The 72,089-nt window shown below is 44.1% G+C and overlaps 1 long non-coding RNA gene across 1 annotated transcript; it reads right to left on the bottom strand.

The window, feature by feature from the left end:
• Positions 1-31,310: 31,310 nt before the first annotated feature.
• LOC122114053 lies at positions 31,311-65,196 on the bottom strand. The gene is made up of 3 exons (XR_006148515.1): positions 65,136-65,196; positions 31,491-31,583; positions 31,311-31,395 (listed from the first exon to the last, which is right to left on the bottom strand). It is a non-coding gene; the product is annotated as an uncharacterized LOC122114053 (long non-coding RNA).
• Between the last annotated feature and the right edge of the window lie 6,893 nt (positions 65,197-72,089).

Raw genomic sequence — 72,089 nt, 5'->3', positions numbered from 1 at the left:
TACATATAGCATACCTTGATAAAAATCTTCTGAACATAAGGTTTCATTCTGCCACCTGCCCCTAAAATGCTAATCCTCCCTCTCTCTCTCTCTCTCTCTCCTTTCCTCTCTCCCTCCCTCTCTCTTTCCCTCCCCCCTCTCTCTTTCTCTCTCTTTCTCTCTTTCTTTTTCTTTTTTGGATGCCAGTCATGGGGTTTGAACTCAGGACCTGAGTGCTATCCCTGAGCTTTTTTTGCTCAAGGCTAGCACTTACCACTTGAGCCAGAGTTCCACTTACACCTTTTGGGGGAGTAGTTTATTGGAGATAAGAGTCTCATAGACTTTCCTGCCCAGTCTGGTTGGAAACCACAATCCTCAGATCTTAGCTTCCTGAGTAGCAAGGATTATAAGCATGAGCACTGGCACCTGGCTTAGTCACATATTTCTAAGCCCCCACAGCAATGGAAGTTAGAAGTTGCCACACTGCGTATGACAAAGGTTATGGGAAAAATGGCAGAAAAGGTAAGCACCACACTACCATAATAAAAGACAAAAAACAAACCACACATCCAGTCTAGCAGTACAATCTTTTGATACAGGGCAGGAATGACTGTCCCCTTGCTCATTCCCACTCCTTCTTCTCACAGGGAGTCCCTTGACCTGTTCTACAAGACCTCTTAGCATGTACCCCACAGCCAGAAGATCTTCTATATGGGGTGGGTGGACAATCGAGTGTATGGATGAAGCTCTGTCTTTTTACATTTTGGAGCTGGCAGCTTTATGTTTATTATTTCATTCTTGGAGCTGAACAATAATTCACAAATTCTTTTTTTTTTCTTTAGATCCGAATGTGACCTCAGATTCTTACCTGTTTTCTCATTGGCTGGCACTCTACCACCTGAGCCACACCTCCAATCCCTCACAAATTCTTCAAGTCATACCAATGGACCAGTCTGAGCAGGGGTGGGAACTTGCAACCTGTGGGCCATAGAAGGCTCTCAAAACCATTTGGTACAAGACGGGAGAGACACGTGTGCTTCTCAGCCAGCTGCTCTCAGCCATCTGCCTGCTAATTTTGCATGGTCCATGATGTTATAAATATCCAACAGCCCTTGGCAGAGAAAAGGTTCCCTATCCCTGGCACTTGTGGGTCAGACCAGGTTACTATGATCTTGGGGCCTAGGAATACTAGATCCTAAGCCCAAATCTCCCTCATACTATTGGACACCAAGGCCATGGACAAACTCTAGCTACAAAAACTATCACAAACACTTAATAACAGTAAACAATACCCACCAAAGATTCAGTTCCTCAACATTTGCTTAGAGTCCTCAGCCCTAGGATCACAGATGTGGCTCAAGTGGTAAAAGAGCTGAGTGAGAAAACAAGGCCCTGAGTGCCAGCCTAGATCAGACCCTCTGATACAAAGAAATACACAGTGGATTTCCCTACTTACTATCATCATCACTACCAAGCCCAGATGTAGTTATAATTGTTTACAACTCATATCACTGCCTTCTGTCTTATAGACAGAAAATCATCCCTAATAGGTATAATCAAAAGGCAAAAGCTTCTAAATGTACCTTCACAATGAGTAAGAATAGGTGACAAGAAGAAAGAGTACCATGGTTGAAGGCTGTGGTGATCACAAGTCAGGTGAAGAAAATGGTTTGGGATGAGCCCCAAATGAAGAGTCTTAGGTGAACATGAAAGTAAAAGTTAACGGGGCAAGACACTGGTGGCTCATGCCTCTAGATCCTAGCCACTCAGAAGGCTGAGATCTGAGAATCATAGTTCAAAGCCAACCTGAACAGAATAGTTTATGAGACTCTTATCTCCAATTAACCAGCAAAATACTGTAAGTGGAGCTGTGGCTCAAGTGGTAGGGCACCAGCCTTCAGCAAAAAAAGCCAAGCGAGAGTATCCTAGTACTGGCGTATGTGCATGCACGTGAGCACGCATGCATGGACGTGCACACACACACACACACACACACACACACACACACACACAAATGGGGGGATGGGGGGAGGGAGCTCAGCAGAGGGCTGTTCTGATGAGGATGGAGTGGGGTATGCCACAAGTCACCAGACAAGAGACTCTCTCCTCCCCTTTCCTTCTGGGTGGGTTCTAGAAATGGTGAATACAATTCACTCTGGGGGCCAGTTTTTATGTATACGGACTGAGGAAACCTCTTTCCCCATAGTTCTACCACAGCCTATCACTCTGTTTTGGTTTCTCCAACTTAAAAAAAAAATGTAGTGAAGAACCATAGAAGAAGGATGAGACAGGGAACACTCACACCAACCAGCTTGATTTAACAACTGTCAACACCCCCCCTCCCCTCCAACATGAACAAACACTACTGTCTGGCATGGTCTGGATTTCCTATAACCACAATTCAATCCCTATATCTCAGAAAACTACCCTCCATTCCCAGATGGTGGGGAGGGGGTTCAGTGGTCATTGAGACACTGGGATCAACCCACAGCACAAGAAAATAATAACTACATGTTAACAATAATTTCAGCTCTGCTGTCATCTCATATCTAATCCATATTCCAATCTCCCAAGTTGCCCCAAATGTGTCTTACAGATGCTTTTATTTTGTTTTGTCTTCTATTCTATCTTCTATTTTTCTATTTGTTGTGTTTTGACCCTGGATCAGATCAAAATTAAATAGATCAGTCTTGATTGTTGTTGTCTCTCTAGACTCCAACCTAGAACAGCCTCTCCACATAGATCAGTTTTCTTTTTCTATTTATTTATTTATTATCTATTTGGTTAGTCGTGGGGCTTGAACTCTGGGCCTGGGCACCGTCCCTCAGCTCAGCTCAGCTCAGCTCAAAGCTAGTGCTCTACCATTTGAGTCACAGTGCCACTACTAGTTTTTCTGCTTCTGTGGTGCTGAGGAATTGAACCCAGGACCTCATACATGCAAGGCAAGCACTATACCACTGAACTACCTTCCCAGCCCTAGATCATCTTTCATTCATGCTGTTCTTCTTCATTTTTTTTCAAGAGTCCAGGACAATTTTGTTGAAAAGTTCCACAGTCTGTCATTTGAAGGCTAGGTCTAGACAAGAGGTTTCATTGGACTTAGGTTAAGTGTTTTTGATGAGAACACTTGGTGGATGATACTACATACTTTCTATTGCATCCTAGCAGGGGGCACAGGAGGTTGAGTTGTCTCACTGCTCATGTACAGACAATTCAGTCACTTCAGTCACCTGGTGACAGCCACCTCTCTCCATTATAAAGGAATGTCCCCCATGCAACTAATAAGTAACTGAGAGAGTACCTCTGCACCTAGGTGAGTGTCCTGGTCCCCCATACCTCTCCAGCCCATGGTCTGACATCCACTGGTGATCCTTACCAGTAACAATTTCCATGGGAATGGTTTACATCAAATGTAAAATGCCTGACAGTGACTAGGAAAAAGAGAAAGGAGGGTTGAAGGGGGGGGGGATAAACAGAACAAGGTAAATGGAAAATAGAGAGCTAGAGATATGGGGAAAACCACTCCGAAAGTGTTCCCCAGACCCAACACTATTTATATTCCACTGTTTCAGTTGTCATGAATATTTTAAGGAACTGTTGTCCAGAAACCATGAGCAAAAAGTCTCTTTACTCAGGGCTGGCACTTTAGTACAAAAGTGCAAGCATCACATTCCAGTGATTCTAGATGTCTAAATTGTGTTCTGACCTTCAGCTTTGACTGTGGGCAAGAATAAGCTAACACATCAGAAGGAGGCATGCTCACATCCAGGTTCAAAAATCAGACCTTTGGACAGTGAGTTTCCACGTGACCAGGAAGATTTGGTGCTCATGCATGGTCAGTTTACAGACCACATCGAACAAGCTTTTATCCAGGGTCCTGGTTCTAAGTCCTTAATTCTTTCAAGAGTGTGTGCTCTACAGTTCAAATGCACATTTGTTTTTAAAGACACAAGTGATCACTTGACCTAGCTATTAAACCTGTGCATTGTCTTTGTAAAACTGTTCTGGTTTAGGTTTTAGGAAGCTAAGTCTTTCTAGGAAGTGAGTTTTAGTAGTTTTTTTGCTGTGTCTTTCTGTCTCTGTCTCTGTCTCTGTTTCTTGTCTGTCTGGCTGTCTCTGTCTTTCTATCTCTCTATATCTGTCTGTCCATCTGTCTATCTGTCTGTCTGTCTCTCTGGATATATTGAGGTTTGAACTCAGGGCCTCATGCTTGTTTGGCTCTACTGCAGAGACCCATCTCTACCCCATTTCTGTGCTGGTCATTCTAAAGATAGAGTCTCACTTCTTGATCTAGCACGCATCTGGACTGTGATCCACCTATCTTAGGTTTCCTGTCATGGCTGGAATGACAGGTATGTGCTACTACCCACAGCCCTTAGTTGGGAAAGGAGTCTTACAAAACTTTCCTGCCCAGGCTGGCCTGGAACCTTGATCCTCCCAAGTAGCTAAGATTATAGGCATGAGCCAGCAGTGCCCAGCTGTAATGCACAGTATTAAAAATCTGTTCTGATTCAGAGGCATTTCAATCCAACCTTCAATAAGAATCCTAACCCCTGAAACAGAAACCAAAGGTGATGTTGATCACATGTGGAGCTAGCCCAGACCATCTGGCAGAGTTGAGAGTAACAGGGAGGTTGGTAACTGTGTTCATAATGTGCTACGTAACAGAGCTTGGCAGTTGGCAGGAGGCTGGGGGAGGGCTGTGCAGTCAGAGGTCACTTCTCTGACCTGACAATCAGAAAAGGTGTCTCCCGGGGACTCCCCAGGAAAGGAAGATGATTCTCCACTGTAGAAAGGGACTCTGGGATGTCAGCCAGTGCTGAGTCACCAGGTCATGCTAAAGGTCTGAAGACAGGCTAACGCTCTCTACACCGTACTTTCATGACTCCCTAGAGAGACAACAGGGATTTCCTGGGGGAATGTTTTAGAAACATTGAACTTAAAATTTTTAAAGAAGAAGGAGGAGGAAGTGGAGAAGGATGAGGACGAGGAGGAGGAGGACGAGGAGGAGGATGAGGAGGAGGACAAGGAAGAAGAAGCCCAGTATCAATGGTTCATGCCTGAAATCCTAACTGCTCAGAAGGCTGAGATCTGATGATAATGGTTTGAAGCCAGTCCAGGCAGAAAAGTCTGTAAGACCCTTATCTCCAAGTAACCACCAAAAAGCCAGAACTAGAGCTGTGGCTGGTGTAGTAGAGTGCTAGCCTTGAGCAAAAAAGCTCAGGGACAGAGCCTAGGCCCTGAGTTCAAGCCTCAGGACCTACACACAATTTTTTTTTTCCGGTCCTGGAGCTTGAACTCAGGGCCTAAGCGCTGTCCCTGAGCTTTGGTGCTCAAGGCTAGTGCTCTACCACTTGAGCCACAGCACCACTTCCAGCTTTTTCTGAGTAGTTTATTGGGGATAAGAGACTCACAAACATTCTTGCTTGGGCTAGAACAGCTATCCTCAGATTTCAGCCTTCTGGATAGCAAGGATTATAGGCATGACCAACAAGAGCACCTGGCTCAAAATAAATTTTTTTTAATGTACTGGTTGCCAGTGGCTCATGCCTATAACCCTAGCTACTCAGGAGGCTGAGACATGAAGATTGTGGTTCAAAGCCTGGAAAGTCCATGAGACTCTTACCCTTACCTTTAATAAATCAGCAAAAAACTAGAAGTGTGTTCTGACTTGAGTGGTAGAGCAGCCAGCCTTGATTAAAAAACCTAAAAGCACCCAAGCCCTGAGTTCAAGCCCTAATACTGGCACAAAAAGGAAAACAAAAATTACTTTAAGACTATGCAAGTTTAAATTCACTTTAGCTTCTCTTAATGTATGCACTAGTTTTAGGAGAGAGGAGTGAACTCATTAAGCAAACTGCTGCAACCCCTAATGAACTAGGAAATTGCAGACATTGCCCTAAACACACTGGAGAAATGCTGAGTGGATGAATTCTGAAGACTGCTTTTTCAAACATGTAAAAGGGACTGCAGTGTCTCCTTTTTACAATGTACCCTACTTCCAGCCTCCGGTCTCAACCAGTCTTCAGTTCCCTGTCTTGCATGCTGTCCCACAACCCACAAACTATGTTCTCTCCAGCCTTCCATTTCTCTCCTGCAGAGATGGACAAAAATTTGCTAGAGATGAACTTGGCAGTGACTCAGAAAAACTCAAGTAAAGCAAACATCCTAACTATTCAAAATGGAGCTATCCAGGAGCTAGTCACGGAAGAAATGTAATGCCAATTATACAATCTCACTAGCACTATCAGCTGTGGATAACTCTAGGCCTTGGAAGCCAATTTTGTTTTTAAAAATAAAATCCAGACCGAGAGGGAAAAAGCACAGCTGGATGCTGCTGATGCACAAGAAAAGCCTGCGATCTTTTTCCAACAGACAAACTTAATCATCTTCTATCTCATGGAGAGAGGAAATGGGGTCCTTCTCTAGGATCCAGAGTGTTGAGATGGAAAAAGTCCCCTCCTGTCTTCCTTCTGGCCTTTCAACCATATTCTCTTTTGTCTCTCTCTCTCTCTTCTTGTTGTGTGTTACATCTGGCTGAAATGGAGCAGTTTCAATTCAGGCAGCTCCTTTCTTCCAGCGGAGTCTCAGGACCAGGACACCAAGCCTGCTTATACAAACAAATTTCTCTCAGATCCCTTGAAATGCCCTTTCTGTAATTTGTTCTTTGCTTCCAAACACAATAGGGGCTGCCCAGGAGACATCAAAATAGTGCCTTGCCCACCACAGTGTTTTCTAACTAACTCTATTCAATATCAGTTCATGTGCTACTCACTTTTCCATCACTGTGACAAAAATACCTGAGATAAATAACTTGGAGAAGACAAGTTTATTTGGTCTGGGTTAAGAACACAATTGAGTTCATAACCAAGTGTTCGTTGGTTGCTATGGAGTTAGAAAAATAAAGCATGTTTGTTTAGGGAGGAGGAGTGGTATGTTGCTATAAGTCTCCAGATGTCACTTTGGGGAAGTGCATCTCTCCAGACATAGGTCCTTCCTGTGTATGGAGGTGCTATAGTGCACAATCGCCCCAGAATTCCCCCAAAGCCCCACATGCCAAAAGCTTAGTTCCTGGCTCTTAGTGCTTGGTGATGGGGAGGTAGGGGCAGGGGAACACTAGAGAACCTTTAAGAGGTGGGACCTAAACTGGGTGCTGGTAGCTTAAGCCTATAATCCTAGCTACTCAAGAGGCTGAGATATGAGTATCATAGTTCAAAGCCAACCATGGCAGGAAAGTCTGTCAAGTTTTGATGTTCAATTAATCAGCAAAAAGATGGAAATGGAGCTGTGGCTCAAGTGGTAGAGGTTCAGCCTCGTGTGAAAAAGTTAAGAAACAGTGACCAGATGCTTAATTCAAGCCCCAGTATCTACACACAAATTTTTTTTAAACTGGGGCCTAATGAGCTGAAGTAGAGTTATTGGGATTGTTCATTTGAAGAGGATTGTGGAACACTGTTCTCTCTTTTTTGTTTTTCCTTCCGTCCCTCCTTTCTGCCTATCTTCCTTTCTTCCTTCTTCCTTCCCTTCATTTTGGTGGGATGGGGTTAGAACATAAGGCCTCATGCTTGCTAAGCAGGGGTTTTTTATCACTGAACCATGCCCCCTAGTCCTACGACATTGTTCTCTTCCTCTCTCTCTCTCTCTCTCTCTCTCTCTCTCTCTCTCTCTCCTTTGCTTAAGCCATGAGGTGAGCATCTATTTCTGCCATGTTCTAACCATGATGAGCTGCCTCATTACAGATCCCAAAGCTATGGATTGAAACCACCCGAACTCTGAGTCCAAATAAGCCTTTCCAGCTGGGTGCTGGAGCTCATATCTATAGCCCTAGCTACTAAGGAGACAGATCTGAGTATCTCAGTTCAGAGCCAATGTAGGCAAATGAGCCAGCAAAAGGCTAGAAGTGGGCATGTAGCTCAAGAAGTAGAGCACTAGCAACTAGTATATGTCTGAGTCAAGCAGAAAAGGTCAGATAAGTTGATGTTAGGCAAAGTGAACCCCAAGATAAGGACTCAAATTGCTATTGTTTCTAACATATTTATAAGATGATTTCTTTGTTGCTTTGTATGGCCCTCCCCCATGGTATAACCCCTGCTTTCACTGTATTTGAGGTTGGTATCATTTGTGGAGGGGAAGGGAAAAAACAAATCGTTTAAATAGGGATACAGGTGGATCCATTGCAACAATGAGATGTACAAGTCGTTATGTGGAAAAACGAACTTTACAACTTTGGTGGGGGGGTGGAGGAGGATTGGGTGGGGGGGGGAGTATGGGAAGGGATGGGAAGGGGAAACAAATGAGGATGCTACAATGCTTGATAAGAAATGTACTCATGGATGGGAAGGTAGCTCAGTGGTAGAGCACTTGCCTTGCATTCCTGAGGCCCTGGGTTCGATTCCTCAGCACCACATAAGCAAAAAAAGAAAAAAGAAAGAAAGAAAAAAGAAAAGAAAAGAAAAGAAAAAAGCTGGAAGTGGTGCTGTGGCTCAAGTGGTAGAGCACTAGCCTTGAGCTGAAGAGCTGAGGGACAGCACCCAGGCCCAGAGTTCAGTCCCCACGACCAGACCAAAAAAAAAAAAAAGAAAGAAAGAAAGAAATGTACTCATTATCTTGCCCATGTAATTGTAACCCCTCTGTACAGTTTTTTCACACACACACACACACAAAAGAAGCAGAGCACTAGCCATGAAAAAGCCAAGTGAAAGTTTGAGGCCCTGAGCTCAGGCCCTCATGCTGGCATAGAAATAAATAAATAAGCAAGCAAATAAATAAAGTTTTCTTCTCTTTAAGTTGACTATCTCAGGTATTTTGTTACCATGATGGAAAACAAACTAAAAGATAACAGAGACAGCCAGGCACCGGTAGCTCATGCCTATAATCCTAGCTACTCAGGAGGCTGAGATCTGAGGATCATAGTTTAAAGCCAGCCTAGGCATGAAAGTCCGTGAGACTCTTATCTCCAATAAACCACCAGGAAACTGGAAGTGGCACTGTGGCTCAAGTGATAGATAGCACTCGCCTTGAGCTGAAGAGCTCAGAGACAGCACCCAGGTCCAGAGTTCAAGCCCCACGACAGACAGAAAAAAAAAAAAAAGATAACAGAGACAAATTCCGTGTATAAAGTAACAGTGGGATTAGATAGTTATTGCTGTTGCTTGTGCTGTCATCTAGCAAGATAAAATATTGTGGTACCTATACTGGTCTCCTTAAGTTTTGAGGTAAACTTGGTTAGGTTATAAAATCTACATGTCTTGGGAACATTACACTAGTTCTCAGCCACTTTACAGGCTTCCTAAAGAGTCTCTCCACTTACAAGAATTTTTCCTCATCTATCTTACACATGGTTGCCAAATTAATGTCTCTAAAATATTGTTAAATGCATTACAGTCTTTCCTTGTTAAAACCTGTAAGGGCTTGGCATTGGCTATAAAATAACAGACCAGCTTCAACCCAACCTCCAAGCCTCACCTTCCCGTCAATCTACTTCCCACTACCATACCCCCATTCCTGCCTTCCCAGGCCAGTGACCCTCACCCCACTGAATCTTTCCTGATTCCTCTTATCATGGCATCTGTGAATCCTTGGGATGCTGTTCCATTCTCTACTATCTTTCATTGCTTTGTGAGTTTCCTCTTTCCATTCATAACAGACCTGGGAGCAGTCACATGTGGTGAAGACACCACATGTGACCACCAAACACGGGCCATCTTATAGCAGAGGTCATAGTGCTGTGACATTTCGCCTGCTTGGCTAGACTGGGCCCCTTGTGGCATTATTTCTGGTTCCTCAAGTTGCTTGCAGGCAGAGCCCAGCAGTGCATTGCTTCATACCTTGCATCACATGCCTCTTACCTCCTGCCCCAGGCCTCTCCTATTGCTACTGAGAAGCAAGGCACCATGGGATTTATTCTCAAGCAGGCACATTGCATCCAGGCCAGATGTCTGGGTCATAGACAGGTGGCAGGTACAGAGTCTTCTCACTCCTTCTGGCTCCCCAGCTGTCTCCATGGGCTGTGATTCGTGGCATAGACACATCTGCTGCTGTTGCAGAGTTCAGCTTTCCCTGCTTCCCCTTGCAGACATTCTGTATAGAGTATGGCAGTCCCCCCCACCCCACATCCCCATAAAGCTTACTTTGACCCATAGGAGACCTGACCAGACAAATTCTTCTTAATCTTTCTTCTCTATACTTACTGTTCAAGCCCCAGCAGGCCTTCTGCAGCTCTTCCAAGAGAGTAAACTTGTGAAAAACTGTGACCATTGTGACCATACACTCCTTCATATCCTGAACCCCTTTCCCTCTCATTAGCTTCCTGAACTTGTATTTCTCAAGAAAATCCAAGTGTACTTGCTCCAGTGTCAGTTAACCTGAGCCAAGAGTAGGAGACACATGGGAAAAGGCCAGGAGATGAGGGGTAAGAACCAGAGCCCCAGGAACTGTGCATATGGGGCCTCTCACCCTACAGAAACTTGGCGTGTTTAAGCTTCAGCTGTTTGGACTTTCACCTGTTTGTACTGTCCTGAAACCTCAGCCTGGTAGATACTGTTACTGGTGCAAATCACGTCTGGTTGCAATTCCCCAGAGCAGTCATGAGCCTGTAAAATCTGTCTCTCCATTCTCATTCCCATTCACTTCCTCTAACTTTACTGTACTGGAGTCAGACAACATTTCTGTAGCAGGTAAGTTGAGTAGGTATAATTTTGTCTTTCCATTTGCCCCACTTTTACCTACTTACCAAACTGGAAAACTGGCATCTAAAGGATAAGAGAACAGTCTCTTGAGTAGGCTCCATGATTTGCCTAAGGGCAAAATCTAACAAAATCCTCACCTTCTGGCCTCTAGACCATTAGCTCCGAATGTGCCTACCTCCCTTCCACACTGACCCTTGTGGGCTACATCGTTGAGAGATCATCAGGTTTCTAATTCCCCTCCAGGCAATCCATGCTCACTTGAAACTAGAAATGGCCTGCGTTAGTCAGGTGTAATGGTATGTGCTTGTAGTCCCAGCTACTCAAGGAGGCTAAGGCAGGAGGATCACTGGAGTCCAGGAGTTTGAGGCCAGCCTGGGCAACAGGGCAAGATGATGGCTCTTAAAATATAAAGAAGCAGGGAGCTGAGAGGGTGGCTCAGTGGTAGAGCGCTTGCTTTGCATGCACGAGGCCCTGGGTTTGATTCCTCAGCACCATATAAGGCAGAAAAAGCCCAAAGTGGTGCTGTGGCTCAAGTGGTAGAGCGTTAGCCTTGAGCTGAAGAGATGAGGGACAGCGCCCAGGCCCAGAGTTCAAGCCCTATGACCACCTCCACCAACAACATATATATATGCAAAGGGGAGGGGAAGGGAAGTGAAGGGAGGGGAGAGGAGGGGAGTTCTGGTTTAGACCCAGAGGTGAAAGTGCTCAGGCATAAGCTCCAGACATCAGTTTCTCTCCCCTCTGTCTTAGAATGAGAAGAGCTGGGAATGAGGTCTGCTCTGCTTTGGGGTCTGACATGAGGCGGACGTAGTGAAGGGCCCCCCTATGTGGTGTGTGGTGAGACAGGGTGGTACACTATGGAAGCCCACTTACATACAATTACACTCTCCGAGATTTCAGTTCTCCACAGCCACCTAAATCTGAGATATTAAATGGACAATTCTGGGGGCAGCAGCAGATACAATCCCTTACAAATGCCATGTGGCATGCCATTGTGAGCAATCTGATGAAATCTTGCTCTGTCTTGTCTCATCCCTCTTGGGACAGACTCATCCTTTGGCTAGCATATCTACACTGTATATGCCACACATGCATCAGTCATTTGGTTATCACATTGATTGGCATAATATCAGGTAACCCTGATTTTACTTTGTAAAGAAGCTTAGTAAAAGTGCTCACGTGACTGGGTACCAGTGGCTCATGTTTATAATCCTAGCTACGGAGGAGGTTGAGATCTAAGAACTGAAGTTTGAAGCCAGCCCAGGCAGGAAAGTCCAAAAAATTTTTGTTGTTGTTGTTGTTAGTCTTGGGCCTGAACTCAGGGCCTGGACACTGTCCCTGAGCTCTTTTGCTCAAGGCTAGCACTCTACCACTTTGAGCCACAACTCCACTTTTGGCTTTTGAGTGGTTAATTGGAGATAAAAGTCTCAAAAGGACTTTTCTGCTTTGAACCATGAACTCATTCCTCTTGAGTAGCTAGGATTATAAGAATGACCCTGTATGAGATTTTTATCTCCAAAAAACTACCAAAAAGCCAGAAGTGGAACTGTAGCCCAGGTGGTAGAGCACTAGGCTTGAGGGGAAAAAAAAAAAAAAAACACCTCAAGGTCTAGCACCTAGACCTTGAGTTCATGCCCCAGGATCAGCACACACACATAAACAAGTACTGATGTCAAAGAGGCCACTGGCACAACCAGGTCTGATCTGGACAAGTGCTGAAGGACATATAGGGTATACACATCTAGGGTTTCAGGTACCCACTGAGTATGTCGGATAAATCCTCTGTAGATAAGTAGAGATCGCTATAAACTCTTAGGTTCTTAAGCCTTTAAGATTGTGGAGGTTGATGGGGTGGGGCTTACCACAGCCTAACAGATCCATCTGATTGACACATGCCCTAAACTGACAGGTCTTGTCCGAAGATGCTAGCTCATTTGGTTCATTTTCAAAGGGGACCAATCCAAGGCAGCTTTATTACACTATCAAATCCTGACATCCCCAAGGCCCTCGGGAAGGGCTGTCATTGTTGGTTACAGCATCCCGGCTAGGGTCTGCAAAGCCATAGAGATGAAAGCCCGGGAGCTGGGCTTTCATTCCTGTGCTGGCAGGCCTGCTCCAAAGCAGAGCGGCTCCAAGATCCCTGCCACCTGACTTTTCCACAGCCCTAACTCATGGTCAACCCAGACTGGTTACCTAAAAATGCTTTTGTAGTATGTGAGGAATTTCTGGTTTCATGTTTACAAAGTGACACAATAATGGTCCACCTAGTCTCTGTCTCACTCAAGGATTCTTGAGTTATTACCTCCTGGGCTGGTCTTCCTCCAGTGGCTGAGATCTGGTAAACACTAAGTTAAACAAAATAGGAGAAAACAAAGCCATTCCTCCTTAACATCCCGCCTATACTCCCCCCACCCTACACACACACACACACACACACACACACACACACACACACACACACACACACACACACACACACACCTTTCTGGAAGCAACGTAGTCCTTGCCTGCTTCCCCTCACAGTGACTCTGGATGTGGTTTATGCCATGTATCAGTCATCTTTCTGCCACTGTAACAAATGCCAGAAATATTCAGCTTATCAAGGGAAAAGGTTTCTTTTGGCTTAGAGTTTGGCCATTGCTTTGGGCCTGTGTCAGGGCAACACATTACGGTGGGAAAAAACAAAAACAAAAAAACTGTTCATCTCCTGACCAGGAAGTGAAATTTCAGAGAGGAAGAAAATGGCTTCCCCTCCAATGGCATGCCCCCAATGACCTGAATGTAATGACCTGAATGGCTCCCTCTAGCTCCCACCCCCACCGCACCCCACCCTTAAAAGCTCCATTGCCTCCCAGTAGCACAAAGTACTAAAGACCAACCTCCAACACATGGACCTTTGGAGAACACATTGATACCTCAGCAAGATGGAAGAGAATTTGTCCTAAGGGAATTAGAATAGCCCTAACAGAAGCTCCCCTGCATTGATGAAAACTTACCATAATCAGGAATGCAAATACTTCAAGATTATGGAATTATGGAATCTATAAGCTCTTCCCTTCAGAAAAAGGCACTTCTGCTACATTTGAGTTTGTAATCTTTGGGATACCTTTGTGTACTGTTCCTCTATTTAGAGCTGATACCTCTCAGATCATTCATCTCCTGTTCAGGCTGTGTGTATAGTCTCCATTAGGGAGTCTTCCTTTGTTTTTATTCTTTTTTGTGGGGAAGGGGTTGTGAGGCTTGAACTCAGGGCCTGGGCACTGTCCCTTAGCTTTTTGCTCAAGGCTAGCACTCTACCACTTTGAGCCACTGCACAACTTCCAGTTTTCTGATGGTTAATTGGAGATAAGGCCCTTAAGGACTTTCCTGCAAGGGCTGGCTTTGGACAGTGATCCTCAGATCTCAGCCTCCTGAGTAGGATTACAGGTGTGAGCCACTGCACCCAGCTTTGATCTTTTCTTTTCTTTTCTTTTCTCTTCTTTTCTTTTGTGCTGGTACTTGATCTTGAACTCAGGACCTGTACTCTTACTTAGCTTTTTAGCTTAAGGTTAGCACTCTCTCACTTGAGCCACATCTCCATTCCCAGCTGCTGGTTAATTGGAGATAGTCTCTCAGATTTATCTGCCCAGACTGGCTTTGATCCTTGATGCTTACAGTTCAGCCTCTGGAGTAGCTAAAATTACACATGGGAGTCACTATTGCCAGGCTAGGAGGCCCTTCTCTTATTCCCTTGAAGGGGACCATACAAGCCTTCCTCTTCTATGTAATTTTGAGCCCCTTAGCTCCCTCTCACTTATGCTGTTTTCTCGCTATCAATCCATTAACAGATCTCTAACACTTGGTGAATGTAATTAATTGTCACGACATGCCATTTCCTTAGCCAGCGTCCTTATAAACAGGAGGCTGGATGCCAGTGACTCATGCCTAGCTATTCCAGAAGCTGAGATCTGAGGAATAGAAGTTTGAAGCCAGCAGGAAAGTCCATGCAACTCTTATCTCCAAAAGCTGGAAAGTAGAGGTGTGGCTTAAGTGGTAGAGTGCCAGCCTTGAGCCAAAAAAGCTAGGGGACGGCACCCAGGCCCTATGTTGAAGCCCCAATACATATTTTTTTAGAAAAGAAAAACAACAACAACAGAGAGAGAGAGAGAGAGAGAGAGAAAGAGAGAGAGAGAGAGAAAGAGAGAGAGAGAGAGAGAGAGAGAGAGAATATCACTACACATACAGCTCCATTTTCTTTTTCTCTTATCCTGCCCATGAGCATTTTGCTGGGGTTGTGACAATCATCCAACAGCTAGTTTTTTTTTTTTTGTTTGTTTGTTTTTTTTTATTGTAAAGCTACTATACAGAGGGTTACAGTTACATGAGTGAGGTTATGAGTACACTTCCTCTTGAACATTGTTACCCCCTCCATTGTTTTCCCCCTACCATCCCCTCCCTCCCTCCCTTCCCCGAGGTTCTTTTTTTTTTTTTTTGATTGTGATTAAATGATTACATAATTTCAAAGTCACAAGTTCATTCTAACTTCCCTGGAGCAAATTGTCTACCACAGTCTGTAATATATAACAGTGTTCACATGTTATATACCATATTTGTGATCAGCAGCATGAGGATATTTAGTAGTGGTTCAACCAGATGAGCGGGAGTTCTTTGTTTCTTAAGTCCTGTTAGTTTTGTCGTATCACCTAACCTTTTGGATTTAGCATCCACTTATGAGGGAGACCATGTACCGTTTGTCTCTTCGTTCTTGGCTTACCTCGCTCAACATGATTCCTTCTAGCTCCATCCATTTCCCTGCAAATGCCATTATTTTGTCATTTCTAATGGCTGCATAATATTCCATTGTGTATAGATACCACAATTTTTGGATCCATTCATCTGTGGTGGGGCACCTAGGTTGTTTCCATATCCTAGCTATTGCGAACAGTGCTGCAATAAACATGGAGGTGCACGTGTCCTTGTATATTGGTTCCTGTTGTTCAGGGTAGATGCCTAGAAGTGGTATGACTGGGTCGTAAGGGAGGTCAATCTTTAGCTTTCTAAGGACCCTCCAGACTGCTTTCCAAAGTGGTTGTATAAGTGTACATTCCCACCAGCAGTGTAATAGGGTTCCTCTTTCTCCACATCCCCTCCAGCATTTGTCGTTGGCTGATTTGTGGATGTGGGACATTCTGACTGGGGTAAGGTGGTATCTCAGGGTTGTCTTTATTTGCATTTCCTTCACCACCAGGGATGATGAACATTTCCTCATGTGTTTCTTTGCCATTTTTATTTCTTCATTTGAGAAGTCCCTCTTTAGTTCCCTTGCCCATTTAGTAATTGGTTTGTTAGGTTTGGGAGGGATTAGTTTCTTGAGTTCCCTGTATATACAGGATGTTAACCCCTTGTCTGATATATTGCTGGTAAATATTTTTTCCCAATTAGTTGGTTGTCTTTCTAGCTTAGTTGCGGTAGATTTAGCTGTGCAGAAGCTTTTTATTTTAAGGTAGTCCCATTTGTCGAGTCTCTCTCCAACTTGTTGTGACCCTGGGACTCTGTTCAGGAAGTTCCTTCCTGTGCCTATTAGTTCAAGTGTCTCTCCTACTCTGTCCTGCAGTAGTTTCAGAGATTCAGGTTTAATGTTAAGGTCTTTAATCCATTTTGAGTTGATGTTGGTGCATGGTGATAGGCTGGGGTCCACTTTTAGTTTTCTGCATGTGGCTGCCCAGTTTTCCCAGCACCAGCGGTTGAAGAGGCTGTGTTTCTTCCATTGTATGTCTTTGGCTCCTTTGTCGAATATCAGCTGGCTGTAGGCCTGTGGATTTATATCTGGATCTTCTATTCTGTTCCATTGGTCTTCGGGTCTGTTTTTGTGCCAGTACCATGCTGTCTTTGTGATTATAGCTCTGTAGTAGAGTTTGAAGTTCGGCATGGATAGCCCTCCCATATTGTCTTTATCCCCTAGAATTGTTTTGGCTATTCTAGGTCTTTTGTTGTTCCATATAAATTTTTGGACTGTTTTCTGTATTTCAGTGATGTACGTCATTGGGATTTTAATAGGAATTGCATTGAATTTGTATATTAGTTTTGGAAGTATCACCATCTTTACTATATTAAGTCGGCCTATCCAGGAGCATGGGAGGTCTTTCCATTTCCTAGTGTCTTCTGCAATTTCTTTCTTTAACTTTTTATAGTTCTCATTAAATAGTTCTTTTACATCTTTGGTTAGGTTAATTCCTAAATATTTTATTTTTTGGGAGGTTATTGTGAATGGGGTTGCTCCCTTTATTTCCCTCTCTTCCTGTGCGTTATCAGTGTATAGGAAGGCAACTGATTTTTGTGGGTTTATTTTGTATCCTGCTATTTTGCCGAAGTGACTTATGATTTCTAAAAGTTTGGGGATGGAGTTTTTGGGATCGTGGAGGTATAGTATCATGTCGTCTGCAAAAAGGGATAGTTTCACTTCTTCTTTCCCTATGCGGATCCCTTTAATGTCTTTTTCTTGCCTTATTGCCCTGGCTAAGGGTTCTAGGACTATGTTGAAGAGGAGTGGAGACAGTGGACATCCTTGCCTTGTTCCTGTTTTTAGGAGGATTGGTTGTAGCTTTTCCCCATTAAGTATAATATTGGCTATTGGTCTGTCATAAATGGCTTTTATTGTTTTTAGAAATGTTCCTTCTATTCCTATTTTCTCCAGAGCTTTTAGCATGAATGAATGTTGAATTTTATCAAAGGCCTTTTCTGCATCTGTGGCGATAATCATGTGATTCTTGACCTTGGCTCTGTTGATATGCTGGATTACATTTATTGACTTACGTATGTTAAACCATCCCTGTGTCTCTGGGATGAAGCCTACCTGATCATAGTGTATTATTTTTTTTATGTGTTTCTGGATTCTGTTAGCTAGAATCTTGTTAAGGATCTTTGCATCTGTGTTCATCAAGGAGATTGGCCTGTAATTCTCCTTTTTGGTTGGGTCTTTGCCTGGTTTGGGGATGAGTGTGATATTGGCTTCGTAGAATGAGTTTGGGATAGCTCCCTCCTTCTCTGTTTCTCTGAAGAGCTTGAGGAGTATGGGTATTAGTTCTTCTTTAAAGGTCTTATAGAATTCTGCTGTGAATCCATCTGGTCCTGGGCTTTTTTTTGTTGGAAGACTTTTGATAGCTTCCTGTATCTCATTATAGGATATTGGCTTATTTAATTGGTTAACTTCTTCTTTGCTCAGTTTGGGTAACTTGTATTTCTCTAAAAATGCATCCATTTCCGCCAGATTTTCTTCCTTTAGAGAGTATAGCTTTTGAAAGTAGTCTGTTAGAATTGTTTGGATATCTTGGGTGCGTGTTGTGATGTTTCCCGTGGCATCCCTAATCCTATTAATATGGGTTTCCTCTCTTCTTTTTTTAATTAATCTTGCCAACGGGCCATCAATTTTGTTTATTTTTTCAAAGAACCAGCTTTTTGTTTGGTTTATTTTGGTTATGGTTTTCTGATTTTCTAATTGGTTAATCTCTGCTCTCAATTTGGTTATCTGGCTTCGTCTAGTAGCTTTAGGTCCCATTTTTTCTTGTTTTTCTAGCTGTTTTAGTTGCAACATGAGATTATTTACTTGGTCTGTCTCCATTCTCTTGATGTGGGCACTGAGGGCAATAAATTTGCCCCTCAGGACTGCTTTTGCTGTGTCCCACAAGTTTCTTTGTGAGGTGTTTTCATTTTCATTGAGTTCTAGGAAATGCTTTATTTCTTCTCTGATCTCTTCTGTTACCCAGGCCTTGTTAAGGAGTGTGCTGTTCAATTTCCATGTATTAGAGAAATTTCTGCGGTATGCTTTGTTATTGAGAGCTAGCTTGATTCCACTGTGGTCAGATAGGATACAGGGGATTATGTCGATCCCTTTGTATTTGCTTAAGTTCCTTGAATGAACTATGATATGGTCTATTTTGGAGAAAGTTCCATGAGCTGCTGAGAAGAATGTGTACTGTGTTGTTTTAGGGTGAAATACTCGGTAGATGTCAGTTAATTCCGCTTGAAGTATGGCCTCACTTAATTCGGTAGCTTCTTTACCAATCCTCTGGTTGGTAGACCTGTCCTTTGGTGAGAGTGGCGTGTTAAAGTCTCCTAGTATTATCGTATTGGGATCTATTTTATTCTGTAAGTTTGAGAGCATTTGTTTAACATATCTGGGTGCACCAATATTTGGGGCATATAAGTTGATGATGGTTATATCCTCCTCTTGGATTGTTCCCTTTATTAATATGTAGTGTCCGTCCTTGTCTTTCTGTACTGATTTTAATGAAAAGTTTATTTTGTCAGATATCAGGATAGCTACACCTGCTTTCTTATTGGGGGAATTTGATTGGTAGATCCTTTTCCACCCCTTCACTCTGAGTTTGTTTGTATGTTTGGCTGAGAGGTGGGTCTCCTGAAGGCAACAGATGGATGGGTCTTGTTTTCTGATCCAGTCCTCAGTTCGTTTTCTTTTAATTGGCGAATTCAGCCCATTTATATTAAGAGAAAGTATAGAGAGATGCATTGTTGTCCCTGCCATTCCGTTTTCCTAAGTTTTTCTTCTTTCCTTTCCTCCTGTGCTTGCTCAGTTAGACTTTGAGTAATGCCTGTTTGGGGCAGGTCCCAGTTCCTGGTTGCTTTCTTCAGGTTGTGTCCCCCCTCTTAGAATTCTTTGTAATGCTGGCTTAATGTTTATGTATTCATTTAGTTTTTCTTTGCTATTAAAAGTTTTCAGTTCTCCATCGAATGTGAATGCTAGCTTTGCCGGGTATATCAGTCTGGGTTGGCAGTTATTGGCTCTCAGGGCTCGTATGGTGCTTTCCCAGGCTTTTCTTGCATTCATTGTTTGTGTGGAGAGATCTGCAGTGATTCTAATTTTTTTCCCGTTGTAGTATAGCTCCTTCTTCATTTTTGCTGCATGCAGGATTGTTTCCTTATTATTCAGATCCATCATTGTTACTATTATGTGCCTAGAAGTGTTTCTCCTGGGATCTTGCTTGTTGGGTGTTCGATAAGCTTTTGTGATGTAGTTAAGATGGTCGTTTTTGAGGTGGGGAAAATTTTCATTGACTATCTTGTTAAATAGGTGTTGCATTCCCTTGCTCTGGAATTCCTCACCTTCGTCCACTCCGATTATGCGAAGGTTAAATTTTTTAGCATTATCTGCTTGCTCTTGAATTTCCCTTTGGTTTAATTTGAGTGATTTTTCCATATCTGTCACTTTTTGGTCCAGTTGGTGTATTCTGTCTTCTGTATCTGACACTCTACCTTCCATTTCATTCACTCTGTTGACCGTGGCTTCTATTGTGGTTTGCATGGTGGAAATGGATCCCTTTATGGATTCAATGTTGGTTCTCAGAGTACTGATCTCACCTCTCAATGAGGTGAGATCAGTATGCATTACCTCTAATTTGGCGTTTATCTCACTTCTTACTGAGGTTTGTGCAGCTTCTATTTTTGCATCCAATTTTTGTTTGATGTCGTGTATATCTTTTGATAGTTCATCCTTGTGCTCTTTCAATTTCTGATCCATTTCTCGCTTTATTTCTTGAGTCATTGCCTCCAGCAACCCTTGGATGTAGTTTTTGTCTTCCATTCCTGCTTTGCTCCCACTGGGGCTCTCCCCTGCGTGGCTACTGGCTTTTGAGGTGAGCTTGCTGTCCTGGGTAGTGGTAAACCTTGTGATTTTTCTCTGTGATTTTCGCATGGGGGTTCAGGAGACTGCTCTTCAATCTTGTTTTGGTGTGTCTGTCTTTGCTTGGTTGCTGATTCTGTATTGGTAGAGAGAGTCTGTGCCTGATCTGGATTCTGTTGGGAGCCTATTTCCAGCTGCTATTCACTTAGGATTCTCAGCTCTCTGCTGTAGCAATTCCCGCCTTTGGAAAGGTTGAGCAGCCTGGACTGCTTGTGTTTGCTCCTGCGGGTGCTCTTGGGAAGATCAGATGCTCTGGATGCACTCTCCCAAATACTGGAGTCTGCTATGGGCTCCTGATGTGTTTTTGTTTGTTTGTTTTGGGCTGGTTGTGGGCTTGAACTCTAGGTTTGGGTGCTGTCCCTCAGCTCTTCAGCTCAGGGCTGGCACCCTACCATTTGAGCCACAGCCCCACTTCTGACCCTTTTTGCTTTGTTCAGGCGCCGGTCCCCTGGCCTGGTTCCGGCCCCAGCCTGGAGCGCGCTCGTTAGGCCTGTGCTAATGTGTATACCACCTTGGTTATGCAGCCTGGAGGACACAGTTCAAATTTCTTCTACTGTTGGTAGTCTTGACCCAGGGGCACTGTTCCTGGCTTGAGCATTTAAGTTCCCTTCCAGGGGCGCTCTTGCTCTGGCCTGGCCAGCAGAGTGTGCTCTACCGGCTGGTGGAGCTCTCGAACAGTTCCCAGTTTTAGTGGGTCCTGTGGTCCGGGTGTTGGGGTAGGGAGTCTAGGTCAGGGTCTGGGGATTCCCTCCAGCTCTGGTCTCCCTTGATGGATTCCCTGTCCCCTGATGGGTACTCACCCTGTAGGTCGTCAGTTGTTGTTGCAGTCCGTCAGTTGTTGTTGCAGTCCGAGTTCAGTTGGGGTGGTTGCGGGCTGGGTTGGGCGGCCCCCCGCCGGGTCGTTGCGATCGCGATTGGGCGGGTGGTCTGCGGACAGGTCCCTTTGTGGCGCTGCTGGTGCCGGGCGGCTTTGGCGGGATGGAGCCTCTCCGCTCCGGTGGAGAGTGATGGGTGGGGTGGGATCCTCCTGGAGACTCCCGGCTGGTAGGTTTCTCTGTTCCTGGCGATCCGCTGTTCTGCAATCCGGTACCTGGTGATCTGCAAGCAGCCCCCTGTGTCTCTGTGGCTCCGGCAGCCCCCGCCGGGCCGGCTGGCCGGCGGCTTGGCGCACTGCCGCGCGGCCAGTAAAGGTTGGGGGAGGGGTCTTCGCTCTTCTCTGTTCTGAAATTCTTCTTTTCCTCTCTTTCTTTTTTTTGTTATTTTCCACCTCTGGTTTTTCTCTGAGTGTTCGTCTTTTTGTTGTTGTCGGTCTCTTGGGGAGATTAAACGTTGGAACTCGAACTCTCTTTTTGGTTGGAGAGAGCTGTGGCGTTTCCCTACTGCCCCGTCGCCATCTTGGTCCCCCAACAGCTAGTTTTTTTTTTAAGTTTCCTCCTTGGTCCCTCCCTCCCTCCCCTCCCCCCTTTCATCCCTTCTCTGCTACACACGTGTACATAACATGCCCGCACCCACACGCACTCATAAACATACACACCTGCTCTGCAGCCTTCCCATCCCTCTGCTTCCCATAGGATCTCAATCTCTTTCCCTGATCCTACCCTAATTCTCTCTCTCTCTCTCCCTCTCTCTCTCCCCCTCTCCCTCCCTTTCCTCGCCTCAGTAAGGCAGCTCTCTTGGGAGAGAATGTTCCCCAAATAGGATGTCTGCTTCATTTCACAAAGAGGGTCAGAGTACCAATGACTTACATCACTGGGGTCCAAAAAGATGCAGACATCCTACCTGCCAGAATATCATAAGTGAAGACCCTGTGGGTCACACTCCACAAAGATGCTGTCTCTCCCCGTCCATTACAAAGCTCTTGCCTTCCTCTGCACAGCTCCCTTCCTGTCTTCTATAGCTTTCCCCTAGAAGCCTTCCTGCCTTGTTGCATCTGCTGTCTACTTTAGCTGAGAGCTCTCTATTCTGCTGAGCAGGTAAGCTACAGGTCTGACAGAACCTAGAAAACAGGCCTATCCTGACCTCTCTCAGCCTGCGATCCCAGGTCCACAAAACAGGGACCAAACTGACTCCCCTCAGCTTTAACAGTACAGTTTCTGTTCCAGTTCTGCCCAGAGGCACCTGAGCAGTGCAGGGTCTCTTGACTTTGATTGACATTTGGCAAGAGCCCTTCGCTTCATTAAAGTCTGAGGAAACTGCCTCCTGGATCCCTCCAGGTGCAACAAAGTGGAGGGAGATAGGAGCTCACTTTCTCTGTCCACCTCTGACCCCATAGTGATCACGAGCCCACCCTACCTTGAGTCTATGGTTTAAAGAAGAGTCTCCATGTTTGGAAAAAGAGTCTTGTCCTGTAAAAAGCTCACAGACATGTCAAGAGGGTAATATTTTCCAGAGCAAGCAATGAGACTTTTGCTTAACACACCCACCTGCCCTGCCCGCCTGGTAGACAAAAGCACACATACATATGTACACACACACACACACATACACACACACACACACACACACACACACACACACACACACAGATGAGGAAGCCCATGACATATCATACAGGTGTACCTCAAATCAGGCCAGGCCAGGCTCAAAGAGGTAGGTGGGAGAAACGATGAGTGTAAGGACTGGAGGCTGGCAGGAGGTCTCACAAGAAAGGAGGGTTGGAGCCCTAGTAGGGGTGATTGATCTCAGGGCTTTAATTGGAAGACAAGCAACCAAGTTGGTTCCCAAGATCCAGGTATGCAGTCTTTTAACAAGGAGGGGCCAGGGCCACTGCCCTTCCATACGCAGTCCCTCGTAAGCTCAAGAGCATGCTCCATACTCCCCACCCCCACCAGTGCCTGAAGAGCCAAGGTGCTGGGAACTCTACATAGATAGATAGATAGATAGATAGATAGATAGATAGATAGATAGATAGATAGATAGACAGACAGACAGACAGACAGACAGACAGACAGACAGACAGATAGATAGATAGAAAAATGATAGAAGATGGATGGATAGACAGGTAGATAGATAGAAGATAGGTAGGTAGGTAAATAGATGTAGGATGGATTCTATCTTAGTTGATTCAAAGAGATGTCAGGTGAGGCAATCAACACATCTTTTCAACTATAATTCAACAAAGGCCACTATGATACACAGCAGATAACTCATGCATAAACCTCACACTCATCACCCATCTGCAGGAAGTGGGTGGAAATGCATGTGATTCTCTGGATTGCTGTGGAGATTAAATGAGAAGCAGTGAAACCATATGCTGCCTGAAGCTTAGTAAGTACTAATTAGTTCCTACACTTCATCTTTATCTCCTGATGGAATAGGGGACCTCTCCATCCACACAATGAAGCAGAGAGCCTAGAATGGGAGCGAGGACCAGAAAGTGAGTCTCTGATACATCGTCAGGTTCTGCTCTGAGGGCTGTGAGTGGATGGAGTTAGACCTGGGAAAGCAAAGTATTTACCCAAGAGCCACAGAACCATGGGACAGCAAGTACCCCAGTGGGCACGGGAGCCAAAAAGGAGTGAGTCAGAAGAGAGCCCTCAGTGGAAATACTCCATGTCTGCAGAGGGCCGGTCTAGAGGCAGTGCCCTTTGCCAGTTAGAGGCATGGGAACTGCAAAGCCATTCCGCATGCTGAGGCTCCTGGTGACTAACTGACAGCTGATATAAATCACGTCATTGTGATCTGGAGTCTTTCCTGCTGCAGAAAGGCTATGAGAGCTAAAGGAACAAGATGTTGGCTTGAAAACAAAACCCACAAACATGCCTGGTGAGAACCCACTAAGGCCCAGAGGAAGATGAAGAAGGGGCCGGGTGAGATTGGGAGGCTGGGTGTGGTCTACGATGCAGTAGAATGAAATGGTCCTCCACGGGCCAAGGGACCTCTTTGTAGACAGTTCCTTCCCGAAAAAGTCTCTCAGGGCTTGTCCCAACCAGGCTTTTAAATTTTCTTTTATTATTATTACAAATTTGTTGTACAGGGAGGCTACAGTTACATAAAGTCAGGTAAAGAGTACATTTCTTTTTGGACAATGTCACCCCTTCCCTCGCTCTCTCCCAGTGTTCCTTCCTATCCCCACCCACAAGTCAAATAGTTCATTTTCAACATCGTGTCCAATGAGTACCACCACTGCTGCATTGGTCACCCCAGGCATTCTTCAAATAGAGTCTTGGGAGTGAAGGTTGGGCATGAAGTCTGAATGGAACCAGTCATGGGCTTACAGGGCATGGGGGCCAAAAGAAGAGGAGTAAGGGAGAAGGAGAGGAGGACAAAGAGGAGAACGCTGGAAGAAAGGAAGAGGAAGAGGAGGGGAGGAGGAAGAAGGTGAGAGAAGAAAGGAGGGAGGGAGGAAGGAAGGGAGGGAAGGATTTCCTGCCGGAACAGCAAACCTGGGTACTGCTCTATCAGGTATCAAGGGAGGGTGGGGTGTGATGGGACAAGAATACAATGGCTCCCTTGTTGCTGCATGAGGTACACCCTTGCCACCATTTTCCTTGCTTCTGATGAGCCAGAAATTCAGCCTCAGACATTCATGCAGGCTGCCATTAACAGGAGCCCAAGCACACCTCTGAGACCATGGGATTTCCAAGGATCCACTACCCCCTCACAGGGCTCAGCACTAACCAACTGTGTGTCGTGTGACTGTGCTCTAAATGGCCATACTTCATTTGTTCCACTGACTGTGTCCTTACTATGCAGCCAGGACCACAGCAGGATTTGTCCTAAGCAGGTGCTTTGTGAAATCAGCATAGCTCTTTGCTGCTCTTTCTCCCTCCAACACATTTATTCATGGGCTTCAAAGTGAAAGAAAAACTGTCTCATGCAAAAGACAGAGTATTGCCTTTTTATGTCCACGTATATTTGGGGAGCCTTGGTGGGGGGCACTACTAGGGCTTGAATTCAGGATCTCATGCTTGCTCAGCTAGCACTCCACCACTTGAGCCATGCTTCCAATCCTACTTTTTGGCTTGTTATGTTGGAGAGAGAGTCCAATGAACTTTTCTGTTTTGACTAGCCACAAACTAGAATCCTCCAGATCTCAGCCTCCTAAGGTGCTATATTAGCATCTGTGTTAGCCAGATTTCTGCCACTGTAACTACACCTGAGATAATCAAATGAAAAGAGGGAAGGTCTGTGGGCATTGGTGGTTCACGCCTGTAATCCTAGCTACTCAAGAGGTGAAGATTTTAGGATTGAGGTTCAAAGCTAGACACTTATCTCCCATTAATCACCAAAAAGCCAAGAAAAGCACTGTGGCTCAAAGTGGTAGAGAACTTGCCTTGAGCACAAAACCACCTTTCAAGCCCCAGGAACAGCACCTTAAAAAAAAAAAAAAAAAGAGGGAAGGTTTATTTGGCTCATTGGAGGTCTCAGGCAGCAGAGGACTGGCTGGGCTGCTTTGGGCCTATAGTGAGAAAGCACATCATGGTGGAGAGCTTGTGGCTCATGGTAGAGCAAAGCTGCCCAACGCAGCAAAGCTGGGAAGCAAAGGGAGAGAAGCCTGGCTTCCACAGCCCCCTTCAAGGACACGCCCCCAATGCCCCAAGACCTCCCTCTAGGTCCCAACTCTTATAGCTCCCCCCATCTTCCTCTAACCAAGAACCCAGCTCATAACACATGGCCTCAGGGAGACGTTCTAGATCTCAAACAATAGTACATAACTAGTTCCAAAGATCCCAGTCAGTGAGATGATCCACTCACCCAGAACAAGAAGGGAGGAAAGAAATATCCAAGGAAATGGTCTGAGAAAACTGGTTCCAGCCCCACCCCCCCATGGATGCCAAATATAGGAGCATCAAACATCTCTTGTAAAGTAGCAGAGCATTTGTGTTAAACCCTCACACAACCTTCCATATGTTTAAATCACCTCAGGATCTCTTAGAATGCCTAACACAATGTAAATTGCTGTTGAACTGTGCTGTTTCAGGGAAAATGACAAGAATAAGATCTGTACATGCTCAGTATGGATGCATTTTCTTTTCTGTCATGTTTTCAGCTACAGTTGAGTGAAGTCAAGGAATGAAACAGCAGGTCAACTATACCTGGGAATAATTAAAGGTCTCCTGGCTTACACAACGAGGAAGGATCAAAGATGGCATACTAAAACCTGGTAGTTCTTCATATTGTCTCCTTTCTCCCTCCTTCCTTCCCTCCTTCTTTTCCCCTCTCTCTTTCTTCCTCCTTCTTACCTTCCCTCTTCTTTTCTTCCTTCTCTTTCCCTTCTTTCTTCCCTCCTTCTCATCCTCCCTTCCTTTTTTTCTCTGCCCTTCTCTCCCTCCCTCCTTCCCTTTCTTCCTCCCTCTCAACAGCAATTGGTGAACCATTCATGCTTTCTACGAGCACTGTGCCCTATCACTGGCTAGGACCTAGTCCAAGTACTGCCATTCAGTCCACTCAATACACAGACAGAAAGGCTTCGTTCTTAATTTCTAGTCATTTTAGTCACAGGATTACTGAGCAAGGATTTCATAACACCTGCCATTTTCCCTGTCAGGAGCATTCCTATTTCAACAAGTATTTCTTCATAAATACTCACAAGTTCCCATTTCCCCTAGGGGAGACCAGGACACAACAGATTCAAATAAAAGTAAAGCTCTTTCATTGCCATTAGAAAATGAGACAGTGGCAGAAACCACACAGATCACAATCAGCTCCAACCACAACCATAGGAAAAAGGATCCAAGTTCAATTCACAATTGAACTGAAATCACTCTGCAGTGGGAAAGATACACTAAAGGACCTTTCTACTCATCTGACCCCTATCCTCCATACTATATTGACTAAAAGCTGCCTGGTAGAAGAGTCAGAAAGTTGTGCTGTACTTCCACAGGGAAATTCGTGCTTGAACCTTGGTACCCAATGATGGTACAATGGAGTATGTGGGGGTGGGGGGTTCTAGGAGAAAACTTAACTCACCTGTAAGATGAGTGGTAAGAGTGAGACGCTTCATTTACTCCTGGATCGTAAAGAAACCTCGGCTTTCAAAATGCCAACAAGGAGCTGGACACTGGTGACTTACACCTATCATCCTACCTATTCAGGGGCTGAGAGCCAGTGGATCACCATTTGAAGTCAGGTTGGGAAGAAACACCTGAAAGACTTCATTTCCAAACTAACCAGCACCAGACAGGATTGGAGGTATGGCTCAAGTGGTAAAGCACCAGCCAAGCAAGCAAGGAAGCCAAGGGAACATGACATCCTGAACCAGCAAAAACAAAAAAACAAAACAGAAAAGCCAAGAGGTAAGAGGGCAATAATTAATATTCCTTGCTCAAAAGCAGAAGGCAGGTTGCTGGGAAACTCAGAGATCCTGTGGACCTTGCTCTGAGGACTATCACTATTTAGGGGCAGATATATAAATATCTATATCTATATCTATATATATATATACATGTAAACATTTACATGTTTGTTGTTATTATTTCAGAATAGTTGGAGAAAGCGTTAAAAAGCCCTGCAAACACAGAGACTGCACATGGTAGAATTCCCCCCTAGTGCTCTGTAGAGTCTGACAGCTCGGTTACTTCCCATATCCTCCATTCCTCAACTCTTACACCCACCCAGAACCAGAGCAGTCACATAGGCTGAACAGGACAGAAAGGCCCATAGGCAGCAGTCCTCAGTTAGTGCTCAAGCCCTTTGGGTATTTGCCACGTGTTTTCCTTCATTAAGAACTCAGAAGAAGCTGAATGCCAGTGGCTCAGGCCTGTAATCCTAGCTACTCAGGAGGCTGATATCTGAAGATGGATGCTCAAAGCCAGCTCAGGCAGAAAAATTTGCAAGACTCTTCCAGATTTTTGCTGAAGCTGTGGTTCAAATGGTAGAGTGCCAGCATGGAGCAGAAAAAGCCAAGAGAGAGCACCCAGGCCCTCCCTAAGTTCAAGTCCCAGGACCTCAGAAAAGACTGCAATGACAAAACCTGTCTAACTGCTCCATTCATCATTTTCTACACTAATTCAATTATAGAAATCTTCCTCTAGAATCCATTAGCATCTCCTGAGTTCTTAGAAACACTATTTGGGAAAATACTGATTAAGTTCAAACCTCCCTCTCCCCATCTCTATTCCTCTTGGTATCTGTATATTTGTCTGTCTGTCTGTCTGTCTCTATCTATGCAAGGATTTAGATGACAAGGGTACACAGTAGTGTAGAGTGAATGAAAATTCTGGGTAAACTAGTGAGTAGAGGTAATAGACAGAGTGCATGAACCCTTAGGCCTCACTAATCACAATGGAAGCCTTGGCAACAATGAGCCAAGCACTCTGTGGCCCACTCTCCTCCCACACACAGCGAAGTGTACATGAAAGACTGAGGACAGGACATCTAGAAATGCACCTCTGGCCCAGATGTCCAAAGGGCAGGCAGAGGAAGACTGGGACTCTAGAGTTAACATGGGCTCATATCACCTTAGAATTTGAAAAGTACCAAGGACTAAGAACAACCAACAATCTGGGTCATCTAGTTGTGTCTCATCCTCTGTCAAACACAGCAGCTGGGACAGGGGTAGTGGTACGCAAGGGGCAGAAGTAGAGGAATCACGGTCTAAGGCCCAGGCAAAAGTGAGAGACCTTATCTGAAAAACAAACTAAAACAAAAAGGGTGGAATGTGTGGCTTCACTTGGAGTGAGCTTACCTAGAGAGTGTGAAGCCTGAGTTCACTGGTTTATGTAGCACAGATAAATGTATGCTTCACCTCCACACTCTTGGGGCAGGTATGTTATTAATACAGCATTGTTCAGATTTTGAGAAAGACAAGGACGTGTATATACCGTATGTTGTGTAACTCATTCCCAAAGACCTGATGTTTCTGCCCCACAGTAAGATTTCTGCAGTGCAACATGCATATTCATAGTAACCATACAATCTATAAATAGTTTCAAGTCAGTTCAGGTCAGATTTTGCTGCCAAAATGAGGCCTAGACCACAAAGCACTGTTGTGTATCCTAGCTCTTTGGATCTTAAGATTGGAGGTGAAAAAGAGGGTCTTTGCTTTGCCTCTCATGAGAGGGAGATTTTCTACTAGGAGAAACAGCGCAGTGAGGGAGGCCGTGAAATAAATCCAAAGTCTTCTCATAAGGACGAGAAAGCTTTCATTTCCAGTGCATCCCGCCCAGTGTTCTTACATGTAAATAACGTTCTAGGGTTTGAGTTAGGATCAATGCACCTTGGATCTGGAGTTAATCTGTTTTGATTTGATTTGGAATCCTCCAGAGTGGGAACTGATATTTGCCCCTGGACAATACATAACAACTTCAGTTTATGTTCGCCAAAGAGTAACCAAAAAAGGGGAGGTAGGCTTTCCTAAGGCAAAAGGTTGAAGAACAGAGGTCCAGTGAATCATTTGCCAATAAATTTCCAGGGTCACCAAAACACAGCATTCTGGGTAAATTTGAGTTCAGTCACATGGTTTTGAATGAGCCCCATGACAATGATACCATGGCTCTTTTCTGCCTTTGTGTGGATTTCTGTAAACATAGTCTGTTTGAGCTGTGATTTTCTGGATTGAGGTTCTAACCTAGAAAGAAATATTAAATGCAGACAGATTCTTTTCCTAATTTTCAAGGGACAAGAAAGTTTCTACTGAAATTCCCACAACATAATCTTTTTTTTTTTTGCCTTAATGAATGAAGCCTACTATTACACAACACAGAGCATTTTGCCCCAGTGCAGATCAAACAGTGACAGGTAGCCCCAATTCAATTCACTTGATCAAGTGTAGCAGACTTGACTATAATACTTAAGGGCTGGGATTAGGAATGTGGCTTAGTGGTAGAGTGCTTACCTAGCATGCATGAAGCACTGTGTTCAGCTCCTCAGTTCCATATAAATAGAAAAAAACGGAAGTGACACTGTGGCTCAAGTGGTAGAGTGCTAACCTTGAGCAAAACAAGCTCAGAGACAGTGCCCAGGCCCAGAGTTCAAGTCCCAGGACTGACAAAAACAAACAGACAAACAAACAAAACCTTAAGGGCTTTAGTGGCTCATGCCTATAATCCTTGCTATTCAGGAGACTGAGATTTGAGGATCAAAGTTCAAAATCAGCCCAGGCAGGCTCATGAGAATATTACCTCTGGGACTAGGAATATGGCTTAGTGGTAGAGTGCTTGCCTAGCATGCAAGAAGCCCCGGGTTTGATTCCTCAATACCACATAAACCGAAAAAGCTGGAAGTGGCACTGAGGCTCAAGTGGTAGAGTGCTAGCCTTGAGCCCAAAGAGGCTCAGGGATAGCACCTAGGCCCCGAGTTCAAGCCCCAGGACTGGCAAAAAGAAAAAAAGAGAATCTCATCTCCAGTTAGCTACCAAAATCCCAATGCAGATCTGTGGTTCAAGAGGTTAAGTGCCAGCCTTGAGTAAAAAAGCTAAATGAGAGTGCCCTGGCCCTGAGTTCAGTACTTCTCACCAATGTCCTAACAGGTTGAAATACCAAGATTATAACTTCCCTGCATCAAGCCATTGACATGAAGCTCTGAGACAGTATTTGGTTTATGCCTTTGCTTCAGACAATACTGCACCTACTTATCAGACTCGTCAGTTTCACAAATGTTTTCAAAGATTTGTAGACTTAAGAACTCACTAGTCCCTAAACCATCCCTCCCCAGATTTAAAGCCTCTTAGTGTCAGCTTGTGGCAATTCAAATCAGACTTCTCAGATAATAAGCCAAATATGTTGTCACTAGAGACCTAATCTCACCAGACCATCGAGCTTATTCATCTGAGAAGGAGAATTTCCTAACTCTCATATCTAGCTGGGGATTAAGGCCAATGAATTCCACTCCACTAAACTTTAATTTTTGTTATTATATTTTGTTAGCAGTACTGGGGCTTGAACTCAGAGCCTCATGTGCTCCCTTGGCTTTTTCTACTCAAGGCTGGTGTTCTACCACTTAAGCCACACCTCCACTTCCCTAATCTTTAATTCTACCAAGGTACTCACAATGGTTGTATTTCTCTCCAGGTCCTCAGCAATGAACCCTTGAAGCAGCTCCAGTTGGCCACAGAAAGTGATGTCAATGGTGAAAGTAATTTGCACATAGCTCCCAGCTGAAGCCTACTATCTGAGCAACCCAAGGCGTAAGAAAAGTGTGTCAGTCAGCTTTTCATCCTTGAGACAAACACTCAAGATAATCATCTTGTAAAGAATTTGGCTCACCATTTTGGAGACTTCAGTTGGTTGACTCCATTGCTTTTCAACCTGTGGAGAAGCATCACGCCATGGTGTGATGTGTGGAACTTGCTTATCCCACTGTCAAGATGCAGGAGAGAGAGAGAAACCTGGAGTTCCAACATACTCAGCAAGGTCACACCCCCAAGGACTTAATTTCCTTCCACTAGGCCCCATCTTTTAAAAGGTCCCATTACCACCTTAGCACCACCCTGGAGAGCAAGATTTTAACATATGGACCACTGGGAACATTCAACATCCAAACAATAGCACAGAAAAGCAGAAAGCAGCCCTGAAGCTCTCTCACCAAGGGGAAGAAAAATCAAAGCTGACCAGATAAGTGGCCAGGGACCAATGGTTTATATCTAGCCCTCTGAGTAACTAGCAATACTCTTGCTATCAGGGGACTGTGATCCAATGATATAGTCCAAAGACATAAAGAGTATGAGTCAACTCACGTGCCTGTGCTTTTTATGCTTGCAACCCTAGCTTCTCAGGAGGCTGAAATTCAGAGAAGAGTAGATCAGAAATGTCCATGAGATTCCATCTCCAAACTAACATCAAAAGCCAGACTAGGAAACCAGTCAAGCAAGGGTAAGGCCATACATTCGAACACTGGTACTGCCAAAACTAACTAAATAAATAAAAATTTAAAACCATAATAAAGAGTATGAGTTGTATGGCAGTGGAGGGAGAAGCCCTGAAGTGCGGCAGTTCCCCCAGCACCATCTGCAGCTACCCACATAAAACGTTTGCATCAGGATGCATTTTCTCCACTCTACCATCAGCGCCCCTCCCCCTCCAGCTCAAACACTTCTGCTTGGGAACATTTGTGTGAAGATTCTTAGGTCAGAATATGACATTGAGATAATCAAGAACGGGTCTTCAATTCAAAGACAAATCAAAAAGACGGAACAGCAGTCCTGCCCCCAAGGGTCATAGCCACAGCTGCACAAACTGTGCCTGACACCCAAGGCCAAGGCCATTAAGAAGTTCATCATTCAAAACACAGCCGAGGCCACAGCCGTGAGGGATGATTCAGAGTTGGTATCTCCAAGAGCTGTGCTCTTGCCAAAGAAGGCTATATAGCTCATCCTGCTGTCTACCAAGTGCCTTTCCCAGCAAGGTGGTCAGGAATGGTAGTATCACAAAGGTTGGGGCAGGGTGAGGATGAGGTTCCTCTCCTCTTGAACTCAGGGCCAGGATGTTGTCCCTGAGCTTTTTTGTTGCTGTTGCTTTTTGTTTTTGTTTTGTTTTTGCTCAAAGTGAGCACTCTACCACTTGAACTACAGCTCCACTTCCAACCTTTTGGTGGTTAACTGGAGATAAGAGTCTCACAGACTTTCCTAACCAATCTGGCTTTGAACCACAAACCTTAGATCTTCGCTTCCTGAGTAGCTAGGATTATAGGCGTGAGCCACCGGCACCCAGTTGATTAATACTTCTTTAAACAATTAACTTGTCACCTATTTTCTTAAAATAACAAAATGGCCAGCCACCAGCAGTTCATGCCTGTCATCCCAGCTATACAGGTGAAAAGTTCACAAAAACCTATCTCAACAGAAAACAAGCTGGATGGGATGGTACATGTCTGGCATCCCAGCTACAGTGAAAAACAGAGATAGGAGGATTGTGGCCTTGGCTAATCTGGTCAGAAGTCAGACGCTATCTCAAAAATAACCAGAGTACAGAAAAAAAAGCAGAACGGAAAAGGATGGCGATATGGCTCAAGTGATGGAGCACCAACCTAGCAACCACAAAGTCCTGAATTCAATGTCAGTGCCAGCAAACAATCATGATATTGCTAAGAAGGGAAGCTTAGAGAAGGAGGAAGATGCGGGGTGGGAGAGAACTTTGGTGATGGAGCTGATGGGAACATAATTGCGAGATTGGTGCATTTCATGTGACGCAGTGCAGGAAGAGTGAATATGAATCTTTTCCCAGACCAGAGATACGCGGCTCCTCTTCTCCCTCTCTGCTGGGCAGTGTGTCACAGCTCCCAGAAAACCCAGGATCATGAGGAGAAACAACCACACACACCCTCAGGAGGTTGTGTGGCTAAATGAGGATGTGTGGTAGGCAGGGGGTTTCAATGCATTCTCAGCAGAATATTTTCCATTTTTCATTGGCTCCTCTGGAAATAACTTCATCATAAACTGGGGACATCTGATACTCATATCTGCAAAAGGTGAAACTAGTAAGATCTGAATGAACTCTGTGGCTTGTACTAATATCAACTCCCAAGTCTGGATATTGTATCTTTCTTCAAGGTGTCACCTAGGGTAAACTGGATAAAGAGGATTGAGTCACTGTATATTGGTTTGTAACTCTCTATAAATTTATAGTTTTCTCATAATGAACATTTCTAAGTGATTGAATCCATGTAAATTATATGCACAATTTGTTAAACAGTCCAAGTAAGCATAGGCAGACACATATTGTAGGTGACCTAATAGTATGTACTGTTTTGTTCTGATGTTAAATTTCCATACAAGGCCTACGCACAACTATCACTTTGCAAATAGAATTGTGCAGTGTTCAACCTGTGCAGTAATGCATAGGCAAGCCTGCCTTTAGCCATCTACTACAAAAGGAAAACCCCAGTCACTTTTTTTCCATTTCCATCATTCTAGTTGCATGATCTACTTGGTATTTCATACAACTCCACCTTTCAAACCAGTCTGGATTGAAATGACCACATCTGTGTATCAGTCTTGCCGTTTTGAATCCAGAGAATTCTCAAGTTTCTTGATCTGCAATTGCTCAAATTTCAGGCTTAAACATAGCCCTTATTTATCTCCTTCAGTGACCCTTTATTGAGCACTTACTATATAAATTCTAAAGATCAATTCCTGACTGCACATGTAATCCCTGCACTGAGGATGCTTGTACAGGAGGACCTTGGGGCTAGGTTGGGCTACATAATGAAACTCCGCCTGAATTTTTTTTTAAATGACAAAAACATAAAGGAAGAAAAGGCTGCTCTCTGTATTGTTGTAACTCTGACTGTGATGAACCATAAGTCATATATACAGTACATCCTTACATACATGGTCTCCAGACTCTCACAAGACCCTCCAATCTAAGGCTATTCAAGTCCCTCGTGTACATAGTATGCCATTGGCCTATTAGCTATGCACATCTTTCCAAATACTTTAAACCATCTTTAAATCATTAAACACTCATCATACATAAAACACCCTAAAGGCTGTATAAATGATGTCTCTACTGTATTGCTTAGGAGTTAATAACAAGGAAAATGTTTATATGTATATAGACACACATACAGTGCAGGTGTACATGCACTGTACATGTATAATACAGAGCCAGCCTTTTTTGTCCTGGGCATTTTCCATCCCAGGTTGGTTGACCCCATGGTCACACACATGCTGTTATGTGAGGTGTCACCCTCTCTGAGGGCCATTCTGCAAAGCCCTTTCTCCTGAGAAACTGCTCTTCAAGGGAGCTCATATCTAGGTTCTTAATAGTTGGCAAACCCAGCACATCCAGAGGGAAATCTACCTGAAACAAGACTCCACCCACTGCCCAGCATTTGCATCCTAATTTCTTTATGAAGTCAGCCCTCACCCTCAGCCGCTCTGGCCTTGTAATCATCAACCACTTCAGCACAAGGATATATGGCCATCCTGTGACTACGTGGTTCACACAGGCCCAGGCCAAGCCCAGTATAAACTCATTTAGGGGTGCAGATCTGGAGGCAGGCACGTCCTGGCCAGATGAGGAGGCAGTGGCAGGGGCAGCTCTGGGAAGAGGGCTGGGCAGGTGAGGCAGTGATTCATGGGGGCTCCCCTTTGTCAGGAGGGTGGGGCAGGAAAGGGAACCCACACCCAGCCCTGGCTCTTCCCAGATCCTCAACTCCCGCCCCCATTTCCCAGAAGGCCCAGGTGCAAAGGACACACAAAGCTTGTTTGGAGCTACATGTTACAACACAGCTAACAGAGGATCTCAGGTTTGGTGCTTTCCTTAGGCTTCTAAAAGGAGACTAACCGTGAATGTTTTTATAAACATTCAGAGTGTGAATAAAAGGAAGAGAGACAAGGTGACCTTCAGCCCCTGGATGTACTTTTCTATAACAATTTTCAACTCAACCCACACAACCGCCCCCCCCACACACACAAATATATACACATTCGCCTAGGATCTTCTATTCACTACCCATACTACCCACAAGCCCTACTCGCTAATACAGGAAAGAGACAGTGTGCCAGAAGGCCAAGGACTCAGCTTTTCCAGCTTAGAGAAGAATGAGAAAGAGACAGAGGCATAGAGTGAAGGGAGAGACAGAGACATAGAGAGACAGCAACAGAAACACAGCCAGAGACAGAGAGACAGGGAAATAAGCTGGCTGAGGAAGAGTTTGCTTAACTTAGCTGACCTAGCCTTGCAGGTAAAGAAAAACCTACCTAATCTAAAAGAGGAAAGAACTAAAGGTGAGACTTGTTTAGCAAGCATAAAGCCATGAGTTAAATCCCCAGTTCTGAAGGGAAAAAAAGCAAAAAAAAAAAAGAAAAGAAAGAAAGAAAAAAAGAAAAAGAAACAGAGAAGCCTCCTCTTACTTTAACTGTAAGACAAATTTATATCCTAGATAGATCACTTACTAATTGCAGTTTCCACAAATTCCTTTACCTACTATGTCTTCCTTCCTTTGTTTGTAAAATGGAGACAATGTCTCTGTACATCACCTCTATAATAACAACTAAAAATTAAAATGTTTTAAAAATGGCAGTGATGGCTATGATGATGATGGTGGTAGTGGTGGTGGTGATGTTGACGGTAGTAATAATGATGGTAGTGATGATGATGGTGATGTAATGATGATAGTAATCATGATGGCAATATTGATGATGATGATGCTATCCAACAGTCACCCAGTCTCTCTCAAAAGAACCTCTTGACTTCAGTGGGGGGAGGGGAGGACTTGGAGAGGTGGGGAAGGAAGGGATGGTAGAGGGAAAACAAAGGAGGAAGTAACAATGCTCGATAGGAAATATACTCAATACCTTATTCATGTAACTGTAACTCCTCTGTACAGTATTTTTACAATTAAAAAAAAAACATAAAAAGAACCTCTTAAGACTCTTAGTTTTAGGGCTGGGAAGGTGGCTCAAGTGGTAGAGCGCTAACCTTGAGCTGAAGAGCTGAGGGACAGTGCCCAGACCCAGAGTTCAGGCCCCGTGACCGGACCAAAAAAAAAAAAAAAAGAGTCTTAGTTTTAGCTCTTAGCTTATAAATGATTTTACATAAGTTTCCCTGGTGGTGTTAGTTTAGACCTGTGAGTCCTGGCCAGTGCAGGACAAACTCTACCTATGGCTGGCCTGGGGGAATGTGAGGGGTACCTGGTGCTGGGGGCTACTAGGAGCCAATCAGGTGGCACCAAGGAGAAACCTCTATAGGAATAATCACTCCATAAAATGTGCAGTATGGTTTGTGCAAACAAAGCCATTGACAGCCAGCCTTCTGCAGGTGGGGCCCAGCTTGGAACAGTGGCCAGCGATAGCCTTGTGAGTACCATCAGGATAGTCCCACCTGGCCACCACCTGAATGTCACCACCTGAGTTTAGAAACAGTTTGGGTTATCAGTCCCTATTCAGTACACTCTTGGAAATGCCAATGAAGCTGATGTGCTTACAGACACAGGGCAATCTTACTATAATTGTAAAAGGCCACAAATGTACATACATTGGGGGGGGGGGAGCAGGAAGCCAAGCTGGGCACTGGTGGCTCACTCTGTAATTCTAACTGCTCAGGAGGCTGAAATCTAAAGATATTGTTTGATGCCTATCCAGGCAAGAAAGTCTGTGAGACTCTTATCTCCAGTTAATTACCAAAAACAAAGCTGGAATTGGAGCTATGGCTCAAGTGGTAGAGCACTAGCCTTGAGTAAAAAAGCTAGACCCTGAGTTCAAGCCCCAGTACCAGCACATGCATGCATGCAAGCACACACACACACACACACACACACACACACACACACGATGGTTCATGCCTGTAATCATAGCTACTCAGAAGGCTGAAATTTGAGGACTGAAATTTGAAGCCAACCCAGGCAGGAAAGTCAATGAGAATCTTATCTCCAATTAACCACCAAAAAGCCAGAAATGGAGCTCAAGTAGAGCATCAGCCTTGAGTGAAAAGCTAAGGGAGAGCACCCTGGCCCTGAGTTCAAGCCCCAGTATCAGCACACATACAGGTTTTATGCAGATAAAACATAAGATACAGGAAGTTCATCTTCTATACTTGGACCATCGAAGTATTAGGTGTTTTCCCTTTGCAATATTCACCTTTGGGCAGGAAGGAAGAGAGTGAGAGAGAGAGAGAGAGAGACAGAGACAGAGACAGAGAGACAGAGAGAGACAGAGAGCGAGAAGGAAATGGGAAAGGCTGGCTGGTTCCACTGACTAGGCCTTATGGATAGAGTCTGAACAATTCTTTTTAACAAGTAGGGCTGAACCTTGGGGCTCAGATTGGCTGGAAAACCCCAGTCCCTCATAGACTTAACCACTAGACAGGGAAGTCTCCACTGAACAATGATGGAACTGGTCATGCAAGGGACAGAGGAGGAAGAGAGGGTGACTGGATGCCCCAGCTCCAGCGGATGCTTGGGTCTGAAATGCCCCCACCAGCCCTACATATATCTTTCCTCCATCTAGAGTGAAGCAGAGCCTGTTCCCAGGACTAGGAGAAACAAGAGCCATAACCTTGCTTTGGAAATGACAGGTATCTCCTGCATCTCAGCAAGATGCCTGGTCCTGGTTGGTTTTCTTGTGACCTCTGAGTCCTGGCAGAGGGGAAAACAAATGCCCCACCCTGCTTGGTAACCCTCCAGAGTTCCTGGCTCCAGGTGCTGGGGGTTGTTAGAGGCCAATCGGGCCTTATAAAGGAAGAACTTCCAGAGAAGTTCTTGGATGTTTCTATTTTCTACCATTTATTAATGCCAATGGTATTCTGGGCTCCAGGGGAAGCAGAGATAGGTAGACCTAGTGGGCTGGCAGTGTGTGGAGAGAGACAGATATGTGGCATTCTGGACCTCTGAGGGAACATGCCAGTCACAGCCAGGGAGCTGCCCGTGTCCATGTCATCAATTTAAGAGTTGTTCTCAGAACTTTCCACTCAGTGCTTTAGTCACAGGCTAAACCAGATTCTACTGGCTTCTTGGCTAATGATCAGCCGGCAGCCCCAGCGCTTGCAGCCACTCCCCAGGCCACACACCTGGCCCCTTCGCTCCAGGTGCCCTTTCTCATCAAGGGACAAGTGGAGGTAGCAAACGGTTTCAGCTTTCTTCCCAGGCTCCTGATGTTGGACTAGCCGTTCTTCCCCCATTCTAAGGCAAGGGAGGGTTTACATCAGCCCAGAAGCAAAGCCACCACCGTGGAAGGGGTGAGCTGGGACTGCAAGGAGGGCTCTGCGCAGCAAAGGAGGTGGGATGAGACTCCTGGTTGCTGCTGCCTTCAGACCCCAATCAAGCTTGATTGAATTGGTTGATTCAAAGGTCCCATGAGCTCATTGGCCCAGCTAGGTGAGCAGAGTCTAGCTCTGCCCGCCGCTGAAAGCAGAGGGCTATCCTCTGGGTTCAACACAGTGTCCCTGGAGGTGGCCTGGCCCCCTCTCTGGCAAGGGACAGAGGTGACAATCTGGAGATGATGACAGGGATGCCTGTCGCTTTTCCCACTAGCGGCACTCATCCTCCTCCATTACTCACTGACGGAGCCTAGCCAGGTCCCCAGGGGTTAGATCCTCCAGGGAGCCTTCTGCTCACTTTGTAAGCTGAGTTATAGCAGCCAGGAAGAATATCTCCCTGTTTCCACCCCCCAACCCCGCCTCCAAGCCAAGCATGCCTGCAGGTCGGTGCCCAGCAGCCCCTTCCCCAAGAGCCACCACTGGGGAGCTGTCCCCAGTGTCAGCTGTTTCTGAGATGGTCTTGAGTTACCAAACAGAGGACATGGAAATTGAAATTGGAGAAGCTGCCTGTAGGAGCCAGAGGGCTCCTGGGGCAGCTCTGGAAAGACATCCCAGCCAGAGCTAACACATTATTTACTGGTTCTATTGGGGAGACATATATGGTTATGAACAGAACCTCTTCTTATCACAGGACACAGCATCCAGCCTCCCCCCCCCCCCCACCATTCTATCCCCACCCCTGCGTTGCCAGGGGGTGGGGAATGCCTGATAATGCAGGTCAGCACCACAGAGCTTGCTTCCTAGGTGTCTCACAGGATGTGGGGGAGAAGCCATCCATTTCACAGTAAGGAGGAAGGAAGGACCCATCCAAGGGGTGGGGCTTTCTCTGGACCAATCCATGCACCAAAGCCTCCTGTGTGCCTCCTGAGTCACCTGCCACACCACACCCTCCGTACCCAGGGAAGGGATTGAGGACTAGGGATATCAAAGGGAGTGTGTACAAGATGCTAGGTCAAAAAATGAACTTTACAATTTAGGTGGGGGGGGGGAGGGAGTGTAGTCATGGAGATGGGCAGGGATGGTAGGGAAAAACAAAGGAGGAGGCAACAATTCTTGATAAGAAATGTACCTTGCTCATGTAACTGTAACCCCTCTGTACGGTATTTTCACAATAAAAAAAAACTTATTAAAAAAGGGGAGAGTGCTCCCCCCAAGAGGCCAGGGCACCCTCACCACGCTACAAACTATCACTTAGGACTGCTGAGGGCTGTAGGAGAGGGAGGAGGGGGAAGGGGGAGGAGGAGGAGGAAGGCTAGCCAATTGGAAATGATGTCACGTGGCTGCAGCTAAAAAAGCAGCCTGCTGTTGAGCTGTGGGGTGTAAATGCCAGGGCAGGCACGGCCTGGGCTGGGAATGGGTTCATCAGATTGGATCGAGTGGCTGCTTTCCTGGAAATGGGGCTTCTAGTTCTGGGGTGGTAAGCCTGGGAGATTGCTTCCCTCAGCCTTCATTGGAAAACACTCAGACGTGGTAGAAGAGCTGGGACATAGGAACAGCAGCCCTGGCTTCATGACTACAGCTACCCAGCCTCAAGGACGCAGATGACCAGCTCTGTGTGCAGCCAGGGAAGCAGGAGGTCCATGCACCTGAGACACAGAGATGGTCATCCCAAAAGGACACATAGGTCAGTCAGATAATGAGCTGGCACAGAGCATGTGCTACCTCCAGCCACCCCTGAACACTCCCCAGCCACGGATGCCAATGTGACAACACCTCCACGCTGTGGGGGAGGAAAGGAATCAAACAGGGCAACAAGGGGGAAAGTTCTGCAGGAGGGCACAGGAAGCTGCCTACTATGGGCAGAATCTGCAGAAAGGCAGGGGCCTGGGAAAGCTTACTGTTTATAACTGTGCTGAGCCTTGGGGTTTGGAGTGGGGACAGCCTTCAAAAGGAAATAGAGGTTCAACAAATATCCCTTTGACAGAGTCCCAGGCTGACTTACACTCGGCCCTCTCCATGCCCTGCAACAGCTTTGAAGCAAGGTCACCGTGCAATCAACCATACAACACCTGGCCTGGAACGTGCGAAGCTTAGACCTCTTCTGGAAGGTCCAACATCCACCACTGTCTACCAGGCACAAGACAGCCACAAACCTTGTCTCACACAACTGGTGAGCTTAATGTTTCTCTTGTATCATCCACAGGGGGCCACAAGCTCCCAGTAAGCCCTCAAGAATGTGTGCTCAGGCTAAAAGGACACAGAAAGCCCCAGTGGGGATGCGAGGGGACATCTGGTCAGGATGTCCGGTCCAGTCTTACCTGCAAGCATCCAATTTCTACCCCAACAATGAAGGGGAAAGCTGGTTTTCTGAGCTCCACAGATTTCCCTAGAGACATGAATATGATCCAAAAGACAATGGGAACAATGGGGAGGGAGGGAGAGAAGAGCAAAGAAGAAAGAGAAAGGGGGGAAATCCTGAAACCGGTAACCCATGAGATAAGATAAGAAATAGAGACAGACAGGAAAATAAGAGGGCTCACCACAGGTGGACACCCACGGGATGCACTTGGAAAAGAGTGCAGAATATAATGTTAGATAAATCTACATTTTTTTAAATAGACAAGATTGAGCCAGGCATCCATGACTCACACATGTAATCCCAGTTACTCAGAAGGCTTAGGTCTGAGAATCATGGCTCAAAGCCAGCCCACACAGAAAAGTCTATTAGACTCTCGTCTCCACTTAACCACCAAAAAGCTCAAAGTGGAGCTGTGGCTCAAGTAGTAGAACTCTAGCATTGAGCAAAAAAGCCAAGCGAGAGCAGGAGACAGTGAGTTCAAGCCCCAGTAGCAGCACAAAAAAATGTAAAAATGAAAAATTGAAAGGAAAGATGGAAATGTTGAGGGGGACATAGCAGAGCACTTAAACACAATGAGATGGATTTGAAGTTGGAAGCTCAGAAACACATAACTATGTATTCACACAAACATATAACCAAGAGGCTTAAAGTGGTAGAGTGGTAGAGCCTTGAACAAAAGAACTTAGGGACAGCTGAGGTCAAGCCCCACAACTAACAAAAAGAAAAGCATTATATATATATATATATATATATATATATATGAATATATGCATATATATGATATATGCATACATACAAACAAGAAGCAAGCACTTAATTAGAGCAAACATTCTTATGCCCAGAAGCTAACATAAATAAACACTTAGGAAATGCCAATAATGATGGCACTGACTTGGCATCTTTGTGTACATTGCTTCTGGTCATATGACATATTACTGGGCATCAGGACCCTGGAACAGGTGATGTGCATTGGCTGTCTTTTATCCCTGTGTATGTGTATAAATGAGGGCATAAATCAAGCTCATTTAAAGTGGTTGTTTGTGGGAAAGAAGGAAGCAGGACTTGGAGGTCAAACAAGGAAAATAAAGGAATAAAACAAAATAATGTCTTTCCCACATCCATAAGGATAGAACATCAAGCTAAGGAATGAGAAACTGGTTTCACTCTACTCTCTCCAAGTATATGGGATGTGTGTGTTTGCATATGTGTAAGCCAAAGTTGATTCACTCCAACAGCTGCATTATGAAGAGTCACTTGCTGTCTTCTGACCTGATTGGCCAAACCTGCCTGAATTCCATCCCTCCCAAGCCCTGGCTTTCCCCTTTCCTTCCATTCAGTGAGCTCCCTCAGAGCCTTCCAGTAAATACTATGGTAGCATATTAGCTTTTGTTTCCTGCCACTGAAATGCCCAATGAGTCTTCAGTAAATTTGTCATTGAGAAACAATGAGTCTTCTAACAAACAGATTTCTGGGTAAATGGAGGAAGTGGCCATTTAGTTCTACTCCCAGTATCTAAGACCCTGACAGCACTGTTTCGGAACAGGTCATGCTTTAGAATTTAGTTTTCAGTCCCCAGCACAGTGCCCAGCATACAAGAAGAGATCAATAAATACCCGTGTGTGTGTGTGTGTGTGTGTGTGTGTGTGTGTGTGTGTGTGTGTGTGTGTGTGTGTGTGTGTGTTAGTCCTGGGGCTTGAACTCAGGGCGTAGGTGTTATCCCAAGAGATAGCACCTAAGGATAGCTTTTGGGATCAACGCCAGTGTTCTATCACTTAAGCCACAGCTCCACTTCTGGCTTTTTGATGGTTAATTGGGGATTAGAGTATCTCATGGGCTTTTTCCCAGTCTAGCTTTGAACTGCAATCCTCAGATCTCAGCCTCCTGAGTACCTGGGATTACAGGTATGAGCCACCAGCACCCAGCAATAAATGCCTTTTAAGTGAATGACTTCGTGAAAGCACAAATAAGTGAGTTAAACACAGCTGCTGTTGTCAATTTGCTGTTTTTACAGAAGCTAACCTTGTCAGATGTTTCTGATAGCATCTTGGTATAACATCAGGTCTTCGTAAATAATGTGGTTGGGCCAAATTGCCAAGGGTTAGCTTTATGGATGTATTCTATGCAACTGCATGGGCCCTATGCTCCAAACTTCTCTTTGATTTAATGCTCTGACTTCACCATTTTGAACCCCACAAAGGACATGCTATAGTTTGGATCTTAAATGTCACCGAAAGGTCCACATGTTAAAGGCATTATTGGGAGGTAGTAGAAGCTTTAAGAGGACAGATGTGTGGTGTATGCTTTTAATCCAGCTCCTTAGGAAGCTGTGAAGGTAGGGGAATAATGATCCAAGGCTAACCTGGGCAAAAGCCTGAGACCTTATCTTCTTTTTATGTTATTTTATTTATTTTTATTGTTTTTAGTAAATAGCTGAAAAGGGGGTTACATTTCCATAAGTCAGGTTATTAAGTACAATGCTTCTTGGCAAGACTATCTTCTAAAACACAGACTAAAAGCAAAAAGGACTAGGTGCACAGCAAATGTGGTAAAGCACTCACTCACCTAGTAAAAGGCCCTGAGTTCAAACTTCAGTTGTGCAAAAGAAGAAAAAAAGCTATGGGGTCTCATGTGAGATCCTCAGGTCAGTAAGGGTGGGCCCTCGAAAGGGATTGTGGGTCCTCAGCTCCCTCTCCTTCTCTTGCATCCTGGCTGTAAGTTGAGTGGGTTTGTTCCAACATGTGCATGTACCACAGTGCACTGCCTCACCACAGGCCTGAAAGCCATCTGATGATGGACCACAACCACCCCCATGAACCACAGTACACTTTTCTCTAAGTGCATTATCTCAGGTATTTGTTAAAGGGACAGAAAGATGTCTAATATTCCCATTTTGTCCACAGCCCTGAAGATCATTTAGCTAACCCTTGTTATCTGTGTCCTGAATATACCAGCTGCAAACTCAAAAGAAACAAAAGCACCTCCCATGAACCACCATACTGCCTGGTGTCCACTATGACAACCTTCAGGTATTTCTCTGGGATCACAGCCTTTCCTCCTTACTTCTACAGGGCTGGAGTTCCATGAACACCTCTCTTAGATACCCATGTAATAGAAGTGTGGGGTACTGATTGCACCCACAGTGATAACAACTATGGCACAATAGAGCTTGGAGTTGTCGCTGGGATTCTGAAGACCTTTTCCATTCCCAGTTCTGGAGAAGAGGTAATATTTGGTAGAGAATGGGAATTTGGGATGTAAGAGAAAGGTCAATTTGTCAATTTGTCATATAAACATGGGTGAGTTATTCAACTTCTTAGAACCTTTAACTTTCATCTTGACAATGGGAATGATTATAAAATTATTGGGGATGCCAGGCCCTAGTGGTTACACAGGAGGCCAAGATCTGAGGATTGAGGTCTGAAGCCAGTTCAGGCAGAAAAGTCAGTGGGATTTTTTTTTATCTCCTAGTAATAAGCAAAGAGCCAAAAGTGGAGGTGTAGTAGCTCAAGAGGCAGAGCACCAGCCTTGAGTGAAAAAAATCAAGCACGAGTACAATGCCCTGAGTTCAAATTATAGCACTGGCACGCACACACACACACACACAATTGTTGGGGAAAATAAGTTGTAAATAAAAGAAAGAGGAAGGAGGGAGAGAGAATGAGAGGGAGGAAAAAGGAGAAAGGAAAGAAAGTAGAAGAGGGAGAGAGGATAAGAAATGTACTCATTACCTTGCCCATGTAATTATAACCCCTCTGTACAGTATTTTCACAATAAAAAATTTTAAAAAAAAGAAGAGGGAGGGATGTAAGAAACAACTAACATCACTAAAATGTGACCAGTGCCCAGCACATGAGAACTTCACCCCTTTGCCCCATTTACTCCCATTTCAAAAGACAGCTCTCTGGGGGCACCCTGGATTTAACACCATTTTCCTATAGTTGCCAAATGCCTTGGCCATTTTCAAACATCTCCTAAAACTACTCACTGCACAAGACACCCTCAGAGCAAGACTCCCTTTTCCAATCCATATTCTAATGCCACCTAAATACTCAGGCATTTTGTGCCTTAGAATTACTTTCCCAAAGCTTCTAATCAGTACACATCTCATATCCAACCCCACACCGATCATACTCCCCCCACCTTTACTCCCTCCCTCCACACCTCTCTCCCGTGTCAAATAATCATGCCCAACCTACCACGAGTCCATCGCTCCCTTCTTTAAAGCCTCTGGATCTCCTGGGGATGAGAACTGTAGGTCTCATTTCCTGACCTCCTGACCCAGTGGAGAACAGAGCAGAACATTTTGATAAGGGTAGACTCAGTGTAATAGCGACTCCCTGTTACCTGAGTTGGATAGGAGGCATAAAATACTGCTTTCTATAGAATAAACAGGTCTCAGTTTAGAATTCCTTTTTGGCCTTGCCCTGGAACCTGTCACCTTGTCTCAGACCCTTTGCTTTATAGAGGAACCACATACAGCCTTCACTCACCTCCCAGGGGGCTCAGAGAACAATTGGGAAATTGTTTTTTCTTGCTCTATTTATTGTGTATTAGCCATTCTAGGAACAACCTCTTATTCTATCGTGAACAGCCTCTCACAAGCAATTTTTAAAAGGAGGGACTCCATACAAGGAAGGCCAGATAAGGAGGAATTTCTATACCAGCAAAAGAAAGAAAGGAAAATGATTAAATATGTACCCAGTTTAAAATTTCATTTACCCTCCAGCAAAATGAAATTCAACCCCTTCCAAAAGATATGAGGAGCTTTGAAATGGTATGATCTACAAGGAAAACGATGGCGATGATTTTTCAGTTAATAAAATTTCAAAGCTCACTTTCTGTGAAGTACAAATCTGACCCCAGAATTTTATCTCCAAGGGTGCAGATGTTGGTAATGTGGAAACCCAAGCAAGCTACCCCTGGATGGGGCACTGCTCCACCTGGCAGTGAACCCCCGTTATTATGAGGAAAGTGCTCCGTTTATCTTTTAAAAGGTATTTTACCTAGAATACAGTGTCTTTGTGGGGAATTTTTTCTGAAGCTAAATAATAGCAGCAGCATTTGACATTTGTTATGGTGTGTGTGTGGGGGGGGGGGGTGCGTGTGTGTGTGTGTGTGTGTGTGTGTGTGTGTGTGTGAGTGTACACTCCAGGCTTGAACTCAGGGCCTGGGTGCTGTCCCTTAGTTTTTTCACTCAAAGCTAATGCTTTACTACTTGGACCACAGCTCTACCTCTGGCTTTTTTTCTGGTTGTTTGGAAATAAGATCTCAGCCTTCTGATCAGTTAAGATTAGAGGCTGGAGCCACCAATCCTGGTGGTTGCAGCATTTTTATTAATCAAGTATGCTTTTGATAAAAGCAGGGAAGTCAGACAAGGTCTGAAATATCAAGGCTGGTTTATTTGTTTCTCTGTTTTCTGTCCATTGGTTTTATATTTTGCGGGCATTTTTGGAAGAGAATGCAGAATGCACCTGGACTAGCCAGGCAGATGGTGTCTTGTACAGCAGAGGTGGGGCTAAGTAGAATGGAAACTGGAGATCAGGAAAGGCAAATGAGGTGTTAATTCATAATGCTTGCTTTGTGCTTTATCATTTGCAATGTGAATGGTTATTGCTGTTCAGTCTATGTTTTGCTGAGCTTTTCAAACTTTTCTAACTTTTTTACATCATGACTTCTATATATCAGTCTCTCTCTCTCTCTTTCTCTCTCTCATACACAGGCATACACACACACTCAAACAGCAGCAGAATAAAAATTTCACAAGCTGACACTTACCCTTACTGTATGCAAGGCTCTGTGTTATGTTCTATTTTACTCCTTTGATTTTTTTCTTTAATGCTTGCCAAAACTGTCTAAATTGATTTCACAACGCACTAATGGGACGCAGCCCTCGGTTTTCAATGACCCTTTTACTCAGTGGGCTGAACATTCTTGGCACTTGCCCTGAGTTCTGCCCCCATCTCTGTTCTTTCCTAAGTTCCCAGGACTACAGGCCTAGTCACTTCACTTCCTCTACCATCTTCCCAACATTTCCAGTTTCCTTCCAGTCCTGTTTAAGGTCTGGGGGACAGGCAGAATATAGATGCAATGAGCCCTTTCTCCAGCAGTCAAACAGCCAACCCTCAGATGCTCATAGATAAAAACATCCTCTTGCTGGAGCTAAGGCCAGTAGTCTCAGGGCAGCATTGCTTGATGTCTGGGGGGAAGCAGTAGCCTTGTGATTCCATAACAAGCCAGTAATCTGGCTCTTTCGAGAAGGAACTGTTCCTTCCTCCCAGTCTTACCTGTAGTTTTTAAAAATCTGAGGCTTTTATTTTGCCCCAAATATTGGTTTCCAATTTTCTGATTGAAGCTTAGTTGATAGTACATAATCTGGAAATTAATATCTTATAGCTTCATAGAAACTAACACTCAAAAAGATCAAGTAACTCTTACAAGGTCACACAGAGGTAAGTGGCCTATAAATTTACTTCTTTTAACGGGGTGCCAGTAGTTCACACTTATAATCCTAGCGACTCAGGAGGCTGAGCTCTGAGAATTTTGGTTTAAAGGCAGCTGAGGAAGGAAATCCCAGTAATAACTGAGTGCGGCTGTGGCTCAAGTGTTAGAAGACCACCACCCATGTATGAAATATGAAAAAGTTAAGGGATAGCACCAAGGCCCTGAGTTCAAGCCCCTTCGTAGTAAAAAACAAAAAAAATAAGTAAATAAATGAACTTCTTTCACTACTAGCTATGTATGTATTAAAGTAATGATGGTTTTTGTTTATACAGTTATACTTTTATGCCTGAATTATGGCCCAACCCAGGCTACTAACATCAGCCTCACCTGAGAACCTGCTAGAAAAACACATTCTCAGCCTTTCCTTTCTTTTCCCTTACTTGCATTCCTCCCTTCCCTTCTCTTTCTTATCTTTCTTTATTTTAAAGTCCCCTTTTATAAGCAGAAAATATTGCAGGAGTGTCCTAGGGGAAGATACATCAGTCCTCACTAGACATGAGATGAAACTTATTGGGCTGTCAGGTAACTCTGGCACTCACTAAAGTTTGGAAGAACCGTTGCTTTAGATGTTTGAATTGAACCAGAAATACTTCCCCACTGAACATCCATGGCCACTTTAGCAACCATCCAAAGGCTGTATAAAAAAGCAACAACTAGAAAAACCTGAGAATCTGACACATGTGACATACAGGCTCACCTTCACAAGTCTGGTATCTCATCCGGGGTCCACTAAACTAGAAAACAAGAACCAGCATGCTCAAAGCAGGGCTGCTGTCAGAATTGGTAAAAGTGCTCAAGGCAGGGGTGATTGCTTGGTTGATTCCTTGGCTCTCTCCAGCCACACAATTGTATGTGTTGGTCTTCAGTTACCACGATAGCATCGTCCCTCCCTTTTAACTGAGTAAAACAAAATTTCGTTGGAGTGGAGAAGAGGGATGAAGATAGTGAAGGAGTAGAGAGCCTGCTCATGAGGAAAAGATGGCTGAAAGGAAAGCAAAAACCAGAAGAGCAAAAGGAACTAGGAAAACAGGAAGAAGTTCAGCATGAGTAGAGAAAGGAGACTATGAACAGGAAGTAGATGGGGGTAGGAGAGAAAAGGAAAGAGAAAGGATGAGGAGGAGACAGCAGTGGATGGGGGAATGGGGTTAACATTTCAGCCTGGAAACTCTCCTCCCAGCATGGCACTTAATCTAATTTCTCTGTTTCCTGAGGCTTGGAGAGCATTCTTGTGCCTAGGAAAGGGCACGTATGCATCATCCATGCAGTAGGTGCAAACAAATCTCCAACTGTAGTGTGTGTCACCCACCAGGGCACAGACTGGATGCCAATGGCTAGGTGTGGAGGCAGACGCAGGACACTAATCCCAGCACCTCTTCCTCCCAGACCCCATCCAGGAGCAAGAAAAGGGCTAGAAATCAAAGTATATCCACATTTTTTCCTATTCAGTCTTCTCATATTGCCTTTCTCTAAGTTTTTGTTTCCCAGAGCCAAACTGGATGAACAAACATTTAATGCATTCAGATGAAAAGATGAGCAAGAGGAAGAGAGGGAGGAAAGGGGAAAGAAGGAAGAAAATGAGAAAGGCAGGGGAGGGGAGAAGAGGGGAGGGCAGGTCGGAGGGGAGGGAAGGAAAGGGCTGGGAAGGGCTGAGCAGGGTAGGGCAGGGCAGGGCAGGGAAGGGCTGGGCAGGGCAGGGAAGGGAAGGGAAGAGAAGAGGAGGGAAGGGAAAGGAAGGGAAATGCCTTGTTTACCGTCAAATGGCCTTACTTGTAGAATACCCAGATAAGCATTCAGATATTTTTTAAGCAAGTTTCCTTTTCTCCTTGCCTTTCCTTTCTTTTCCTTTACTTGCATTCCTCCCTTCCCTTCTCTTTCTTATCTTTCTTTATTTTAATGTTCCCTTTTATAAGCAGAAAACATTGCAGGAGTGTCCTAAGAGAAGATACATCAGCCTACCAGATGAAAGACTATCACATGTCTGGAAATTACAGGACGAATCATGAAAAACCACAAATGCCCAATGCACACTATAATGTGAAAAGATGTCAACACTTGGGAAAAGACAGATGGGAGAGAAAGAAAGGCCTTCCCAACAAGCTGATTCATTCCTAGTTGTTGGCCCAAATCTGTCTCACACCCAACCTTAGAGGACTCTACAGCCCAACCTCTACCCATTATGCCAGACAGCTCTACAGAAAGATAGGTCTCCCCAACCAACCGTCATGGGAATTCACAGAGACAATGTGCTAAAGCATCAGGAAGAGGGAGAAATGAAAACCAATACAAATATCAAGTGTATGGTAGATTTAAAGTAATTAACAAGGTAGAACTTAACTGAAAGATTTAAAAAAAAGCAAAATAAAGCTGCAGTACTCCATTTGGGGAAATTTTTAGATATGTCTCATTCACTCACATTACATTTTAGCAGCTGAACAGGTTCCAGAAGACTCTTAGGTTTAAAAGTGGCCTGCACGTTACAGGATGAGATGGATGGGTGGTGTTACAGGATGAGATGGGTGGGTAGATGGGATGGAATGGAGATGGGAGGATAGAATGGGATGGCTGGCATGAAATGGAATGGATGGAGTGGGCTGGGATAGATGTGACAAAATGGATAGGGTGGGATGCATGGGTGCATGGGGTACATGGGATGAGTTAGATGAGACGGGGGGATGGATGAGATGGGGTGGGGTGAGGTGGATGAGATGGATGGAATGGTGGGACGGATGGGGTAGGATAGCCTAGATGGGCGGATGGGATAATATACACAGGGTAGATGGGGAAGGACAGGGTAGGATAAGGTAGGACGGTTGAGTAGGTAAGATGGGATGGATGGGCAAATAGGCTGAATGGGGTGGGAAAGGATGGATGCGATGAGAGAGATGGGTGAAATGAGATGCACAGACAGGTAGGCACAGGATGGGATGGTGGAGTGGGTTAAAATTCCCAAATGAGAGTCAGGACAAAGGAAATAGTCTTCCACGGGAAAGGAGCTATATTTGTAACCAAGGTTCAGCAGAGCTGCCTTCAGAGTTTTATTTCTGCACCATCTTCATGGCCAAGGCAGGTCAGTCTTAGGGTAGCACCTAAGGTGACTGGAAATCGGCACATCTTTTTGTTCTTCCTCAAAAGCAGATTCAAGCAATAGCATACGCAATGTGTGTGCTACAAACTGTGCAAGCTTCCTGCTTAATCTCTCCAAGGAAAGGTATTTACAAACATGCTGAGCTGCCATTAATTACTCAATTACTGCTTGATATTTGCAGCTTCTTTCTAAGGCAAAACAAGTCCAATTCTTTCAAGAATGACCTTTGGGAAGGCAATTCTTCCAGTACTTAGAAAGTTGAGGCAAGAGGGTTATCAGCTCAAGCTTGGACCACACAGAAAAATAGAAATAGCCAGACACTGGTGGCTCACGCCTGAAATCCTAGTGACTCAGGAGGCTGAGATCTGAAGATTGTGGTTCAAAGCCAGCCTAGTACATGAGACTCTTACTTCCAATTAACCACCAAAAGGCCAGAAGTAGAACTCTGGCTGAAGTGATAGAGCACTAGCCTTGAACACAAAAGCTCAGGGACAGCTTCCAGGCCTTAAGTTCAAGCCCAACTGGCTAAATAAGTAAATAAAATGAGTGTTCCGTATGCTGCTCCTTATGCTTCAAAGGTTGAGGGGGTAAGAAGACTCCTGGAGCCATTTTTAAAGTCACTCAAGTTCCAGAACACCCATCTTACTCTTTCTTTCTTTTTTTTTTTTTGGGGGGGGGAGGGGTCCGGTCGTAGGGCCTGAACTCTGGGCCTGGGCACTGTCCCTCAGCTCTTCAGCTCAAGGCTAGTGCTCTACCACTTGAGCCACAGCGCCACTTCCAGCTTTTTTTTTTGCTTATGTAGTGCTGAGGAATCAAACCCAGGGCCTCATGCATGCAAGGCAAGCGTTCTACCACTAAGTCCCCTTCCCAGCCACCATCTTACTCTTTCAAAGCCACAGATTAACCTGTCCATCTGAAAAGCTTAGGGAACACCCCAGGAGCTAGCATCCAAATGGTAACAATGCCCTTTGGCACATCTTCATAAGCTCCTAACTTCATTTTCCTGGAATAAAATTGGCTTGAAAGAACATGGGTGGGGCTGGGAAGGTGGCTCAGTGGTAGAGCGCTTGCGTTGCATGCCTGAGGCCCTGGGTTCGATTCCTCAGCACCACATAAGCAAAAAGAAAAAAAAGCTAGAAGTGGCGCTGTGGCTCAAGTGGTAGAGCGCTAGCCTTGAGCTGAAGAGCTGAGGGACAGCGCCCAGGCCCAGAGTTCAGGCCCCATGACTGGACCCCAAAAAAAAGAAAGAACGTGGGTATAATTGTACAGGTTGATATGGTTTGAGTGACCCTTTTCCTTAAAGGTTGGTGTATTACAGGCTTGATCTTGTAGGTAGTAAAGTTGAATTGGGAGGTGGTAAGAGCTTTACGAGGTAGAGCTTAGTGCAAGGTAATTAGGTTATCAGAAAGGATTCTTTGGAAAGAATTAATATAGTTTTTGTTTTGTTGTCAGAACTTAACTCACTCCTGAGTGTGGATTAGTATGAAAAAAAAAGTGGTTCGTCTCTTCAGTCATCTTCCATGAAAGGTCTTACCATAGTGCCATCTGCCATGGCAACACATGGCCAAGAATGGTGTCACCAGACCTGGATCCATTGTGCCACCTGATCTTTTTTCTTTTTTTTTAAATAAAATACCTAACCTTAGGCAATTTTGCTATATAACAGAAAATTAATTCGCACATAAATTTGAAATGTAAACTTTATTTGAGAAGATAATATGTAATTCCCACATTCACCAACACCCAATTACCTCTTCTGTTACTTTCTTATATTAGGATGGTACATTTGGTACAATTAATAAACGAGTGTTACAGTGAGATCAAAGGAGGATACTCTTTTTTTTTGGGGGGGGGTCCGGTCGTGGGGCCTGAACTCTGGGCCTGGGCGCTGTCCTTCAGCTCTTCAGCTCAAGGCTACCACTTGAGCCACAGCGCCACTTCCAGCTTTTTTTTCTTTTTGCTTATGTGGTGCTGAGGAATCGAACCCAGGGCCTCATGCATGCAAGACAAGCGCTCTACCACTGAGCCACCTTCCCAGCCCCCAAAGGAGGATACTCTTAAGAGAGGAATAGAAAGGAACAATGCTATGTATATCCGATCATACAAAATAATATTTATTGAAATGAGCTCCAAGAAATGGAAACAATAGGGGATTTTTTGTGGTTTTTGTGATTTTTTTTTCTCTTTTTGTTCTGTTTGTTCATTTATCTATAAGTCTTTGGGAGGGTAATGGGAGGCACAGAAATGAAGAGACCAAGAAGGAAAAAATGCAGCAATGATACTCATTAGACACTAGACACTATGTTGAAAATGAACTATATAACTTGTGGGTGGGAAAACTGGGGGAGAGTGAGGGAAGGGGTGACATTGTCCAAAAAGAAATGTATTCTTAGCTGGGCGCTGGTGATGCACGCCTGTAATCCTAGCTATTCAGGAGGTTGAGATTTGAGGATCGCAGTTTAAAGCCAGCCTAGGCAGGAAAGTCTGTGAGACTCTTATCTCCAAAAAACCACTACAAAACCAGAAGTGGTGCTGTGGCTCAAGTGGTAGAGCACTAGCCTTGAACTGAAGAGCTGAGGGACAGCACTCAGGCCCAGAGTTCAAACCCTACAACCAACAAAAAAAGAAAAGAAAAAAGAAATGTACTCTTTACCTGACTTGTGTAACTATAACCCCTCTATACATCACTTTTATAATAACAATTAAAAATTTAAAAATAAATAACCAGTGTTGATACATTATTATTCACTGAAATCCATACTTTAATTAAATATCCTATGTTTTTGACTTTAGGTGTTTTTATTTGTTTTCCTTTCAGGATACCACATTCCATTTAGCAATCTGGTCTCCTTAATTAGGCTCCTCTTACCTGTAACAGTTTACCAGATTCTTCTTGTTATAGATGACCTTGACAGTGTGGAGGAGTGGGAATTTTACAAATGTTCCTCAGCTGGTTTTGACTGCTGTTTTTCCCATGATGAGGCTGAGTTATAGCTGTTGGTTGGAAGACCACAGAGGTAAAAAGCTATTTCCTCATCTTATGTCAAGGTCACATGTGAACATGACTATCAACATTAACAGACCTTGATCTGAGGCAGACTTCCCCAAAGTAGAGTTCTATCTTTTCCTACATTCTCCATACCTTACTCTCCAAGAGACAGGTGCAGCTGACATTTAAACTGTGGGGTAATTAAATTCCCCCTCTCTGAGGATAAAGTATTGCATCAACTATTTGCAGTTCTTTCACATGGGAGATTTGTTTACTTCTCCACTTATTTATTTGTTCAATCATTTTTGATGGTATGATAATGCATGCATATATATATTTTGAATGTTTAATTATAATCTAGTATTATTTTGTTGCTCAATTGGGCCAACTTGGGCCATGGGGAACTGCTTCAGTAGGAACCTGTGTCCTTCTGACAGATTCCATCAATTCTGTGGGATGGGAAGAGATGGGATGGGGTGAGATGGGATGGTATCTGAACTGCTAGTAGTGGCACTGAGGAAGAGCATTATTAGCTAGAGCACAATGGTTATGTGCAGGGCCATCGGCTTTTGGACTTACACATATTCATTTCCAGTGCTACTGAGCCAGCCCTACTGCCAGGAAAGCAGACTAGTGGAGGTAGGTGCGTTGGGAATGAAGACTAGCAGAGCTACTGATAAACAACTGATAAAGTGATTGATAGCTGTTGGAGTGAGTTTTGTTTTGTTTTGTCACACTATGGAGCCCAGGCTGGCCTTGAACTTTCAACTCTTCTGTCTCCTGGGGGCTGGAATTAATAGTTGCACCACATCTGACTGCTGTTTTTCTTTGGAGGCTTTATTATTATTATTATTATTTTAAGAGCTATTGCAGAGTCACAGCAAAATAGAGCAGAAAGTTCAGTGTTCCCAGGTATCTCCTGGTCCCATGCATGGTAGCCTCTGTCCCCAACCTGCACTCACCATAGCCCATTTGTTACAACTGGTGGAACTGGTAGATACATCACTCTGTTTTCAAATTCTATGGGCTGGACAAATGCATAATAATGCATGGCCACCATCCTGGTCCATACAGACTAGTTTCACTAACTTAATAATTCCTTTCTGCACTCCCCCTATTTGTCTCTCTTTCCCTTAATGCTCAAGAACCACTGGTCTCATTCCTATCTCTCTTTTACAATGTGAAATGGTTGGGATTATGCAAGAGGTAGAGGGCTGTGTGTGCACACATACACATGTGTACATACCAGTTCTGGGGCTTGAACTCAGCCTGGGTTCTGTCCCTTAACTTTTTCATCCAAGGCCATCATTCTAACCCTTGAGCCACATCCTCTCTTCTGAATTTTTGTTGGCAAATTGAAGAAAAGAGTCTCATGGATGTTCCTCCCCTGGTTGGCTTCAACCCCAACCCTCAGATCTCAGCCTCCTGAGTAGCTAGAATTATAGGCATGAGCCACGGGTGAACACCATAATTTAAAGAAATATAAAGAATGCTTGCCCATTTTCCCCATCTGCTCTTGTGCCTCTGTGTCAGAAAGCCAAGCATCAGCCATGGAAGAAGGACTCTTCAAGGTCAGAATAATGTATCCACTGGACTCTATCTCTGACTCTCCTGCTAGAATTCCTTGTGCCAGTGACTTCTTCTAAGGTCTGATGGACTTCCTCTTAGACCTATCTTCCCAAGGACAGATCTTTCCACCACAAATGTTACCCTAAACCTTAGGAATATTAGGGGGAGAGAGGATGAAGCAGAAATGGGGAGGGCTGCCAACACATACACAAGGAAACTACAGTGAAGACAGAGAAAAGGCCAAGTTGCCATTTATCTTCTGAGACTGGATCCAGTACTTACTCACTAGGTCAAGTACAGGCTGCCTCCTGACAGCACCATGCTCCAGAGCTAAGAGCAGAAATATTTTGGTGCTGATTCTTCACACTTTTCTCTATGCATTTATATAGAACAATAAACACATATGGAAAGGGATTCTCTCTCTTTCTTCATCATTTTTATAAAAATGTCATCTCAATATGCAGTATAATGTAGATCAGTCATCTCTCTCCCACATTTGCCCATGACATGACTTTGGATGTATGTATATTTCTTCATGATTTGAGCCCCAGTGTCCACACACCACCACCACCCCAAAAAACCCTCACACCTGGAAAAAAAAACAAACCTGAAACTGTCTTTCTCCTTGGGCTTTTATATTCTGAGGTTTTGTTTTCCAAGCCATAGCTGGATTTCTAGAAATCATGTGGGTGGTTCCATTAAAGGATATAAACATCATATACTTTGTAGATGTTTCCAGACTGCTTTAGTAAATATTGATAGCAATGGATTAAAAAGCCTATTTCACCATCCTCCCTGGTGGATGTAATAGATCATTTTAATTTCTGGAAACTGGATAGGTAAAATCTGACACCTTCACAAGGCTCAGCCTCTCATACACTGGCCGTCGGCACCTCCTCTTCTCTAAGCTGCCTATTTTTATCCTTTCTCCTTTTTATTGGGAGTTAGGTTTCTTATGTCAAATTATAAACCTTTACCAGCTAGTGAACCTCTGTGGGGATAAGTATGAACCGTCCCTCCTCCCAGTCTATCAACATTATTTAAGGTATGTTTTCTCATGCAGTTTTTTGATAGCCATGTCTACCCAATTATCAAATCTGTTTCTTTTGTCTTTTAGAATGTTTTCTGGGTCTTCCGTCTCATTTTAAAGGAAACCCTTATGGATCCTAATTTTATTCCCTTTCTTTTGTTGCTGTTTGCTTCTGTCCTTGCTTTATAAAGCAGCAAATTTAGGAGGCAGAAGATCTCTCAGAGAGTCCTGGCCCCCAGGTCTTTTCCCCACGATGACTTTAAAAGGTCTTATCTCCCATCTCATTTAAAAAGTAAGGGAATCAACAGTAGTAACACCTCAAGGCCTTAGCAGCAAATCAGGCTGGAGATGCCCTGGGACAGATGCACTGGGAAAGATATAAGGTTAATGACAGAGAAGGAGGAAGGGTCAATATGAGGGATGGCTCTATGCACTCACTGCCATAAATCAAACATCTCTTCTGTATAAGGTAGTGTGGGAAGACTGCAGAAAAGTAAGTAGCAGAAACTGTATAGTCCCTAGCAGCCAGGGGTTTGTAGTTTTGAGAAGGAAAGCAAAGCCTACCCTTCAGAAACCCTGAAATAAAAGACAAAGTGCACAAAGAGCAGGAAAGAATGGAGATCTCATCTGGCTATATGATCAAGTAAAACTCCAAAGCAGGGAGTAGAGAGTGGATGTGTGCCATTTCAACAGGCAGAAGAGAAAGGTTTCCAAAATAAAATGACACAATCAAGGACTGGAAAGTGGAAAAGGAATAGAGTATTGGAGGTAAGCACCTTTCTAGACAGACCAATGAGAACTGGATGCAGAGAGCTGCCTGAGAGAGAAGCAAGCTGGCATGGTCCAGTAGCCCAGGCCATAGATGTGAGCAGTCTGGACTCGATTCTGTAGAGAACCAGGACATAGCTTCAGCACACAGAGGTGACAGACTGGCCTACTTCACTTTGTGGTGGAACAGGGCTAGCTACATCTGAGGAGTTCTAACTCCATCTGCCGTCGCAGATCTCCAGGGAGCATTCTTCAAATATAGACCTAATTTGTTCAATGAATTCTGCCTCAAATCTACTGAGTCCAAATGCCAGGGAAAAAAAATTCTGATGATCTGCCAGTAAGGAACTTCCTTTCTTAAATCAGCCTCCAAAGACAGTGTGCTCATATCTGTAAGTATGTCTTTAAACTTTCATGTTCCACTACTTCCTGCTGGTCTGGCTTCTCTATGAAAAGGCAGATTGGTTTCAGAAAGCTTTGCTTTCACTATCCAGTTTCTTTGCCTGGGCATTTTCTTATAGACCATCCAAGTCCCCACTGCAGCCCACTTGCTTTGAGCGGTATTAAACGACTTTGATCAAGGAGTGTAAGATCTGGGTTTAAGCCAATTAGCATCTCACTAGCCATAGACCATACCAGGTTCAGGCTCCAGCTCTTGATCCAATCAGAGACCATGAGATACAATGAAGTTTTGCTGTTGGTCCAATCAAAGATGCAATAAGAATGCCAGGTCAAAGATCGTTTTTCTGCTGTATTTGAGCCTGGAAACTCCTCATCTTAAGATTATCAGCAATCCTCTAGCAAAGGGAGAGAGATAGGACTGTGTAGGAAACAGATGCTAGAAGAAACAGCCAGGTTAGGACTATAACATTTTAGATTTGAGTAAAGTCATAGGTGAAGCCACACCTTAGGCCAAGTAGATTAAACCTGTTTAGATTAGCAGGTCCACCTGCAACTGAAGGAATTATGATTGCTAGTTACAAAGTCCTTGGGAGAAGTTAGCAACTTCAAGCACAAAGGAAAACAGGAAACTTTCATCTTCTTTAAAATGGAATTTGTCTCTTTTTTATAAGAAGTCACCAGCAATTTAAGGTATTCTTGAAAATTGAGAAGTTTCTACACATGAAAAATTAAATAGGAAAAAAAAATGAAATTTCTTTGTTCAGCTGAAGAACACTCTCCTGATAATATAAAGTAATTCTGTCTTCTTGATTCGTTGGCCGAATTGAGATCTGACAAAGTGTTTAAATGGTACTGTTGTAAATGTGTGTGTGTGTGTGTGTGTGTGTGTGTGTGTGTGTGTGTGTGTGTGGCAGATAAATGGAGAAAGGAAGAACAGGCAAATTCAGTCATTAGACTCAAATACAGTTGTTATAGTCAATACATATACAAAAATGGAACCATGTAACTTGTGGGTAGGGATGGAATTGGGAAAGATTGAGGGAGAATGATACAAGGGGTGATATTGATCAAGATTCATTGTCTCATGATCTGACTTATTGAATTGGAATCCCTCTATACAACTACTTAAATACACTTTTATTTATATACATAAATATCCAATCTCTAATCACAGCACTTGGGAGACACAGATGGAACAAACGTTTGAGGCCAGCCTGGGCTACACAGTAGGATCTTGCCTCAAAAAAACATTTTTCTTTACATTATATAATATTTGGGAAGAATTGTTCTAGGTTAAAGATTCATAATTCCTCAAAACAGACATAAAAGTAGGGTTGACTTGTACTAAGTGGGCTACACTGGGGGCTTGGCTGCCTGTGGACAGTCAAGGACAGTTATAAGGGGAAATAAAAGTGAATTAACAGTACTAGAAAGAACTTAATAAGCCTAGCAGAAATGTATGTTACCTCAAGTTTGAAAAGTATTTTGCAAAGGGAGGAAATTAGGATGACTCTGTATTTTAATAAAAGGGGCAGTAATATTTTTTGCGCCAGAGCTGGGCTAGGCATGACCTTTAGCTGGTGCTCTACCACTTGAGCCACAGTTCCACTTCCAACTCTTTGTTGTTAATTGGAGATAGGAGTCTCCTGGAAACCAGACCAAGCAGGAAACTCCTTGAGACTCTTATCTCCAATTAGCTACCAGAAAACCAGAGTGGAGCTGTGGCTCAAAGTGGTATACCACTAGCCTTGAGGGAAAGAGCTCAGAGACAGTGCCAAGACCCTGAGTTCAAACCCCACAACTGACACCACCACCACTACCACCCCATCCCCACAAAAAAAAAAAAAGGAAAAAAGAAAAATCGTCTACAGCCTATCCTGCCTGGGCTGTCTTCAAATCTCAAATCTCAATCTCCTGAGTAGCTAGGATTACCCAGTCTGAGGCAGTAAATTTGTTTAACAAGGTATAATCACAAAATAACTGCAGGGCAGGAAGTCAAAGATAGTAAGGAAAACTGAACCTTCATAACTGGCTATATTTGGGGAAGGGAGGCTGTACCTTGCAGCCCTTTCTGCCTACTTTATCTTTCTGTGTCTGTACCAAGCAACTATTCATGAAGATCTGTTTTATCTGCCACCACATTCTGGAACAGAATGTGGTCATTTGAGGGTACAACTTTGGCAGAACTTTGGCAGACTATTCTCACGTGCTCTTAATTTTTTCATGAATTTTTTTTTTTTTTTTTTTTTTTTTGTCGGTCGTGGGGCTTGAACTCTGGGCCTGGGCGCTGTCCCTCAGCTCTTCAGCTCAAGGCGAGTGCTCTACCACTTGAGCTACAGCGCCACTTCTGGTTTTCTGGTGGTTTATGGGAGATAGGAGTCTCAAGGTCTCTCCTGCCCGGGCTGGCTTTGAACCGCGATCCTCAGATCTCAGCCTCCTGAGTAGCTAGGATTACAGGCGTGAGCCACCAGCGCCCGGCTTCATGAAAATTATTAAAGGCACATTTTCCTGATTTCTAGCCTATTATCCTAGTATGCCCCTCCTCCTTGCACCCATCTAAACCCTTCAAAAGTTAGGGTGTTTGTACTTGCATTGTTTTGTAAGACAGAAATGGGGTACTTGCTGTCATCTAAGTGGGAAGCAATCCAATTCTAGAATCTCACCCTAAGCATTTTCCCAGAGCCACTCTGGTACAAAATGTTTTAGATAGTTGTAACAGTCAGATTTTGCTACACAGTGTACTCTCTCCAAACTCGGTGGTTTTAAAAAGTAACCTTCTCTTTTGCTCATGATTATGTAGTGTTGTTTCCTTGCTTTATCTGCACTAGGTATATTTTTATTCCACAGTATAGATCTAGGAGAAAGCTGTGCAAGTTTATCTATGCCTTCATTTTACAGATGAAAAACTTATAATTCAATAATTGAATTAAGCCAGACACAAAGAAACATAGGTCCCATGGTTTCCCTTATCTGCAATAACTAGTATGTCTAGGACAAGCAGAAGAGGTCAAAAGCTATGTACATATGACCATATAAGCTGATGCTAAGCAAAATCAACCCCAAGATAGGGACACAAGAGATATTTTTCTTTCTTGCTGTTCTTTTTAATGTACTTATAATGTACTATGTGATTTTTTTTGTTTCTTTGTATGTTCTTCCCCCATGGTATAACCCCTGTTGTCACTGTATTTGATTCCAGTGTCCTGCATCTTGTATATACATTTTTCTAATTTGGGGAGGGGAAAGGAAATAACAAAATGCTGAAATAAGGTTACAGGTTGACCCATTGTAACAACAAGATGTACAAGACACTATGTTGAAAACGAACTTTACAACTCTGTGGGAGAGAGGGAGGAGAGGAGTTGGGGAGGTGGGGAGGAAAGGGATGGTAGGGAAAAACAAAGGAGAGGATAACAATGCAATGCTCGATGGAAATGGACTCATTACCTTGCTCATGTAACTGTAACCCCTCTGTAGAGTATCTTTACAATAAAAATGTAATTTAAAAAAAGAGTAACAAGGTGTTTCAATATCCTTTAGAACAGATCATCTACCTGGCTTTGTCAATAAAGAATTAAAACACTCATTTTTGTATTATCTGTGGCTGCCTTCATGGATGAGGGCAAACTTGTGTTTACATTTAAGCGAATAGTATGTACTGTGTGGCCCTGTATAGTAAAGTTTTTCAGATCCTTGCTCTAGAACTCAAGTCTGTGATGAATTCACATCATTTAAGCCAGTATTAAAAACACCTGTTCTGAACTGATAGAATCTCAATCAAGCGGGCAGTGCTTGCACTATTGGAACTCAACTAGTCTCTTTTTCTCCTCTTCAGTTTAAATGAGATATTGAAAACTAAAAGCCCATTTATTTAACTTTTTTTTTTTTTTTAGCAAAACTGGGGACTGAACTTAGATCCTCATGCTTACTAGACATGTCTCCAGCCTGCCCTCAGCCCCTCCCCCCTTCTTTTTTTGCTTATTTATATAGTACAAGAGAAAACTCACCCCCCCCCCCAACCCTTGGATTCTGGACAACAGAAGTGATAGTTTGGCTCAAGTGGTAGAGTGCCCACCTTGAGCAACAAAGCTAAGCAAGAGCTTGAGGCCCTGAGTTCAAGTCCTAGTAACAGCACAAAGAAAGATCAGAGAGGAGGGGTAGAGAAAGAAAGGAAGAAAGAGAGAATGTCATGAAAGATTCTATACAATCTAAATGTAATCCTATATCCACTCATTCATTCAACAAGTATTTACCAAGTTCCTATGGGTGTGGATGGGGCTCAATAAAGTACTCTCAGTCTAAAGTACTGAGACTGAGGAATGACGGGCCAAGCAAGTGTCTGGCTCTCAGGAACTTCTAAATTCTAGAAGAGGCTGATAGAAACAAGTGAACAAACGCATTTGTAACTTAATAGCAATGAGTGTAATTTAGATAGCTGTGAATACTAAGAAAACTGAAATGGAGGAGAAGATGGGAGGTGCTGGGTGGGTTTGTCACATTACACACAGTGATCTGCCAGGAGCCAGCCTGGTGGAGGGGGGAGCTGGGAAGAGCCCTGATAGGGGGCCCTGAGGCAAGAACAGGTTTGATGGAATAGACAGGAAAGAGAGGAGAGCCGGGGAACCTAGGCTCTTTGACTGAGCACCGAGTCCTAAATGACACAAGGACTTTGCGCAGGGATTTTAAAGCAGCTGTATTTTTAAGTATTGCATAAGAGACTTCTGAAAGAAGGACCAGAAAAAGAAAGAAGAAAGGAAACCTGTTGGGTGAGTATAAGGGGTCCCGAGCTGTGGTCCTGTAGCCTGCTTCTCAGCTGTATCTGTCCCCACTGTACTTAGTAAGTAGCGGTGGAAGGGATTAGTAAAATCTAGGCCGGAGGGAGCGAGGCGATGTTGCAGTGCCCTGAGCTGTGACTAACGTGGGTGGTGATGGGACTGTTTGCTGGAGGAATGATGGGCAGGGGTAGGGTGTGTTCCTGGCAGAGATGGAGGAAGTCAGGTACAGCAGCAGGGACAGACAGTGGCACTAGGGGGGTGTGAAGAGAAGGAGACACCTTCAGGCGACCCGGTGGCAGCCTGGCTGGCGAATATACACCCTCAGAGCTGGCCGGCCTCACCTGACTTTGGAGCTCAGGTCCTCCCTCCCTAACCAAGGGCTTACTGACCTTTTGACTTCCTTATGGGGGGCCGGGGGAGGGGGAGGGGCACACAGACAAGTTCCTCCCAGTTCCCCTTTCTGTGGGCCCTACTGAAGACCCGGGATGGGCCCAATACCCTCCACACCCTGGGTCTATCCATCCGGAAGTACTGAGTCAACCACCCTTTCCCAGAATCCACCTCAACTTCTCCCCACACACACACACACCTCAACTGGACTGTTCCCAGGAATGAGGCGGGGCAGGATGAGAGAGCCAGGTGTGTCCCCGTGTGCAGAATCTTGAGGTGGGGGAAGTAGGGTGCTGTAGGCGGAGGCTTCTTCCCCTTGGCAATGCACACAGATCCATCTTGAAGACAGCCTGTCAGCACAGATCACTGGGTTGCGATCCTAGGGGTTCTGACTGTAGGTTTGTGGGTGAGAACTGCCATTTCCCATCAGCAACCAGGGATGCAAGGCTTCCCAAATCACCCTTTGAGACACCTGTGAAGTCAGGGTGAGGCTAGCAGGAGAGCCATAATAAATACAGCCATGATCTGCAAAATGCCAAGCTCTGGGCTAAGGGCATTATGTGAATAATCTCTTCTAATCCTCCCCCAGCCCTGGGAGTTGGCACCGCATTTGTGCCTATTTAACAGACAAGACTTAGAAAGACAGGAAAACTTGCCCAAACAATCCTTGCCCCTAACTGCTGACTCTATTGCCTAAACTATTAGGAGACTTTTTTTTTTTTTTTTTGAGGGAAGAAAAGTTTAATCACAACCGGGCGCCAGTGGCTCACGCCTGTAATCCTAGCTACTCTGGAGGCTGAGATGTGAGGATCGTGGTTCAAAGCCAGCCTGGGCAGGAAAGTCCGTGAGATTCTTATCTCCAATTAACAACCAGACAACTGGAAGTGGTGCTGTGGCTCAAGTGGTAGAGCGCTTGCCTTGCATGCATGAGGCCCTGGGTTCAATTCCTTAGCACCACATAAGCAGGAAAAAAAAGCAGAAGTGGCGCTGTGGCTCAAGTGGTAGAGCACTAGCCTTGAGCTGAAGAGCTGAGGGACAGCGCCCAGGCCCAGAGTTCAGGCCCATGACCAGACCCAAAAAAAAAAAAAGAGGGGGGGGGGGGGAGGAAGGAAGGAAGGAAGGAAAGTTTAATTGCACACCCAAATGTTCAGCATAGGAATATATAACCACACCCTCCACTTCAGAGTGAATCAAGATGAAAAATAGCTGTAACATGTGTGTGTCATTAAAAACTAAGAAGATTGGAGGTGGGGCTTGGTGATAAAGGCTTCCCCTAGCATGATCATAGGTTCTGGGTTCTAGTCTCAGTATCTTAGCTTAAATTTAAATACAACTAAAAAGAGTTGAGTCTTCCTCACCTCCCATTTCCCCTCACCTCCTCATACCCTTATACTCCCCCACACCCCTCCATCCCCACCCACCTCCATGGGGGCACATGGACACAGCCATCTATGGGGAACAAGCCATTATCAGTGACTTCACCTTCTGCTGGCTTGGTTGTGGACTTTGTGCCCTTCAGAGCTATATGCAAGTATGGCACTTGTTACCTTTTCTGCCCAGTATTTATCTAAGAAGTACACACTTCAAGTTGATACTGTTGACTCATGCCTGTGATCTTAGCTACTCAGAAGGCTGAGATCTGAGGAACATGGTTCAAAGCCAGCCCAGGCGGGAAAATCCATGAGACTCTTATCTCCAATAAATACTTAGAAAAAGCCAAAAGTAGTTCTGTGGCTCAAGTGGTAAAGTGCTAGCCTTGAGTAAAAGAAGCTTGAGGACAGTAGCCCAGACCCTGAGTTCAAGCCTAGGACCAGCACACACACACACACACACACACACACACACACACACACACACACACACACACACACACACACACACACACACACATAGAGTCCCCAAGTCTTTTGAGGACGTTTAAGGCAGCAAAAATCTGCACTAAATGTATAGTCAAGTGAGCAGGAAGCCCTGAGTTCAAACCTCAAACTGGTACCAATAAGTAAATAAATAGCATACATTTCAGCATAAAATTCTTCTTGAATTAAAAGAAATCCCTTTACTTGAATTCTCTCCCAACCCACCACAACCTTGAAACCCTCAAAGGTGCTCTGCTCAAAACATGTAGCAAGTAATCTGCCAAAATTATTTTCCGTTCTTATTATTTTTCAAGCATAAACAGACAAGAATGACTTACAAGTTAACTCGAATTATTACACTCAGTGTCCTAAGTAAACGCAAATCCTAAGGAGTGAAAGACATGGGAACTGCCTTTCAGAGCTGAGAAACAGAGAAAACAGAAGTCAGAATCTCCTTGCTCTTCACTACCTACACTGAACACGAACTTACCTTAGCGAATTTAAGAAGCATTCACGTTCAGAATCACATCATTCAAAGTCCTTCTCAAAAAATGAAACACTGGAGAAGAAAGTCCCTTGAGTGCTACCCAAAGTTAAAGCCTGACCTCACATGTTCACCCCTACAGCTGACTTCCTGGTGTTCACAGATGTCAACCCAGATCTCAGGCCTGACCACAGGCACCTAGATAACCTGGGGTCAGGTTGGGATGAGGCTTGGGATGGAAGGGCTTGTTTCTCCAGTAGAACATCCAGTTCCCAACCTAAGGATTCACCTGCCCCACATCCTATGCTTTAATCAGAAGCCCTTGCAATTCTACTAAGTATACTTTATTTAAGTTCTGCTAATCATACTTTGCATGAGTACACTGAGCATTTCTTTTACACCCAGGTCTTGGTGAGTGGACAGCCTTGAAAGTGGCAGACTATCATTCCCGTATTGGCCTAGTCATTGTAGGAAGAAAGGTGGCTTTGCCTCCAATGAGGAGGTGTTCTTTCTGTTTATCTTTGTTGTTGTTGTCCTCCTCCTCCTCCCCCTCTTCCTCCTCCCCCTCTTCCTCCTCCTCCTTTTCCTCCTCCTCCTCCCCCTCTTCCTCCTCCTCCTCCACCTCTTTTTTAAAACAAATTTTTTTCACCAGTCCTGGAGCTTGAACTCAGGACCTAGATGCTGTCACCAAGCTTTTGTGCTCAAAGCTAGTGTTCTACCATTTGATGAGCCATAGCTCCACTTCCAGCTTTTGGGTACTTAATTGGAGATAAGAATCTCATGGATTTTCTGGCCAAGGCTGGCTTTGAACCTTGATCCCCAGATCTTATCCTCCTGAATAGCTGGGATTACAGGCATAAGCCACCAGTTTTGCTTTTTTAAATATTCCTTCAATACTAGAGAGCTCCAAGTTTGAATGTGCCTAGAGACCTGATATCCAGGGAATTCTATTTTAAAGTATGAGTCGATTTAAAATGTACTCATTTCCATTGCTTCCTGAGAGCTTGGAGACTTAGTCCCCAGGACTCTTATATGTAAGGATATTGCATTTTGAAGTGTGGTTTTTCTTGGCTCTTCCTTGTGGCAGAAGGAACTCTAAGGCTGCTTTCCTACCCAGACTAGGAATCCTTCTATCTTTGCTCTGAAATTATCTGACCTACAATCCACTGCTTTTGTCTTTGTTTCCCATACATATGTCCTCTTATTTTAAGTATGACAATCTGGCGGGGGCAGAGGGGGGTGGAATCTCAACTTTCCAAGAGAAATCTCAAAACTGGTAATCTCTTTAAAGCTCCCCTCTATATAGCACATGTGTCTGCAATTATAGTTTATATCAAAGTTTCCACAGAATGCTGATGGAAATGAACTCAGAGATCTAAGCCATACCCAATAGAAATATAAGGGAGAAGTTCTCCATAAGTCAGGGGCACTGACTTCAGGACTCCTTTGGATCCCCAAATCCACAGATACTCGAGTCCTTTATATAAAAGTGCATAGTATCTGCACAGTCCTGTATACTTAATCATGCCTACAATGTTAATGCCTTGTAAATAGTTGTTTCACTGTACTGTATAGGAAATAAAGACAAGAAAAAGGTCTGTGCCTATTCAATACAGATACAACTTTTTCTGAATATTTCTGATCTGCATGCAGGTAGTTGATTCCAAAGGTATCTTTTATAGGAAGAAGTGATGTACATATGAATTGAATTTGCTAACAGCTGTATTAAAAGCAGAAGGTAATGTGTGAAATTAATTGTAGTAACATCCTATTTAGCCAGTGTACTCCAAGTGTTACCATTTGAACATAAAGCCAACATTAAGAATTATTAGTGAGAATTTCCTTGTATCTTTGTTCATGCCAAATCTTTGGAATCTTGTGCTGCTCATTGCAATTACAACACATATTATTTAGCTGTAGATACCCATGAGCCATGTGGGGCCAATGGCTGCCACATTGGAGGAAATGGGCCTAACTTATCACATGATGTCTTAAAGAATCTCTAAGCATGTCACTTGTTCCTTCAACTATTTATTTCTTGGAAACAGACCACTAGCTCTACCCTTATCTGAATAACCACCTAACAAACATTCATATATGAATTTATTTATTTATAATTTTATTTCATGCCTCTGAAATCATTCTACTAAAAATGCCATTCTCACTGGGCACAGTGATTCTTGCCTGTAATTCCAGCTCATGAGGCAGAGATCAAGAGTACTGTAGCTTGAGGCCAGCCCAGGAAAAAAAAAATTTGCCAATCCATCTCAATCAATAAGCTGGGCATAGTAGAACAGACCTATTATATCAGCTACTCAGGAAGCATAATTAGGAGGATTGCTGTCAGTGATAATCCTAAAACTAACTAAAGCAAAAAGCCTAACTTGGTAGAGTAACTGCCTACCAAGCACAAGTCTCTGAGATTAACCCCCAATGCCACCAAAAACTAAGTAAAAATAAAAATAGAATGCCATTTAAATATGAAATCCTATCAACATTAACAGAATTTTCTTTGAAACCTGAAAATTAACCTCCTTTTTTTCTTCTTCTTCTTTTTTCTTTTTTTTATGCTGGTCCTAGGGCTTGAACTCAGAGCCTGGATGCTGTCTCTGAGTTTCTTTTGCTCAAGGCTAGTGTTCTACCACTTGAGCCACATCTCCACTCTGGCTATTTTGCTAGTTTACTGGGGATAAGAGTCTCACGGTCTTTCCTGCCAGGCTGGCTTCAAACTGTGACCTTCAGATCCTGAGTATTTAGGATTACAGGTATGAACGACTAGGGTCCGGCTTCCTTTTTCTTTAAAGAGTTAAAGAGGGTATAAGGGTTTAATTTCCAAAAGATGTCCACACAACCTTGCCCCTACAGGATACCACTGACAGCTAATACTGTAAATACATTTTACTTTGACTTCAAAAATAAATGTATCACTAAGTGTCCACCTGCAGACAAAGCCAATTTATTCTGTAACGTTCAAGGCAGCAGCCCGGACTTCACAAAGCACTAAGTCAGCTCCATCCCCTCCAGCAAGCTAGAAAAAGTTGGGCAGTATGGGTGGGGAGTCGTGAGGAGGGTGAAATTGAGGTCATTCACTCATCCACTCAAAATGATGTGTCAGACAGCAAAAATAAAGAAGCAGCTGGATGCCAGTGGCTCACACCTGTAATCCTAGCTTCTGAGATCTGAGGATCACAGCCCGGACAGGAAAGTCCGTGAGACTCTTATCTCCAATAAACCATCAGAAAACTGGAAGTGGCACTGTAGATCAAGTGGTAGAGCGTTTGCCTTGAGCTGAAGAGCTGAGGGACAGCGCCCAGGCCCAGAATTCAAGCCCCACAATCTAAAAAAATAAAAGAAAGAAGCAAAAAGCAGGCTTCTTACCAGCTGCTCCCTGCTGGAGATAAGATAGCAGGGATGTTGAGGTAGGCCTCTTTCCCCGAGAATCGTCACTTTGTCTTGAAGGTTCTCTGTCAAGTTGTGGTGTCATGTCACACATTTCTGCTCCAGTCTCTTCCTCCCTGTTCCTGGAGATGTAACAGGCATCCATCCCTTGTGTTATGTATTAGTGTATGAGAGTTGCTGTAACAAAGTTCCTCAAGCTAAGGGGCTTAAACATCACAACTATTCTCATAGTCCTGGAGGCTGGAAGTCTAAGATCAAGACATCAGCAGCCTTGGTTCTCCTGAAATGTCTCTCCTTAGCTTTATCTCCCTGTGTCTTCACATGGTTTTCCTATGTGCTTTTACATCCTAATCTCTCCTTATTGTAACACTAGGCACATTGGATTAGGATCCAGCTCTGTACCCTCATTTTAATTGCAACGTATCTTACAGACCTGTTGTCCAAATACAGTCACATCTTAAGTTACTGGGGTTTTGATTTGAACATATGAATTCATAGAGGACACAGATGAGTCCATAGACATGCCACCTGTCTTTTTGTCTGTACAGTTCCAGGTAGAGGAACCAGTCTTTCATCCTATGAGTCTCTGACCCAAGAGGAAACTTAAAAGTTAGTGGGACCAAGTATAGCACCTATAGCAGAGGCTGATCTTGAATATGACCAAAGTCATATTCATCCTCTCCCTGGTTTGAATTTCCTCTCCCTTAGCTCTCACCCTAGTAGGTCCTGGTGGCTTATATGGTGCTGGGATGCAAAATTCATTCTTGAAAAATACTACCTTCTCTGTCCCAGGTTGCTAGGTATATCTATTCTCCATTGTTATAGAGTAGTGAGTCCCTAGTACACCCCTATATTCCACACAAATTCCTCCTGCTCACTGTGTAAATGGAGTCCTTCCTGTTGGTCAGGGTCAGGGACCCAATACCCAAATTTCCTAGAGGCAGCCATAATTTATAGTTCTGTGGCTCCTTCAACCCTGTAGACAGCCCAGAATAGCAGGGAAAGGGTGCAAAGAAATTCCCCAGTGGGTCAGTAAGCAGGATGATGAAGCCATATCTATATCCACCTGCTGGCTCCTGGATCTATATTTCTTTCAATGTTCTAGGTTTTTGCCTATCAAATCTCTAGTCTCCACAGAAGCCGGGCTTTCCAACCACTCAAGCTCAACAACTCAACAACCAGATCATCCGTCTGCCAGGCTGAATGTGTCTGCTTCTGAATGCAGGACAGCTTTGACTGGAAGAAGCTTGTGTGAAGCAGAGCTTCTGCACAAATATACCAGTGTATTTTGGAGTGCTATGCTAAGACTATACCATCAGCTAGGCTCCCTCCCAAATGGATATCTGAATTCATCCATGATTGTATGCTCATTGTTTCTAAGTATGAAAGGGTCTTTGAGAACATGCTTTGGAGCATAATTACTACACTGTACTTTTGTGTATTGTACTATAAGCTAGTGTTCTATTCTCCTCCCTCCCCACTCTGACCATTGGCTTCCTTGACTGCACAGCTTACCTCAATAGGCTGATATGAGGATTAAACGAAACGGTACATGACTTTTTGTTATGGAATGAATGTTTGTATTTTCTCCCTACACCCAGATTCATATGTTGAAATCCTAACCTTTGAAAATGGGCCTTTGGGAGATGATTAATCTAGAGGGTGGAGTTCTTGCAAATGGCTTAGTGCCTTCATAAGCAGTGACATTTGAGCTTGTTCTTGATTTCTCTTCTCTTGGCCATGTGATAAACCAGGCTTCTGCAAACCAAGGTGAAGGCCCTCTTCAGACACTGGCTCTCTTCCCTATGCCTTGATCTTGAACTTCATTGTCTCTGGCACATCAAGGAATAAACATACATTGTTTAAGCCACTTGATCAATGGTATTCTGTTAGAGGAGCCAATATATTTTAAGTGTAAAATCCAATGAAACTAGTTACAAAAGCTGGAAGTGGCGCTGTGGCTCAAGTGGTAGAGCGCTAGCCTTGAGCTGAAATGCTGAGGAACAGCGCCCAGGCCCAGAGTTCAGGCCCCACAACTGACAAAATAAATAAATAATAATAATATCATATTTGACTCTGAAAAGGTCAAATTCATTCACTTCATTTATGTGAAGTGTTTATGTTTATACACTTAATCCATATGCACGATGTGTTTCTGACTATAAGTAATTATATAGCCTAGGAGTAAATTCTAAGTGTGTGCATGTCTATCTCCACCTTTACAAAGGAAAGGAAAAGCGGTTAGTAGGCAAAATGTGTGTATTTGAGCCTATATGTATTTGGTACCTAATATCAAAGTCAGACTGCTATTTCCTATCTGTCCTAATCATTATCCCTACTACCCTGGGTGACCAGGTGCTGTCATTCTCTGGCTGGTGGGCTCTATCTGCAACAGCCTTCCAAGGAATGTTCAAGCTTCCCCCACTTAAAATCCAAGCTGGATGACAAAAAGGCTGAGCCCTAATGTAGCCTCTGACTTAAACTTGAGCCCAGCAATTGAAGAGTCACCATATTTATGGACCGAGTCCTTTCATCCCGTCAATAACATGAGAGTAAATGGTAAGTAGTAAGTAATTGCATATCTAAAGTCCTAATGTTCACGCAGCATTTGCCGATGCTCCCTCAATAGCCAATTCCAAGCTACCAAGGTGATATTCATGAGCATGCAAAATTCCTAAGAATTTAATAAGCCATCAGCCTTTGTGACAGACCCAGCTCATTGCCAATACCCCCCTACCTACGTACTTAATGTGATAACCATCAGAATCATAGCCAGCAGAAAGTGACTGAAAACACTAAAAGAAAGTTTATTTCTCTGTTCTTTCAAAGAAATCCAGAGGCAGGAAGTCACTAACAATTTCCAAGACTTTGGACTCCTGGATCATGGCTCTGCCACCTTATGAATCAACACGTATCGTCCAGGTTTGAGATGGCTACCATTTCCTCCCAGTTTGAGTAGGCAAAATGAAGGAAGTTGTGGAAGCACACACCTTTTCTATCCCAAAGAGGTATTGCCCTCCATTTTCTGCTGATAAAATAGGATACTATAGATTGAAAATTTTATAGTGAACAGAGGTATATGCTGGTCTGAGCTAGAAAATCCCAAAATATCTGGCAAGGTCTCTTGTGCTCAGCTTTACTGGGCTGTACAACAAGTTACAAGTAGGTTCCTGATAAAAGAAGTAGGTTCCTATGATAACAGCATGAATTCACTCATGACAAAGAGCCCTGCTGACCCAGCCACCTCTCCACAGTGTCTCCTCTTGACATTCACAATGACAATTACATTTCCACATGAGTGTTGGAGCTTCTGAAAAATTTCTCGAAATATTTTAATTGCCCTAAATGCAATCTAAAGCTCTTCACGTGCTGGTGATTCATGCTTGTAATCCTAGCTACTCAGGAGGCTGAGATCTGAGGATTGTGATTCAAAGCCAATCAGGCAGGAAAGTCAATGAGACTCTTATCTCTAATTAACCACCAAAAAGCTAGAAACGGAGCAGTGGTTCCAGTGGTGAGGATCTATCCTTAGGCAAAAAAAAAAACCTCAGGGATAGCATC

Source organism: Dipodomys spectabilis, unplaced genomic scaffold, assembly GCF_019054845.1.
Source record: "Dipodomys spectabilis isolate Male_0828 unplaced genomic scaffold, ASM1905484v1 ptg000104l, whole genome shotgun sequence".
NCBI classification, from domain to species: domain Eukaryota; kingdom Metazoa; phylum Chordata; class Mammalia; order Rodentia; family Heteromyidae; genus Dipodomys; species Dipodomys spectabilis.
This window is presented reverse-complemented; position numbering and strand designations above follow the sequence as displayed.